A 72,089-nucleotide genomic window follows, 5' to 3' on the forward strand; every position below is an offset into this window, starting at 1 on the left:
GGTAGCCCAGCAGCTTGCCTTGGTGCTGGGCTGTCCCCAGCATGGTGATCGGTGTATCCGGCGGGGATCACCACGGTCACTGCGCTTGGAGATTTACTTTCACTCTGAGCTGTGACAGTTTTTAGCCAACAAACTCTCCACCCCACCCCCAGTCCCTATCTGCTCCTACCTCCAATTTCTGTCTTCACAGCCCCCTCTCTCCATATCCAGCAAGTTTGAAACAGAACAGTGTCCCTGCAAAAATTGCTTTCATTTTCTTTAAAGGAGTCATTTGGTCTGTACAGTGGCCTCTAGTGGTTACTGGCGGTACCTCACCTCATAGAGGTGAGGAGTAGTTAGCCTTTTATATAAACAGATCATTAGGACAACAGCCCAGATAGGATCGTGGTAGTGTAGATGGCAATCTAGTGATTATTGGAGAGGTTGAATTGGTTAAGGATTGCGTGTTGTGTGGGTGCACGGGTGCCGCTAGGGTTGTTCTGGTGGAGCACGAACTCAAGGCCCTGAATATTTCAGAGGGCAATGTATCTTTTTTTCTCTCCTACAGTGGTGAATTCACTAAAGCTTCTAAAAATGAAAAGAGTTGATGTTGCCCTTAGCAACCAATCAGATAGTGTCTATTATTTTATAGGATGCTATAGAGAATTTATAGACAGAGACCGATTAGTTTATTTCGGAAGCTAGATGGCTGATTTTTTTTTTTTTTTGTGTAGGCCAATATTTGTGTTTTTTTCTCCTGTGGGAGCCAATATGTGGGTTTTTTCCTGTGGGAGCCAATATGTGTTTTTTTTTTTTCCTGTGGGGGCCAATATGTGGGTTTTTTCCTGTGGGAGCCAATATGTGTTTTTTTCCCTGTGGGAGCCAATATGTGGGTTTTTTCCTGTGGGAGCCAATATGTGTTTTTTTTTTCCTGTGGGAGCCAATATGTGGGTTTTTTCCTGTGGGAGCCAATATGTGTTTTTTTTCCCCTGTGGGAGCCAATATGCGGGTTTTTCCCATACGGTGGCTATTGTGTGTTCTTTTTCTCATGGAAGGGGGGTGTTAATGTTTTTTCACCATGTCTTGGAAAAAGATGGGTCTATGTATTTATGATGGGGGCATGGCATTGGCTTGCTACAAGTGCTATGACTTTTACATTGGATTTGTAATATTTACAATAGACATAGTGAAATTTTAAAAAAAGCATATTGTTACAATTCAATTCAGGTGGAATATAAAAAAAATGGGGATATTGTAAACAAAATCGAGAAATATAAAATTTTTCAAGGCTTTGCAGTCGGGTTATTGCAACAGCACAAAACTGATGCGGGCGAGGGCTCTTATGCCACCAATGAAGATTGAAACCACCACCTTCGGGCTTATTAATATTCCAAAAAAAGCAGAATCCGTTAAGTGCGCTCGAAACAAAATAAATAAACTTGCACATGCAGAATATTGTCAGTATAAATGACTGTTACAGACCACGTTTCATCTTGAATACCTGAACCTACCCTGTTAAATTATTTCCATTCCTAATATGTTTTCCCATTATGTCAAAATAGGCGATACTGCTGCATTGACGAGATAAGGTGGGAAATTACACTTCTGCTGAAACGGAGGACCGAATCCGAATGTTCTCCCTTCTGTACATTGATTGAAAGTACCACTGATCATTGAGTACCTCATTTGCTGGACTTCAGGCACCCCAGCAGGGGTTACCATTCTTTGAGTCTTTGAAGTATTCTGGAGGGAAATCGTTTGTGTATTTGCATTGAAAAACTGTTTAGGATGAGCGGCAAAGGATAAAAAGAAGGAGAAAGCTGAGATTTAGATGGATGAAAAGACTGATCAGCTCCCCAGTAACGTCCTGGGTATCATACAGCTGGAATGTAATCATTTTTCAGCCATATTTACTGTTGTACGTGGTATTGATGGTTGGCGCTAATTCCACTATGAATGAGCTAACACTCGAGTCGCTGGTCCTCGGTAAAGGGGGGCTGCCCTTTAAAAATAGTAATGGAAGAGGGGGGTGTGAAGACCTGCGCTCAGGGTGTGCAATAAATGAATGACAGTCTGTGATGGATAAATGCAGTTTTATTTCACTAACAAAGTATCCAAAATGCTGCTGTGTGCAGCTGAGGTATGGTGGGTATGAAGGGGGGGGGGGTTTGGTGCTGCTGGGGCAAGGCACACAAAGGGTGGTGGGGTGGTGGCAGTCAATGGGAGAGAAGAACAAGTCACAAACAATTCACAGGTAAGTGGTGCGGGACTACGAATGGACCCCGGCGCGGACCCCTACAGACGGACCCCGGCACGTATTCCCGCGAGACGCGAACCCGGAAGTCCCATCTGTGTTGAGGCTGTGGAAGCCGGCTAATCGAGCGGTCAAGGCGCCGATTCAGCCGAGGTGAGACGGAGCCAGTGATCGGAAGCAGGACAGAGGACAAGCACCACCAGCCCGGTGAGAACAGGTAAAGTGCACTGCGGGCGGGACGGGACGCCAGCCCCCCGCACCACTTACCTGTGAATTGTTTGTGACTTGTTCTTCTCTCCCATTGACTGCCACCACCCCACCACCCTTTGTGTGCCTTGCCCCAGCAGCACCAAACCCCCCCCCCCCCTTTCATACCCACCATACCTCAGCTGCACACAGCAGCATTTTGGATACTTTGTTAGTGAAATAAAACTGCATTTATCCATCACAGACTGTCATTCATTTATTTATCTTCACACCCCCCTCTTCCATATTTACTGTTGTAAATTCAATTCCTAATTTAATTTCCAGCTATTTTTTCTTCCGGTGTTTAAAAGATCACAGTAGACGGTAGACATGACGGATTCCTAAGACCCGGAATCATTAGCTCTCCCTGGGGGAGAGGTACTGTGCAGCTTTCTGAACTCTGGGGATTTCAAATGAACCTGCGGGATACCGAGCAATCAGACCAGCGCATATTGCAAAGGCCATAAGGGTCAGGAACACAGCAAGACCCAAACTGTGTCAGATGTTCCAATCTCTACCATTGACATTGCAGAGAAGGAGCATCGTGACTCTTTCCTCCAGGCTGAGGGGACAGGTAGTAGCACAAATAATAATTATACTGCAGCATAAAAGAAGTGGGTAAACAGACTCCCAGGTGAATCACTTTGCTAGTGTTACCAAGCGACATAGTTGGACATTGTATTGTACAGTTTTATTTTTTTATTTTTACTTTAGAATTGTCTGTAATGTTTATTGATGCAATTAGCAGACACATTATTATAGGTTGAGTATCCCGTATCCGAGTATCCGTTATCCGAATTATTCCGAAAACCATACATTCCAGAAAGTGAAAAAAAAAATATTTTTTTGCTAAAAACTTACTGGGGACATTTGTAACAGCACTACTGGTGACATGATATGTAACTGGCACTATATATGTGCAAGAAAATGATTGCTTGGCATTGAAATTCAATATCTGAGATAGTACACAAATTTTTTTCATGTTTTGAAACCTTGTTTTTTGAACAAATAAAATATATTCGTGTGTATTTTATGTGGTAATAAAATATATTTGTGTGTATTTTATGTGTTTATACAGCATACATGCAAGATACTTCAAAATACATAATTGAAATATTAAAATATTCCGAAATACGGAATAATCCGTTATCCAAAATTCTCCTGGTCCCGAGCATTTTGGATACGGGATACTTAACCTGTAATCAAAGAAAAACTTTCCTTGTGAATGTTTCCCATTCTCTTCAACTGTAACTTTTTGGCCGATACAGGTCTGTTTTTTTGTACCGGACAAAAAGGGCTTTGATCTGTTTATTTGGGGTCTCCAACTCTCCGTTGTAGGAAAGGGTGCGGGACACAGCACCCTTTTCCATGCTCACAATTTTCCAGTGATTTGCGCATGCAATATACAGGTGTCCTTGGGAACAGGGCATGGGTGCCATGATCCCGGAGACCTGCACCTGTGCAATAGACTCTGGTACAATTCTCTAGGAACTATTGGGGGCATTTATGTATCTTGCATGGCATTAAACGGCATGTGTAACTGTGGTAACTAGGTAACTGTGGCTGCTTGATGTCATACACAGCTGCTGTGACCAAATATATGGTGGCCTTGGGTTTGCTTTCACAGCTAGGCTGCGTAGGGAAGGGGCTACTTTTAAAGATGCGAGTGCTTCGCTGTGCAGCAAAGCATCCGCACCTGTGAGATTTGACTGGACATATTTGCAATCATGAGGAGGGACCCGGCATGCGGAGCAGCCTTGTCCTGTGATGGGGTAAGGGATTGGAATTTTGCGATTACTTGCAAAACTACAACTAAGACTACGACTCATGATGAAGTCATAATACCCTATTTGTACACAATGGCCCTCATTCTGGTTCGCTCGGTCAGCTGCAAGAATCGCAGCTTACTGAACACCAGAGAAGCCGCCCGCCCGTCTAAGCACCCCCGCCGCAGACGACTCCCCTCATCAACATGCGAGGGGTTGTGTAATGAAGACACATCCCGGGCCATGTCTCTGCAGCAAGAGAAAAACTTTGATGTTTGCCGACCATCAAATGATTTATCCGGCCTTTCGCAATTAAAAGTCAGTGAAAATTGACTTTTATTTGCAGGCACCGGGACGAGGATGGGGTGATCAGCTGACATCCTGTGACATCAGCGGCGTTGCCATGGCCCATGATGTTCCCATGATGGGGCGATCAGCTGACATCCTGTGAGATCCTGTGACATCAGCTGTACGAACTTGTCAGGCTTTGGCCCACCTGCGTTTCGCACAACATTTTCATGGGGACACCCATAAAACGTTCCCATTGGTGATCTTAGTTACCGCTGCCGTCCGCATGGTGCGGGGTCTCTGTGCAAACGGCTTTGATGACTTGCATAGTCCATGAGCCGTTCACACAGCTGCGGGCCGGGGGCGTGTGGCCGAGGAGTCGGGTGTTGCCCATGGGAACGCCCGCCATTTCATGGGCGTCCCCATGAAAACACTGGTTGTTCCCATGCAAATGTGGGCTGGACGAAGTGTGCCAGGGGCAGGCAGCGCGCTGACTTTTATTTGCGAGCCCAGGAGAAATCATACGGTGGTTGCCGACCATGGAATGATCTCAGCAGTGGGGACATGCGAAGGGACATTACTGCTCCCTGTTGTCGAAAAAATTTAGATTTTTGGACATTTGCATTTGGATCTGAATCTGGGGGTTGCCCTGTGCTGGATGCACCTGCAACTGTGACCTGCAGCTGGAGAAGCTCAGGTCCAGCTCTGCCTCCAGGCAGCTCCAGCACCCACCATGGACGCCTCACACTCTAAGGACCTGAGAATGCGTGTGGGCGAATATACGCATGTGCAGGGCCGCTGTGGGGACACCTTCACTGACTATCACAGGGGAGTGGGCAGGGGGATGACAAGGGGCAGGCGTACAGGGAAGCCTAACATTTAAACGATGGGTGTCCCCGTGCGAATGCAGTGGGGGCAGAGCCTGCATGGGGCAAGTAGCTGATGTCACATGACTTCAGCACCTGCCCCATTCTCTGACATTTCCAAGCCAAAAAAAAGTCTGTTTAGACTGACTTTTATTTTCAAACGGGGGAAAAAATAACATAATAAGCTGCAACCAACTAATGTTCCCCTTCCCCCATGCGATCGCATGCAAATGGGTGGGTCAGCTTACATAGCCATTTGCATGCTTCCGATGGAATTCGCTGAGCGGTGGGCGTACGTTTAGCCACTTGCTATGCAGTAAATGGTCCTGAATCAGGCCCTAAGTCCTCCTTCTTCATGGGTGTAAATTTTCCACCCAGAATGGCTGACCTAATCCACAGCTCCCAAAACGTATCTATGATCTTACCCCAGATCTGTATTCCGCATCAGGACCTTCTTCCAATGCTTCACTCTTATACAGAAAGCTGCAGATGCTGCGCCGAAACAGTCAGACAGTTACAAGAATAGCGCTGTGTGACCGGCACCGGGAGGCTGCCTGTCTGCGCGGGAGCGCTGCCTGTTATTGCTGACCTAACCGTGATTCAGGAAGTGGGATGCATTAAGGCGACATCTGGGGCTGCCTTGCGGCATTTGGCCCTACATAGAGATCGAGCCGGCCACATCCTTGCAGTGGATTCTACCGCCATCCACCACTAGTTGCCGGCTACTGCCAGGGTCACATGCGCACGAGACTCATGCGCACTCCGTGGCAACAGAGCTTGGCGGGGGTCCCCGCAGGCTTCCCCCGCCGTCGCCACCGGTCCCCCTCACTGCCCTGACCCCCCCCACTGAACTGGGCAGCGTCTCCCTGAAGCGGAGATGGGCAGGGAGACGCTGCCCAGCCGCCGTGATACTGGGACGTGCGTGTGCGTAAGACGCACACGCGTCCCAGTCTCTATTGCCGGCGCTCGCAAGTGAAAGGCATCTGGCGAGCGCCGGCCAAAGATAAGGCCCGCTCCATCTGTATCAACAGCCTCAAGGGAACTTTCACTCCCATTCCTCCATTATGTGCGTTACCCTTATCCCGCTGCCAGCGCCGCTGCCTGTCATATATTTTGACAGGTGTATGCTGAGGCAGGGGGCAGCAACAGTGGCAGAAGGAAGGCGGGGAGAAGAGCGCCTCTCATGGCGAGTGCCTACCTGAGCGGGTAGCGCCGGCGCTGGCTCCAGGATGAAGACAAGTTGGGCCGTCTTGTGTCGTCAGCCGCCCACTCCCGACACTCTGCACCACGGCCACAGTTGCATAGCCATGTAACACTATGCATTCCCATGTCCTAGCACCACCACTACCTCTCCCCCCACAAGTGCAAGCACCACGCCAACTGTGCAGGTTGGCAAAGACGCCCGCACAGAAGCCCTGCACATGCGCATATGAGAATGTGTACTGTATGTCATCATACTTCAGTCAATCGTCGTCCATCTGTGTGCGTGGTAAGAGGACAAACAGGAAGGAACAGGTCCATGTGCATGCTCAGTGTGGCCTCACTGCTCCTCTGCAGCACAATAGCACATCGGCTTCTCCCCAGAGTCATGGCACACCTCATGATTCCAGGGACTAGACACTATTGTGCATGCACAGGTCTTCAGAAAGATGGCACCCTCCATGTTCCCGGTGACAAATCTCTACTGCGCACGCTCAAAGCAGCAGAAAAATCGCCACACCCCCATTTCTCAAGCGATCTCAGCTGCAGCAGCATCGCTGACATAGGACTAGGTGAGTAATTGAATATGGGTGTGCGTTGTGGATCCCCATAGACATGCATTGGACCCAATATAGACAAGCCTATGAGGACATGTCTGTCTTGCTAGATGGATTTTAAAGTTTAAAAAAACTCCTAATTCTGAATTTAAAACATTAGAAGGATTAAAGTTATAATGAATACGAGTGTGATGGAGAGAGATGGTTAGACACACATTCACATAAGTAGCTGAAATATAATCAGGCCAGTTTATTAAAATGAAATGATAATTGTATGTAATAACTGATTTTAGAAGTGATTTGATGTGAGAGTTTCCTGAATCCTCTAACGTGGTATATTCACTGCAGAAGCTGTAATGACATATAGAAGTATCAGCGCAATGTGTGGCAGGATGTACCACAAGAGGTTGGTACATCCTACCCTAAGTGTGTCACACTACTGATGCCTGTCACCCTAACTGCGTCACACTGGTTCTAAGAATTAATGCTTATAGGTAGTTTTTTTGTCCCTACCCGCAGTGTAGCTACAGCCCAGAGCTCCTTAAAGGGCAGTGCTAACCCTTGGACTGCAGCACATGTTTAACTCACAGCATGCAGCCAGATAGTTACATACAAATTCTATTTACATCTACACCATTGGCATTTCTATAATGGATGCAATATGTACAGGTGCACAGGGTGCCCTGGGTCCAGGGGGGCCAACACCGCAAACACTGCACCCATGTTTTATTACTTGAAATCCCATGTTGAGGCTACAGCCATGGTACAAAATCACTGGCAAAATGGCCGTCATGGGATTTTGTCTCCGGAACATGGTAGGCACCATGTTTCCGGAGACCTGACAATACCAGTGAAACAGTTTGACAGACAAGTTTTGTAAGGAAATGGGTAAATTATGGGAGGTAGTTAAAATGTATAATTAACCGATTCTAAGTAGGCTTAGGATGAAAGGGTAAAAGGGGAATGCCATTGTTAAGTCAAAAAAATAAAAACCTTTGGCTATTCTCTAGCAGCATGTCCAGGAAGGGGTGCCATCACCATGGCAGTGACCAGCCTAGACAATATCTACGTACCTTAGCCAAGAACAAGGAATCACCCATAGTCCGATAGTGAGCTGACCCTGCCCCAGGAGTGTGGTAACGTATGGAGGGATAAAAGCCCAGAAGATTTTTGGGTAAGTCAACGCTATCGATTGAGTTTTCCATCGGGCTCATTTATGTGAAAAGAATTCTGGATGGTTGTACCACTAGGGAGAGTGGGTCACCATGATGCCCTTTCAATCTGGTTGCGGTACTTAGACTGGGCCTGCCGAAGATCAGTACTGCAGTTGGTGGTTGTGTTGAGTGTTTAAGTTATTGAATAATGTCATTAGTTTATTATTTGTGCTTTTCCTTTAGCTGTTAGCATGCATCTTTACTATTTAAATGCGTTCCTCTGATACTTAGAGTAATTTCTAATACAGTCAGGTTCAGCCAACTTGTGACTCATGCACCCCTGACGGCCAAGTAGCTCAAATTCGAACTATATTATTCTTACATATTTTTTCTATGTTTCTTTTTGAATAGAACAACGAATAATGAAACTAGGAGAGCTCATGCATAATTGAAATCAGGCAATGAGTTCTAATTCAAATGCTACTTATCTCCATTTCTTGGATCAGCTTAGACACTTTGAAAAGTGGGCGATTTGTATAACTGAAAGCCAAAATCAGATGTTTATCATTCCAAACTACAAACATTTTCCGCATGTACCAAGCAGTAAAAATCAATGCACAAACGGAACACATAAATTAGTTTCAAAGGATTTTCAATTGTAAAATTAATTAGCCATTAAGAATTCCAACACAATTTAACAAATTGGTAAAATTAAATGCCGATATTTTAAAACCATTTAAGTGTTTCATTTATACATAAAATTTTATTGCTTCATTACGGTAACCGCCGAAGACGGTAGACTTCTACAAAAGTTTTAATGAAACAATAAACATATGATTTTTATTTTAAATTGTTTCCATTGCACGTTTCTCCGACTATCTAAAAATGTATCTCCCAAATGGAGAACAATAGAGTGGAGTATTTTTTATTTTTCTGATTGTTAAAGTTACAGCCTTTTATTAAGATAAAATCAGATTTTAATTCTTATTTATTTAGCACCATTTAGAGAATAATAAATCGAATTGGTTGCAATGGGCAACCTCCCTCCTTTAGTAGAACTCCCATCTTAGTAAAGAGATGAAGGTTAGAAATAATGGCCCTTATTCTAGGTCACTCGTTCAGATGTACTTCCATACTGTGTGCGATGACACGCCTGTAAGTGCACCGCATTCAGTCGGATGAACTACCACATGAGGGAGTGGCTTAGGTCTGCATCCACACTACCGTGTACGGACGGAATTCAACAAGTTTGCACGGTCTTTCACCATGGAATGGAATGAAGAGGACGTGATCTATGCCTGAGGACCCTGGTGAGTATGGTCCTGTAGAATCCATATGGACCCTGGTGAGTATAGTCCTGTAGAATTCATATGGATTCTACAGGACAAAGGGGCTGAAGCATTGGGTCAAGATTTAGGTGAGTATCTGTATGTATGGGCTCTGGATGAAATAAAGTTTTAATTTTCTGTGTATTTAAGTGTATTTGTGTTTTTATTTGCCTATTGGTTCTGCTGTGGAACTTGCAAGCCCATTAATGGGCCGCATGCTGGGATTTGTGGTTCTCCAGGTCCCAGTATGCGGCCCAGGCTTGCTAGGACTCCTAGTTCAACAGCATAACCCAATAGGTTTATCTTTATTTTACACAAACATCAGCCGGGTGCCCACAGCCCAAGGGCACTGTGGACAGCCCCGGGTTTAAGCCTGGGCAGGGGTAACTCTGGAGGGGAAGATCCCTTTATTGGGGGTCCCCACTTCCCTAGGGTCCCAGCCCAGGCTGACCAGCCAGGGGGTTAATGCTTTGGCTGGGGGGGACTTGAATAAAAAGTCTCCGCCCAGCTGTGGCATCACCCTGCTGGCTGGTTGGGCCCGCTACTAGTTGCCAAAATGTGGGGACCCCTAATCGTTTTGTCCCCCCGTATTTTGGGAACCAAGACTGGCCCTTGAGCCGAGGACTGGTAAAGGCCGTGAGGAGGGACCCCACGCCATTTTTTAACATTATTTTTTTTTATTTTTTTTATGATTTCTTTTACACTGCACCCTGCACAAATCTAACTGATCCATGCAGGTTGCCGACTCTGACTTGTATTTGCAGATAGCAGCCATTTACACAGCCACTAAATATGAATACAAATCCAGCGGCATGCTGCTGCCTACGCCATCAGCCCTATTTACGATTTGTATTTTGTTAAAAATTTGACCCATGGCGGTCGAATTCTTTCGTATTAACAATACCAATATGACGTTTATTCCTTCTTCGTGGACAATTAATAGGTCAACAACAAGGGCCGAATGTAATAGCTTTTTTAAAGGGGCAATCATTTCCCTTGCAAATGATTGCCCCTTTAAAAATCCTCTGAATTCGTCTGTCAACCCTCATGACCAGCGAACTCAGAGGTTTTAGGTGCAATCATAACCTCTGGCATCCCGCACTGCTGCCAAACTCGGAGGCTATCACATTTGACCTCATATGTTCAACATGGTCAAAATATTTACACAAGCAATAGGTCACCATGGCAACTGCTGACACAAAAAGGTTAACATGAGTTTCTAAAAATTAAAAAAATCCTTCATATTTGCACTCTTTCATACTTTTACCATTTTTGTGGACTTCACCTGGGCACAGTAAAGTGTGTAGAGCCCTGCAGTAGAGGGGCGGGGTACATTGGTGTCGACCTTTTGAATGTGTAAATCTTTTTCCAGTGTCGGCCTTGTGCATGTTGACATCTTTTTTGATTATTGGCCGTGAGCAAGGTGATTGGCAGGAAGCGGGCGTTTGGGGGATGGTAACCGTCCATTCTCTGGGAGTGTCATGGAAAACGCAGGCATCTAAGGAGAAGTCCTGTGATGTCAGCTCTGGTCTGAATTAGGCCCTTTGCTATTAAAACAATCATTTGACATTGTGACAACCGCGGCTGATCCATAAACTCCTTTAACAACAACTTACAGCAATTTGATACTTTTATATTCAAACTTTATTTAAGACTTTGATTCAATATCACGCCGATAGGAAATCTAGTTGAAACAAGTTAAACGACATTATTGCAAGACTTTTTTCTGTGAACGTCAGTTGTTACTAATGAGGGTTTTTTTTTTGTGCAAAAAACATAAGAACATTACACTGAACACAACAACAGCTGTCAACATTATCAATGCTTCAAGCACATGTTTTTTTTTTTGCCACGTTCAAAATTAGCAACATTTGCCAAACATGCCGGTAATTGATATCGTACTAAACAGTTACATTTTTAGATTTTTTTACCTTTCTGCATTCTTTAGTTACACCGCAAAACTTTTTTAGTTTTTTTTTGTATTGAGTCGTGTAATCTGAGGGTAAATGGTTCAGCGGTGAGTTAACTTTTATTGTTGTTTTATGTCTAAATAGCATTAACATAGTGTCGCTAGGTCGATCTACGAAGGTCGAAATTCATTAGGTTGGCCACTGAAGGTCGACATGGCGAAGGTCTTCAAGGTCGGAAGGTGGTCACAAGCATTAGTCGACAGCCCAAAGGTTTTTTTAGCTGACTTGTGCCGACAAGTGGTATTTCATACCCTACCACCCATTAGGGCGTGGAGGGCGAAGTATGGCAAGTCATGTGATGGGATGTGGTACACTGAGACGGTTCGCATGGGGCAGCAATGTTTAACATATGTGCATGCGCTTTTATGTGCTTGATGCGAGCGGGCACAGGGAACTGCATGTTTGGTGTCCCGTTCACACCTAGCAGTGCGGTAGGGGGGTGGCGCCAAGGGGTGGTGCTCATGGGAATGCCCAGCGTTTCATGGACGTTCCCGTGAAAACTCTGGGCGTCCCCATGTAAATTCGCCTGTGCCACGGATGAGGAGAGCGGGCAGCTGCGGATGTCAGCTTCCCGCTCGCTTCCTGCACAGGGAGCGCACAGAGAGGTGTCGTACAACTGCGAGCACTGTAGAAATAATTTGATGGTCGCCAACTCGGCGAGCGATGGGGGGATGGCTGTTTGTGCAAGCGGTGTTTAATACACACACACACACACACACACACTGTGAAATTCGCAGCTTTGTGTTTGCACCAGAGTAAGGTCCTAGCAAAGTCCTCTTGCTCATAATGTTACATCTGCCCCACCTGCAGTGCACATGGTTTTGCCCATTTGGAGAACAAATTTGTACTGCAATCAGATCTGAATAAGGGCCATTGTGTAATGGGCATTACCGTGCGCATATCCGTGGCATACTGTTTTGAGGGGTTCTACCTGGAGCAATGTATCTATGGGGCTCTAGCTGTCGCCGTGTGTATAAGTTACTCTACTGTGTGGTTTAATGTGAATTGGTACTATTATGTGGCCACACCCTACATTTTTTCCTGTGGCGTGCACTTTTCCTGTTATTGAGTATCAAATGATAATACACCCAGTGGCGCACACCCAGTGCCCCCCCCCCCCTCCCCTGATGGACCAAATCTTCAAGGAGATGGTCCACTTGGCGGCTACACTCGCATGGAGATCCCGCGTCTCCAGCTGCATTCGAGAGCCCACCTCCCCAGGCAGCCCACCGCTGAGCTCCTGGACTGTGTCTTTCAAATGACTGCAGTGTCTATGTATATATGTGTGTGTGTGTGTATATATATATATATATATATATATATATATATATATATATATATATTTTCTGGAAACCCCCCCCCCCCTGCCTTTATAAATCCTGCATTTGCCCCTGTACACCCACATTGTAGCTCCACCCACAATATCCACAGTCAGGGGCGATAGAATCTACTTTGCTTACGAAAATAAAAATTTGTTTTGGGCCAGCCCTATGCATAGGTGCATTCATTACTAACAGTCCACGTTTTCCAGACCACCTAGCTGGTGCTCAGGTGAAGTCGTTACCAACTGTCACATTTCTCTGACCACCTAGCTGGTGCACAGGTGCAGTCATTACTTACAGTCACATTTCCCAGATCACCTAACTAGTGCACAGGTGCTGTAGTTCTGTCCCATTTCCAAGACCACCCAGCTGGTTCACAGGTGCAGACATTACTAACTGCCACATTTCCCAGATCACCTAGCTGGTGCACAGGTGTAGTCATTACTTACTGCTATGTTTCCAAAGTCACTTAGCTGGAGCACAAGTGCAGTCATTAATAACTGTTACGTTTCCAAAATCACTTAGCTGGAGCACAGGTGCAGTCATTACTAACTGTTATGTTTCCCAGACACCCTAGCTGGTTCACAGGTGCGGTCATTACTAACCATTACATTTCCCAGATCACCTAGCAGTGCACAGATGCAGTCATTACTAACTGTCACAATTTAAAACACGTGCTGCACATCCTTCAGATCCACAGGTTGCTTGGAAAATATGGATTTTTGGAAGACATCGAAGACCGATTTGGACACGCCTGTTTTAAATGGATGGAAGCAAGCCAACCAACCACTAAATGTATGTGACTGAATATAACTGTCTGACAGTAGTGCAGCAAAGTGCACATCATACCTGACTGTCTATGTTGAACGTGCACCAAATAAATCGACCACGAGTGATATAGAAAATGGCAACGACTATTTTTTTTCTTTATTTTTCCACATGACATAGAAAATTGTTTATCTTTAATGGACAGCGAGACCGTACATCATGTGTGAAAGATGGAATGAATGAAATGCCTTATCACTAAAAAGCCAGTTCTCCCAAGAAAATACTGTCATGTTTTTGATGTACTGTAGTCTATAAAACGTACAGAATATTGAAGCATGAATCTTCTTTTTTGTCTGATGGGTTCAGTTTTGCTTCTTAAGTTCCCGTTAAGCACTTAAATAGATTTTTTTTTTCTTGGGGCTTCGTACGTAGGGACAGTTGGTATCCAAAATGGTATTTTTATAGCGTGGCTATAACTGTCGTTTTTTTATTTGCATGCTAATAAAAATATAGTTCCATATAAATACCTCAATTTCATGGATCTAACCACAGGTAACATTTTCAAAACAAAAAGTGACTTTGAATTGCATCTATTACCCTTTTGTGCTGCAGATAAAGAACTCCAATCGAAATGGTTTCATGCGATGCTTATTTATTTGGCGAACACAGATGAGGTACCGTTAACTTGAAGTGAATCATTACATTTTGAGAGTACATCAGTAACACTATTGAAATCCCGAAGAGGCCTCGTGTAGATGATCTGACAGATCCTGGGCGATAATAACACATACCTCCCAAGTTACAGGGAGACGGAGGAGGGACACAGGGATGCGCGCTGAAAATTTGGTGGCGTGGCCTAATTAAAGAGGGCATGACACTCTGGGGGTGAGGTCAGTGGTATGCAATCTTATACCTCTTTCAGATCACACCTAATTACCGGGGTCATGCAGGTTTGTTGCCGATTGGACCCGGTAATGGGTGCGATCTGAAAGGGCTTACCAGGTCCAGCAACCTGGCATTATGAACCGGTAAAAAAGCAAGGTTCTTACCGGTTCATTGCAGGGTTGTTTTGCAGTGTTAACGGGTTAACCGGGTCGAGCGACCCGGTTTCCGTTCACACTGATGGAGGAGGCAGTGCTTGGATAAGCGCCAGCTCCAATTGCTGCCTCCTCCCCCGATGCCGCTCCATCACTCCACCCCGCATGACGTCAGCAAACTGGCAATATTGCTTCAGGACTGAACCATGTCAAAGTCCCACTGCAACTCTGCATTTTGCAATGTGAAAGCAGCATTAGGGTGAACCCAGAGGTTGGGCCCAGGGCTGCCGAGAGGGGGGGAGCAGGTACAGTTTACCCGGGCCCAGGTCTGTTAGGGGGGCCCAGGTCCGGACACAAACACATACAGGTTTTTTTTTTATTTGGTGGCAAGTGCGCTGGGTCGGAGTGTGCCAGGGCTGTGTAGCGGCGGCAGAGGGAGCATTGACGTGGCTCTGGCTCGCGCCTCTGGTGGGAGCCGGCCGCATGTGGGGGCGGGCGATAGTATGGCCAGCCCCTGCAAGAAAGAGGCCGGCTCCATCTGTACATGTAAATGACAATGTGCCCATCACACGAAAGTCATCCATATACAGTGCTCAAATTTTGTAGCCTTGCGAGTCCCCCAGATGTCGCTCGCATGTTGCCTCCACAGGCATGTAAATGGTTGATTTGCATAATCATATATTCACAGCCTTGGGTGCGGGGGAGAAATCAACTGATGGTTGGCGACCACTGAATGATTTCTTCAGCACTCGCAGATCTGAGGTGACACCTCTGTGGTGTCTGTGATCTGCGGAACCCCCCCCCCCCCCCCCGCACCCACATCATTGGGGAATTACCATGGGAACGCCCAGTGTTCTCATGGCAACGTCCATGACACACTGGGCGTTCCAATAGGCAAATTCGCCGGCCTGCCTCCCCCCGCCCCTCGGCGCTCCCCGTCCAGACCTCTATGTGCGAGCATCGTTGGAGCTCGTGCACAGCAGCTGCACATGCGCACAAACCCTATGAGCATGCGACGTTGTGATCAATCTGTCCACCATGAGAACTTGCGGGGGACCGATTGAATTAGAATAAACCCCAAAATGTATTACTTGGTCCCAGTTTGAGACAATGGGGGAATTTACTAAGATGGGAGGTCTATTTCACATGGGATGTTGCTATGGGAAACCAATCAGATCCTTCTTCTTATTTATTTAGCACCGTCTAGAACAGCGGTTCCCAACCTGTGGTACGCGTACCCCTGGGGGTACGCGTCCACACGCTGGGGGGTACGCCGCGGCCCGGCCTGTAATGGCGGCCGTGGCAGTCAGACAGGTTGCTGGAGGGGAGGAGAGTGCATTGCGCATCTCTCCTACCCCTCAGTGTGCTTCCCTGTGACTGGCCGCCCGTCCGCCAATCAATCAGAGCTTGCGGGCCGGCAGCCAATCAGGAGCCGGCCCGCGAACTTTGATTGACGGGCAGCCCAGTCACACTGAAGGGAAGGAGAGATACGCAGTGTGCTGTACTCTCCTTCCCTGAGAGAAGCAGCAGCGGCAGCTACACGGCAGGGGGACAATGGACTGTCCTCTCCCCAGCAGCAGCGTCAATGGTGAGTGTGCTGCTGCTGGGAAATACTATGGGGGCATTGCTGGCACTGTGGGGCATTGCTGGCACTGTGGGGCATTGCTGGCACTGTGGGGCATTGTTGGCACTGTGGGGCATACTTGGTACTGGCACTGTGGGGCATTGCTGGCACTGTGGGGCATTGTTGGCACTGTGGGGCATACTTATTACTGGCACTGTGGGGCATTGCTGGCACTGTGGGGCATTGCTGGCACTGTGGGGCATACTTGTTGCTGGCACTGTGGGGCATTGCTGGCACTGTGGGGCATTGTTGGCACTGTGGGGCATACTTGTTGCTGGCACTGTGGGGCATTGCTGGCACTGTGGGGCATTGCTGGCACTGTGGGGCATACTTGTTGCTGGCACTGTGGGGCATTTCTGGCACTGTGGGGCATACTTGTTACTGGCACTGTGGGCAATGCTGGCACTGTGGGGCATTGTTGGCACTGTGGGGCATACTTGTTACTGGCACTGTGGGGCATTGTTGGCACTGTGAGGCATACTTGTTACTGGCACTGTGGGGCATTGATGGCACTGTGGGGCATTGCTGGCACTGTGGGGCATACTTGTTGCTGGCACTGTGGGGCATTGCTGGCACTGTGTGGGCATTGCTGGCACTGTGGGGCATACTTGTTGCTGGCACTGTGGGGCATTGCTGGCACTGTGGGGCATACTTGTTACTGGCACTGTGGGGCAATGCTGGCACTGTGGGGCATACTTGTTGCTGGCACTATGGGGGTATACTTGTTGCTGGCACTGTAGGGGCATTGTTGGCACTGTGGGCACATACCCAGTACCATGGGGTCATACCTGGCACCGTGGTGGCATTCCCATTTCTGGCACTGTGCGGGCATACCTGGCACCATTGGAGCATATGTGTATCTTGCCTTTTTGGGGGCATATGTGTATCTGGCACTATTGGAAGGCTAACGTGATCCGTTGGAATGTCTGTTGCTTCAGTAATAGAGATTTGACAAGGTTCTGTTATTTTATATGCTGTCCGCAGAATGGGCTGAGCTTATATTGTGGTCAAATGGTTGCACTTTTTTTTTTCTCGTCATTGCCAGTATGACTTGCCCCTGTTAAGCCACACCCCTTTTTAGGCCACGCCCCTGAAAATTTCACGAGGGGGTACTCATAAATGAAAAGCCTAATCAAGGGGTACGGGAGACAAAAAAGGTTGGGAACCACTGGTCTAGAAGATAATAGACAGGATCTGATTGGTTAACCATGGCAAAATTCCATGTGAAATAGAATACACATCTTAGTAAATTCCCCCCAACGCCTTTAATTAATTAGCAGGGACTAAATCCAACATCCGCATACTGTTTATGCCCATACCCCCAGATTCTATGGGCTGCAGCCCATAAAAACCAACTGGGGCTCAGGGTAAGGCAGGGAGTGGCGTTCTATAGGAAGCCAGCTACCTGCCTATTGCAGCCTGGACTGGCAGTCCTGGAGAGAGGGAACATCTCCCAATGGGAATGCCGTAGTGTCTGTGACTGACAGGCATCACTGCCAATAGAGAGAGAAGAGGCTGAAGACGGGAACCCTCCTCTGTTCATTTGCAAAGCTCTGGGAAAATGGTAACAATGAGCTTCTTATCTTCAAACCAATCAGGGCTCAGTGTCTTTTGGATTCCAGAGAGAAGTATAGAAGGTAAAGGCCCCCATACATTAGGCCGACTTCTCCTTAGGACAAGTCGGACCCAATTCACCTGTGAGCCGCCCGGCAGCTCCCCGGGAGGCTCACATACAATTTGGCACTTGATAAGCCAAATTTTACATGTGATAAATCACTTGCGATTTATCACATGTACGGAGAGCTGCAGCGGGCAGTGAGGAGCAGGGGGCAGGCGGTGAGGAGCAGGGGGAGCGGTGGTGATCCTCATCAGGAGGAGCAGTGGGGTGGGCAGCGGGTCCCTGAGCACTTACCTGGCCGGGTGGTGTGATCACAGATATCAACAGCAGCGCTGTGGGACGGGCACGTCGGGCAGTGCAGAGCCAATTAGAGAACGGCCTGTCATTTGACAGGTATTTTAAAAATCTAATACCCACTACGTCACTGCCCGTCCCGCAGCGCTGCTGATATCTCTGATCACACCGCCCGGCCAGGTCAGCACTCGCCAGCGCCGCCAGCTAAGCGCTCAGAGACCCGCTGCCCGCCCCACTGCTCCCCCGGTCAGTCTGCATGCCTATGCCTGTCAGGTGGGCAGGCATATGCATACATGAGGTCGGACGTGATCTTATGTGCTGACCGTCCGACTTCCCTGATCCGGTCCGATGCGCACGGGACAGTGCATCGGATCAGATGTCACACACTTGCGATTTTGGGCCGATTTCACCTGGATTGGTTGAAATCGTCCCAAAATCGCATAGTGTATGGGGGCCTTGTCTACATGTCGCCCTGGGTCCGGTACCGGTACAAATAATTAAGCAGCATGTAACATGTGTATTAACACCGGAGAACATCACTATTGCTGTACCTTTGGCTAATATAAATAAATAAATGAATAAATTAATAGAATAAAATAGCTCTGATAGCGAAGCGATGCCAGAGCGAATGTGAATGGTAGAAATAATATATTTTTTTATCATAACATTTTTATGACAGAATAAATTGCAGGGGTAATATTGATGTAAAATACAGTACAGTTAAAATTGTGTAAATAATAAAAACATCTCGTTGTAAACAATAGAGCGGCAATTGAAACATCCTCCTACACTGAGTTTGTGTTTTACTCTAGCAGACAATGATGTCAGGCAACAAAGCAGCTGTTAAACAATCTGTGGCTGGAAAACATTTCTGTCTCTGCAGCGTTGCAGGCAGCTTCCTGTCTTCTGCTTGTACACTGTTGCTTCGTCATAGTCCCTAGATCTACCTTTCTCCAGGTAACGGCAACTGTGGGTGGTCTGGGGGCTTGGCAGGGTTAATCTTGCATCTTACCCTGGTGCCTGATGCAGGCAGCAAGAAAGGGGCACCATCAATGGATAAACAGAATTGGGGGATATTTATATATATATTTACAAATGACCGGCAGTTAGGATGCCTCCTGACCCTAATCCACCCATGATAGTGTCTAATTCTAATCCCCATACTCTGCCGCCTAATCCTAACCCACCACCCCACAGCCTAAACCTCCCTTCTAAGCACCTAACCCTCCCTCCCTAACCTTAAGTACCCACACTAGTGCCACAGCGTTTTTATACTGAATGCTGAAATCTTGACCATCAAGATGCTGATTGCATCCCAGAATTGGAATACATTGATTTGTTGTTGTATAGACCATACTGTGCCTTAAGGTCAATTTACTTAGCCTTGGGTGGAGATAAAACTGCTAGCCATCCAGCTCCTTTATTCTATTTCTCAATCACAGCCTGAAACATGGCAGTGAGGAGCTGACTGGCTGCTACTTAATCTCAGACAATTTTATCTCCATCCGAGGCTCAGTAAATAGACACCTTAATCGGAACTTATGTAATATCTGGGCTCCCGTTTTTCTCGCGGGGCTCACTGCGCTCGCCACGCTTCGGGCACGGTGGCTCTCTGCGCTCACCACACTATATAAAATCAATTCCATGCGTAGTTGGATAGTAGGGGTATGAAAAAAATGGGGTGCATTTAACATGGGAGCCCAGGTAATACATAAGTACCCCTTAATCTTCTATACAGCATGCAAGAAATGTAACAAGTGGGATTACTTCTGAGGATATGGGATGAACACTACAAAATATTAATAAGATTATAATGTACAGAATTTTCTTACATCTGCCCCACCTGCAGTGCAGCATGGTTTTGCCCATTTTGAGAACAAGTTTGTCCTGCGATGAAGTCTGAATAAACTTTTATCTTGGTCGGAGATGGCCGAAAACATGGCGGATGCTGACTTCATGTGATGTCAGCCTCCTGCCCCCAGCAGGCTTCACCACGCCTGCGTTCACATGGGGACACCCAATGTTTTTCTGGGCGCACCCGCCATTTCTGTGGGAATGCCCAGGAAATGCTGGGCATTCCCATACGACAGCCCCCTGCCCGACCACTACCCATCCCGCTGTGTGGGACCGCCTCAGTGACGAAAGCATTCGCACATCGGGTCAGCGCATGCGGATATTTGTCGATAGGCATGCGCAGACCAGAAACATCGGTCCCCGGACTGAATACGCTATACCTATACATATTAACCTAAATCACCCCCTAAGTCTTGTATTACCCAGAAATCTGCAGTTGGGAGGACATATGAGGCACATGCAGAGGCTGCCTCTCCCTTGTCCTTACTTCTAAAGTGATTAAATATGGAGATAAACTGTATGTAAGATTAGCTAATTTTGTATATGTTTTGTTCTGATTTGTAATGGACGTTATAACTATATTTTTTACAGTAAAATCTACAAACTATGATAACTAGTAAGTTTTAAATACACTTATTTATGCAATGGGCTATTAAGAATTGAAGTAAATTACCGTCGATATTGATGCACGCAGTCTAGCAGATTTCCCCAGGTTCCTCAGATGCCCAAGGACCAGATCATTTGTTATATAATATTACGGCGATATTCTATAAAACATCTGTCATACAAATTTGCTGACTTCCCAAAATCCAAAGAAAATGCCCCGGAGAAGAGTGACAGATTTCTTCCCCATTGTCATTTTCATCTCATCTGTTCTCTCTTGGTCTTGGCCTTGGTATCATAGATAGATCTTACGTTTTAGGCACATTTCCTGGAGCGCGCAGTGCAGTGACGGACGGGGCAGTACGGAGGTGCCCTAACTGTCCTAGCCATTGTATAATGTCACTTTTCTCTTACAGTTTCCTTTACAGCACAAACAACATCACACAGTGTAAAATTAAATCCCAGGTCTGCTGATGCCACTGGAGTGCTTGCTGCCCACTGCCCAACCATGCCAGTCCCAAAAGAGAGAAACCACTAGGGCTGTCTTAACAGAATTGTAGGTCCTGGGCAAAGCAGTGCCCATTCATTGGGAAAAATGTAAAGGAAGAGGATGCTGCACTCTGATTGGTGGATAGCCCCTTCCAGCCACCAATCAGCATGCAGACAACCATTCACTGTCTGGCTGCAGGCTGGGAAGCAGGAAGAGGATGCTGTGCTCTAATTGGTGGATATCCCCAGCCAGCCACCAATCAGCATGCTGACAACCATTCACTGTCTGGTTGCAGGCTGGGAAGCAGGAAGAGGATGCTGCACTCTGATTGGTGGATAGCTCCAGCCAACAATCAGCATGCTGACAACCATTCACTGTCTGGCTGCAGGCAGGAAAGCAGAAAGAGGATGCTTTCTGGCCATTATGTTTGAGGATAATTCACAATCGAAGCAACCAGGCAGCATTCTCTACCTGCCCCCCAAAAAGCTCAGGAAGCAGGGGGTGTGGCCTCATGATCACAACCATATCCACAAAGCCACGCCCCCTTTCCCCAAGGCCACATACATTTTTTGTGAGCGTGCAGCAGGGCCTCGAGCGGGTATCCCGGGCCCTGCTGCACAAAAGCTGGCAGGAATGACTAAGCCACGAAGAGAGAAGAAAGTTGGCAAAGATAAACTACAAACCAATCAGCTTCTAAGTGCTATGTTACAGGCTGATTGTAAAATGACAGGGCTCACTGCAATACGCCTGCCCTGCATAGCTTTCTCAGTTAAGGGACTTTGCCAGTGTGATTAGTTATTGGAGTTTTTTACTTAAGAGAAAGGTAAGGTCTCAATCTCCCAAGTGCCCTGGCGCTAATGGGTAGAAAAAAAATATATATATACAAATATAAGGTGTTTTTGTATAAAAAGAACCCTGAATGGCTGCGGCAGTATTAAGAAGTCGGACAGATTTCTAATAGAAGAAAAAGGTTTTCTTCAACGTGTGATTAGTTATGTCTGTCCGATGGATGCCGTTGCCGTTGCAGTAAAGTTATGCTACAAAGTGGCAGCTTACTTTACAGCACAGCAGCAGGGAGCCCAGATGAGCAGCAGCCTCCCAGAAGCAACGGGTGTGGATCGTTTTATCGACCACACTTAGGTCGACAGTCATTAGGTCGACACCGTTGGGTCGACAGATGGGAAGGTCGACAAGTGTCTAGGCCGACATAGGTGAAGGTCGAGAGGTGTCTAGGTCGACATAGGACAAGGTCGAGATGGGTTTAGGTCAACATAGCGTTAGGTCGACATGGGTTAGGTTGACAGGTCGGAAAGTTGACATGTTTTTTTTACTGTTTTTTCACCCGAATGTTGACACAGTCGACATGGACACAGTTGAAAGTCAACCGCAGCCCCTCGCATCGCTCGCTTCACTCGCAATGCGTCGGGCACGGTGCCTCGCTGTGCTCGGCGCACTATTTTATTCTCCCACCACGCCCTAGTGGATGGTAGGGCATGAAATACTGCCTGTCGGCACATGTTGGCTCAAAATACAGTAAAAAAAAACATGGTGACCTTCCGACCTATCCCATGTCGACCTAACGATATGTCGACCTAAACCCATGTCGACCTTGTCCTATGTCGACCTAGACACCTGTCGACCTTCACCTATGACGACCTAGACACATGTCGACCCAACAGTGTCGACCTAATGACTGTCAACCTAAGTGGTGTCGACAATACGACCGTATCCCGAAGCAACGATTACTGATCCCTGGTTGTTAGAGGTTGGGGGTAATGGCGTGGGGGAGGGGGGGAGCCAGTGGCAATAAGAAATAGCCAGAGAACAGAGCCTTCCCACAAGCTCTGTCCCTGCAGGCGATAATGCATGCAATGTAATCAATTAACCCATTGCTGACTGGGCTGATATTATCCCAGCACGTCCCATCCTCAGGTGCAGATGGTGATAAATCAGCCCCTTTATCTCTCTGCAATATCAGAGGGGAGAATAGGCATCTTGTTATCTACGGGACTTGATTCAGTCATTATTTTTTTACTTTTCAATTAGATTTCCATCTCCAGTTCTGTGATTCAATGTTTCCATCTCATCTACCTTCTGTAACGCTGGTAATTTACATGATGCTCCCTGTTAACCTCACCACAGAGTACATTTAGCTTTTGTGACCGGTACAAAACTTCCACATCTTTAGGTCACGGAATTCAGCTGTCTGCACCAGCCTCGGCTACCCCGCTACTCTACCGGGGTCAGAGGGGGAACGTCTCTCTGCATGAGGAGAACGCTCACTCACCTCCTAACAATGCCTTAATGTATTATTTCGTTAAATGCACTGCAAAAAAAGTGAATTGGGTAATAATTGTTTTTAATTGGTCCGACGAGAACATTGTCTTATCTATGAAGGGAGAGCCCTCAGTCAGCTCAGCATATAGAACAGAACGGGCGGCACATGCCATCGCTTTTTTAAGGGGGTGATTCTGATTGGTTTGCAAAATCAAACACCTTCTTTAATGGACAAAACCATGCTGCGTTGCAGGTGGGGCAGATGTAACATGTGCAGAGAGTTAGTTCGATTTGGGGGAGTTATGTTTCTGTGCAGGGTAAATACTGGCTGTTTTATTCTTACACTGCAATTTAGATCTTAGTTTGAACACACCCACCCAAATCTAACTCTCTATGCACAGATTACATCTGCCCCACCTGCAGTGCACATGGTTTTGTCCATTAAAGAAGGAGTTTGCTTTTGTAAACCAACCAGAATCACCCCCTCCCTGCAGTCTAACCCAAACCCCACCCAGCCTAAGTATAATGCTCCCTGCTAGTGCCTACCCCTAACCCCCATACCCCACAGCCTAAATTTAACTCCCCTTAACAGTCCATTCTAAAATACTTACATACAGATAGTGGTAGATGCTCAAATTACTGTAGTTCAGTAATACCATTCAGGTGCATGCAAGGGAGGGGTTAATACTGGTTAAGTAAAACAAGACATTTTTTCCCCCAGCACACTGAGTGGTATTAGTAACCAATCTTGAACACTACATGGTAATAGAATTCAGAGATATTGGTTACATATACCTGCGCAGGTGTATGTTATGCCCCCAAGCCACGTCAAGGCTTCTCTGTATATTGGGGGTCCCTAGCGCTATATATAGGTGCAGGGTGCGGCACCCCAGAAACTGTCGTAAGCTAGAAAGCCCAGTGAATAGAGAAAATAAAAAATTAAATATAATTAAAATAGAAGAGAGAGAGTGTTAGTGAGTGAAAAGTGTTAATAGAATGTAAGGGCATGCCGCACTAAAGCCACCCAGCTCAACCAGTCCAGGCACCACACCTAACACCACCGTTTTGGGGTGCCGCACCCTTCACCTAGATATAGAGCTAGGGACCCCCAATATACAGAGAAGCCTTGAAGTGGCTTGGGGGCATAGCATACACCTGCGCAGGTATATGTAACCAATATCTCTGAATTCTATTATCATGTAGTGTTCAAGACTGGTTACTAATACCACTCAGTGTGCTGGGGGAAAAAATGTCTTGTTTTACTTAACCATTCTAAAAGACTAATCCTAACCTCCCCCCACCCCCGCAGCCTAACCCTAAATCCCCCTTTAGTGCCTAAACGTAACCTCTTCCATGGCCAAACCCACCCTACATTCTTTAGTAGGGCACCCCTTCAGGACTCGGCACAACATCCTCATGGGTTCTGGCACCAGTCGCCTGTCGGCAATCAGGATGTATTGCATACTTACCTACCCTCCTGGAATGACCGGGAGGGTCCCAATATTGGGTTTCCCTCACGCCCCTCTGGAAGTCTCCTGCATTTAGAGGGGCCCCCACACCCACCTCCCTCTGCCGGTCAAACACCGGCATTTGTGGCTCTTTGGGAGGGAGGGGCTAAAATGGCACATATCGTGTAATTTAGCACTACCCCCTCCCCGAAGAGCCACAGATTACAGCATTTATGGGAATCGGGGATTAATGGGGGTGGGGCCTAATGAGGACAAGCCCCGCCCACCAGAAAAGCTGCAGAGAGGCTCCTCTCCAGCATTCTACTGGAGAGGAGACAATGTACACCATATAATAATAAATGATACAATAATAATATAATAATCATTACCTGCAATTTGAGATAGGCTTGTCCCTGAGTCTCTGCCGCATGTATTAAATATTGTTTAAAGGCGAGAGAAACTTTCCTTTAATAGCAGGATACTTGAGGGAAATATAACATAATGTATCAGTACAGAATCATTTTCTGGTTCTATCCTGAAACTTGTGACATTCAACAAACTTTCTACCAGCTGGCGGTTAAAAAAAAAAAAAGGGTAGATGCGGAAAGCTGCTGATACGCAGTAACTTCATTAGCTAGGTAATTCTGGCTGCGTTCCAGGCTACTTTTACTGAATCCGCGCTTGTTCGATTTAAAATGTATTGCCTTAATATTTGCTGCGCTGATCAATGTGGCAGCCATCCCTGGCTTGTCTGTATTCCTCGGTGATAATTTTAGGTGATACTCCCAGACTTGGCATCCGCTTGTACATCGAGAGGCTTTTATTTATAATAAAAAACCCTCAGTTCCTGCCAAGCAGGTAGGATCCTGATGAAGAACGAATCTACATCTTGTGTGACCTTTACACATACATTGCAACCTGCAAAACTCTACCTGTATAACTGTCTCCTGGACATGAGCCTGATTCATTCCCGCTCACTAGACCGCGGATATTCGGAGCAGGGTTACCTACTCTTAAAGGCTGCTCTCCGGGAGAAGCACTTCGGGGGGGCAGGGCTTGATGTAGACGTCAGCAAGTCCCGCCCCAGTGCGGAAAATCCCGCAATTTGTGGGTCTTTGGGGAGGTGTGGGGCTAAGTGATGCAATTTGCATATTTAGCCCCTCCCAAAAAGCTACGGATCACGGGAAATTAGCGCTGCCACGGGGCAAATGCAGGGGGCACTGGTATCCGGTTGCCAACCTTTGCGAAGGGACGGGATGGGGACGAGAATTTTAGGAGCCTCCCGGACATTCCGGGAGGGTAGGCAACCTAGAGAGCAGGTTAACGCCACCCTGGCGAACGCACACTCACTCCGCCGCCCAAATCCCCGCACTCGCTACGGGTGGTAATGTACGCTTACACATCCACTCGCCTGGGCCCGCACAGAGAAAAAAATTATTTGATGGTTACTCAACATCAAACGATTTTTCCTGTGTTCGTTGTGAAAAGTAAGCCAGGACTCACTTCAGGTGGACGCTTTCTGATGAATTCGGGGGCGGGTGCTGATGTCATGTGATGTCATCCGCCCACCCCAAGCAGGGGCATGGCTGAGTTTGCTGGGGTCTGCCCAGGGTTTCTATGGGTGCACCCACTATTTTTCTTTGCACACCCATTTAACAGTGGGCACACCCCAGTGAGCGCCTGCTGCCTGTCGCTCGGGCAGTGAGTGCCACTGTGAATGCATACTGCCCATAGAACATGTGCTAGGCCAACCTGTGATAATATCATGCTACTTTTTGTTCATCCTTGTCCATTCGCAAGTTGACAGGAGGCCGGCGTTTGGGGGAGGTAACCAGCTGTTTTCTCTGAGTGTCAGGGATAATGCAGGCGTGGCCAGGTGTGTGAGGGGAAGTCATGTGATGTCAGCTCCTCCCCCGATCAGCCTGTTTCTATCGCAGCCGCCGAGTAAATCCTGGGATACTGTACACACAGATTGGGCACACTGGGAAATCATTTGACGATAAGCATCATGTGATTGGATTTGCAGATAATCGCTGATCCAGCTAATGCCGCGCTAACCATATTGCGGGCTTGCACGGGGACGGATTTAACTCGGGTGCGGCGGCGAATATCGGATTACAAGGCTCTGCCATTTAGCACATTTCAGTGAAGTATCAGTAACTAGGAAACCTCTTTCAAGAGGACCAATGAGGTTCTCGCACCCAAAACAAATTAGCTACAGCCCAGTTTTGTGGATCTATATTTAATATATATATTATATATTTGCAGATTTCTTGAACAAATTAAAGAGGGGGCATTAAGGGGTTGTCTTGAGTCTCCACTGGAAAAAAAAAATTAAAAACTGAATTCGTAAAAACATAATTCACTCGTTGCGAACGGCTCAGCCAATGACATCACAGTGAAAGGTGAATCTGCATCGGAATGTAGTCAAAAATGATATACTGTAACTTCAACCGGCTCATTGTTCATGGAAAATAAATGTGTCCATGTTCAATGAAATACCGTATGCCGTTATAACTTTCATATAATTACTGCGCGAGGAGGGATGGGGCCATGTGGGAAGCCATTGTGGGAATTAGCAGATAAAACAAATCAACGATGTCCGCCTTGACTTGTTACTGACTTCCCATTGCTCCTGACAGCCAAAGTATCAATATAGAATGCCTCGGCTTCTCTTCAGTTCGTTACCACATCTGCATTATTATGCCTCCTAACTCCAGCCATCTCTGAAGAGTTCCAGCATGTCATCTATGGACAATAATTGGTCATTAAGATTTAGCATTTGGCACAGTACATTAGTCAGGCAGATTCCTTTATTCTTTATTTCTTGATATATAGATTCCTTTCCAGCAGTTGCTACACATATAGATAGAATACGTTATAAGTTAGTAATCTGCATGTGACGTGTGATTAATAAATCTTCTCCCCTTACAGTGTAATTCTTAAATATAAGTTAAATGTAGACAGTGATAATAATAATGCCTTAACTATATTGACACCATTGTAGGCCCTGGGCAAAGCAATTCACCTACCCACCCCTTCACATGCCTTGTAATCCCATAACGTCTTTCCAGATGCTTCCATTCAGTGAATGGCTATAAGCACACTGATTGGTGAATAGAGTGTAAACTCCTGCAACCCACCAATCAGCATGCTGACAGCCAGCCCATTTACACTCTGAATGCAGTCTGGAAGGCAGGTAGAGAATGTTGCACACTGATTGGTGGAAAGCTTTAAGGCCCCCATACACTAGGGCGACTTGTCCTTAGGACAAGTCGCCCCCGACTTCCCCCTGAGCTTCCCCGGCTGCTCCCCGGGGGAGCTTGATTAGATTGGCACTTGATGTGCCATTTTTTACATGTGATAAATCGTCTCGATTTATCACATGTAAAAAACCCGGGGAGCAGGGGGGGGGGGGGGGGGGGGGCTACAGGGGTGGGAGCTGGTGGGAGCAGGGGGGCTGGGGACGGTGCGGGGGACACGTCTGTGTCCCCCGCTGCTGGGGACGCTGCGGGGGACAGCGTCTGTGCGGCGAGGCGGTAGAGGGAGCAGGGGGGCTGGGGACGCTGCGGGGGACACGTCTGTGTCCCCCGCTGCTGGGGACGCTGCGGGGGACAGCGTCTGTGCGGCGAGGCGGTAGAGGGGGCTGGGGACGCTGCGGGGACACAGGCGGCATAGAGCCGGGCAGGGGGAGCCGGCGGGAGCTGTCAGTGCTAGAAAAAAAAGCCTATACAATGAATGGGCAGCCTGTGATTGGCTGAGCGCTCAGGGCTATTCAATTAGAGACACTTTTTTGTCCCCTGCTGAATTAACTGTTGTGGGGCATTAACACATAGGGGGAAATTTACTAAGAATAAGAAAACGATTTTTCCTATTCTTAATACTAATGAATACGACTGCATATGGCTGTTTTGTAATCCCCGATGTCGTATTTATTCGTATGAATTCGTATTACCGCCGTATGTACGTCCGCTAATACGAATTTGTATAGGCAGTCTGCACAGAGCAGTCAGATCCCTTCAGGCTGCAGTGTGTAAAAAAATTAATAAATAAATAATCGGCTCCTGACTGGCCGCTAGGCAGCCAATAGAATCGGAGGCGAGGAGCTGAAGATGAAACTTTAGCTCCTCTCCATCAGTGTTATGGTGACGGGCTGCCGGTTTGTTATATTCTGGAGACCCGGGGACTACTGCGGACCGAAGAGGACGTGATCTTCGTCGGAGGACCTGGGTAAGTAGGATTTACTTCCACAGGTCCCCCAAAGGATTTCTACGGATTCTGGACCCAGGATCGCCGGACCCTGGACCCAGGATCACTGGACCCCAGACCCAGGATCAGCAGACCCAAGATCAGCAGACCCCCGGACCCAGGATCAGAAGACCCCTGGACCCAGGGCTACCTACAGGTTTAAGAAAGGTAAGTATCAGTATGTGTGGGCTTTAGATGTAATAAAGTTTTATATTTAATGTGTGTCAGTGTGTGTTTTTTTTTACTATTTCTATTACTGTGGAACTACAAGTGCCAGCGGGCCCCGCTTGTGGGACTCATAGTTCCACAGTATTAGACAATGGTTTTTATTTCTATTTTTTAGACTTTATCACCCCGGTGGCCACTGCTCCAAGGTCACCAGGGACAGCACCAGGCTTCAGCCTGGCTAGGTAAGTTCTGGAGGGGGGGGGAGGCCCTTCGTTGGGGGGGTCCCCACTCCCCCAGGACCACTGGCCAGGACGACCGGTCAGAGGGATGAATTCTTTGGCCAGGTGGACTTGTAGAAAAAGTCTCCCCCTGGCTGTGGCATTACCCTGCTGGCTGGTTGTACTGGGGCTGGTTCTTAAAATACCGGGGACCACTAGTTATTTTGTCCCCCGTATTTTGGGAACCAGGCCCGGCTCTGGAGCCTCGGGCTGGTTTTAAAAAGTCAGTGAAGCCCTATTTCAATGGTTTTCTGAATTTTTAAAACCAGCCCAGCTCTTTCAGCCTGGTGCTGGTAAAGGCTGTGGGGGGGCCTTTTTTTTACACTAAAGCCTGCACGGATCTGACTGATCTGACTGATCCGTGCAGGCTGAAGCCAAATACGCCTGGAAAATGAAGCGCATTTGGCTGGCAATTAGCGGGCGTATCCCGCTAATTGTCTATAATTACCGGCCGTATTGAAAATGTGGCCGGTAAGTAAATTAGGAATCACCATTCTTTTGAATGGTGATTCCTATTCCTATTCTGTCGATGGCGTATACATTCGTATTTAATGTGCCATAAATACGAATACGAATGGACGTATTTTCGGGAAAGTAAATCCCGAACATACGAATACATATAAAATAGGCATATTTTTGGATACGAATACGCCTATTTTATACAAATTAGGCTTAGTAAATTTCCCTAGCAACCAATCAGAATCGACTTATTTATTTAGCACCTTCTAGAGGATAATATCCTAGTAATTAAACAGGCATTTTTAAAATATACTTCTCAGTTTCCCTGCATCTATAGGTATGTGACAGATAAAGGGTGTCATGGAGGTTGGGCCTACATAGCTCCAAGGGGAAGATGTTACCAAGAAATTCAATTTAAATCTATTGTCAGTGACTATGTCCCACTAATGTCACATTAGTCTTACTAGTGTTGTTTTGCTCGTTAATTACAAGTCTATCTACCTATAGGCTTCCAGGAATTACTATTAACTTAATGATAAGCTTCGAGCAGTACAGCAATTTACATACAATGCCGGCAGTTTGAACGCACTGGGATGAGGATATGCTGGACACCGAGGATCAGATAGAATTAATAGAGAAGCAGCAAATGAGATGGGCCAATCAGATCTTATCTGCCAACCAATTGTTTGTTTCTGTGTTTAATAAGCAAGAGAACAATGCTGAGTCTATTTGTTGCTAAGATACAATTGTAGCATTTGTATTCTGCTGCTGCTGTTGTTGTTGTGTTATATCAGTCTGCTCTACGTATTCTATACATTCCCGGCTGATACAGTAAACACTAATTCTCACTCGCTGTTTCTCTGCTTTTGTTGACATCATGCAAAATAAACTGTACAATCTACTTACAGCTACTCCTACACAGACACTGCGGGACTGGCGCAGAGCGCTGAGAGACGGAAGCTTATTCATCCTATATGGGACAATATTCTTAAAGAAGTTCTGAAAAATAAATAAATACAGATGGAGACGCTCTCATCGGAGCGGATCCAGGCGCGGTCATCTCCACCCTGCGCACGTGCGTCCACAATTGCTAACGCGCCAGCCGCCAGATCTGGGTGGGCGGGCTGGTGATGCACCAGCAACGATGGTTATGTTATTTCCTTAGACTCCAGAATTCAGTTTGTTTATCACAAGAGCTGTTCCTCAACCAACATTGTTCTGCTCAATGCCTTGTTGTGAGTGACCCTCATCAGGACCCATTGTGGTCCCCAAATCAACACCCACCCTTTGGATACCATCCACCTCCAGTCACCTTGAAAGAGGACGATTCCATTCCAAATATTGAAGTGCCCACCAACTCCTTCATCCAGCAGCGAATGGGGGTACTGCAACACCAGAGAGGACTCTCCATCTCTTTCTACAGATTCCTCCAGCGGCATCACATTGGGACACTGCATACATAGAGAGGATCTGGAATACCAGCGTAAGACGGGTGCCGGACGGGGTCCCGACAGTCGGGCTCCCGACAGGCATTTACCCAACGTCGGGATCCCGACTGTCAAACCACCGACAGCCGGGTTCCCGTCCCCCATAGAGGGAGAATAGAATAGGTGGCTCGCAGCAGGCGAGCGCAGCGATCCCGCAAGGGGCTTAGTTGCGCTCACCATGCTGTCTGGGTCCGGCCAGTCAGGATCCCGACGTCGGGCTAATGTCTGTCGGGATGCCGACTGTCGGGCCCATGTATCACGCCCCCTAAGACTCATTTCCACCATCTTTAGCAGTAAAGCAAGAACCAGCAGCCTCCGTAAAGTGCCTGTTATACAGAAATTGATACTTACAGCTCAGACCTGCTGAATTTGGCCTCTTCCGCGATGTTTGGGGTTTGTGCATGCGCATGTGCAAACGCTGGGACTGAACGGCTTCTGCGAGGGGCCGGGTGGGGGCAGAATGGGGGCTGGAGCAGGGGAACGTCCAGAGTTTTATGGGCATCCCCCAAAAAATGCTGGGGGTTCCCCTGGGCACGGTGTCGTCTGCTCATAGCGGTCGGCTGACGTCACATGATGTTAGCGCGCCGCGGCTCTGTATTGGGCGATCAGCGGCGGAAGTAAAGGTCAGTTTAGACTGACTTTTATTATGGAAGGGGAGAAAAATCTTTCGATGGTCAGCAACCATCGAATGATGTCTCTCCCCTTCGGCTGCATGCGAGGGGGTGTGTTCTCCTGCAGACCCCCTGGCATGCTAGTGGATTTGATTTGTCAGTAGGAGGTGGGCGGGCGTTAAGCAGGGCAACACTTACCAGTTCACTGGGCTGTAATACGCAGCCTAGCAAACAAATCTGAATCAGGCCCTTAATACTATTACATTGTACATAAAAATGGGCCTAATCCAGCATAGATCGATTGAGCGATGATCCAACACATAAATGTCGCAGAGCAGTCGCAGTTTGATTGACAGGAAGCCCATGTTTAGGGACATGGCGTGGGTCTATGATGTGAGTACAGGTGTGAATGATGTGGGACAGGCGGGTAGAGGTGGAAATGATGTGGGACAGGTATGTGGAGGTATAAATGATATGGGACAGGTGTGTAGAGGTATAAATGATGTGGGACAGGTATGTGGAGGTATAAATGATGTGGGACAGGTGTGTAGAGGTATAAATGATGTGGGACAGGTATGTGGAGGTATAAATGATGTGGGACAGGTATGTGGAGGTATAAATGATGTGGGACAGGTGTGTAGAGGTATAAATTATGTGGGACAGGTATGTGGAGGTATAAATGATGTGGGACAGGTATGTAGAGGTGTAAATGATGTGGGACAGGTGTGTAGAGGTATAAATGATGTGGGACAGGTATGTGGAGGTATAAATGATGTAGGACAGGTGTGTAGAGGTGCATGTGATGTGGGACAAGTATGTAGAGGTGTGAATGATGTGGGACAGGCGAGTAGAGGTGGAAATGATATGGGACAGGTATGTGGAGGTGTGAGTGATGTGGGAAAGGTATGTAGAGGTGGGAATGATGTGAGACAGGTATGTAGAGGTGCAAATGCTATAGAACAGGTATGGAGAGGTGTTAATTATGTAGTACAGGTAAAGAGAGGTGTAAATAATGTGGGACAGGTATATAGAGGTGTAAATGATGTAGGACAGGTACAGTATATAGAGGTGTAAAGGATGTGAGACAGATACTGTATGGAGAGATGTAGATGATGTGGGACAGGTATGTGGAGGTGTAAATGATGTAGGGCAGGTATGTAGAGGTGTAAATGATGTGGGCACAGGTATGTAGAGGTGTAAATGATGTAGGACAGGTATGTGAAGGTGTGAATGATGTGGGACAGGTGAGTAGAGGTGTGAATGATGTGGGACAGGTGAGTAGAGGTGTGAATGATGTCGGACAGGTGTATAAAGGTGTAAATAATGTGGGACAGGTGAGTAGAGGTGTGAATGATGTGGGACATGTGTGTAGAGGTATAAATGATGTGGGACAGGTATGTGGAGGTATAAATTATTTGGGACAGGTATGTGAAGGTATAAATGATGTAGGACAGGTGTGTAGAGGTGTATATGATGTGGGACAGGTGAGTACAGGTGTGAATGATGTGGGACAGGTGTGTAGAGGTGTATATGATGTGGGATAGGTGAGTACAGGTGTGAATGATGTGGGACAGGTGAGTGCAGGTGTGAATGATGTGGGACAGGTGTGTAGAGGTGTATAAGATGTGGGACAGGTGAGTACAGGTGTGAATGATGTGGGACAGGTGTGTAGAGGTATAAATAATGTGGGACAGGTATGTGGAGGTATAAATAATGTGGGACAGGTGTGTAGAGGTGTATAAGATGTGGGACAGGTGAGTACAGGTGCGAATGATGTGGGACAGGTGTGTAGAGGTGTAAATGATGTGGGACAGGTGAGTATAGGTGTGAATAATGTGGGACAGGTGTGTAGAGGTGTGAATGATGTGGGACAGGTGAGTAGAGGTGGAAATGATGTGGACACGTGAGTGCAGGTGTGAATGATGTGGGACAGGTGAGTAGAGGTGGAAATGATGTGGGACAGGTATGTGTAGGTGTGAATGATGTGGGACAGGTATGTGGAGGTATAAATGATGTAGGACAGGTGTGTAGAGGTGTATATGATGTGGGACAGGTGAGTACAGGTGTGAATGATGTGGGACAGGTGTGTAGAGGTGTATATGATGTGGGATAGGTGAGTTCAGGTGTGAATGATGTGGGACAGGTGTGTAGAGGTGTGAATGATGTGGGACAGGTATGTAGAGGTGTGAATGATGTGGGACATGTGAGTAGAGGTGTGAATGATGTGAGCAGGTATGTAGAGGTGTAAATTATGTGGACAGGTATGTAGAGGTGCAAATGCTATGGATCAGGTATGGAGAGGTGTAAATTATGTAGTACAGGTAAAGAGAGGTGTAATTGATGTGGGGCAGGTATGTATAGGTGTAAATAATGTGGGACAGGTATATAGAGGTGTAAATGATGTAGAACAGGTACAGTATATAGAGGTGTAAAGATGTGAGACAGATACTGTATGGAGAGATGTAGATGATGTTGGGCAGGTATGTAGAGGTGTAAATGATGTGGGCACAGGTATGTAGAGGTGTAAATGATGTAAGACAGGTATGTGGAGGTGTGAATGATGTGGGACAGGTGAGTAGAGGTGTGAATGACGTGGGACAGGTGAGTAGAGGTGTGAATGATGTCGGACAGGTGTATAGAGGTGTAAATGATGTGGGACAGGTGAGTAGAGGTGTGAATGATGTGGGACAGGTATGTGGATGTATAAATGATGTGGGGCAGGTATGTGGAGGTACAAATTATGTAGGACAGGTGTGTAGAGGTGTATATGATGTGGGACAGGTGAGTACAGGTGTGAATGATGTGGGACAGGTGTGTAGAGGTTTATATGATGTGGGATAGGTGAGTACAGGTGTGAATTATGTGGGATAGGTGTGTAGAGGTGTGAATGATGTGGGACAGGTGAGTGCAGGTGTGAATGATGTGGGACAGGTGAGTAGAGGTGGAAATTATGTGGGACAGGTATGTGGAGGTGTGAATGATGTGCGACAGGTGTGAATGATGTGGGACAGGTGAGTACAGGTGTGAATTATGTCGGACAGGTGTATAGAGGTGTAAATGATGTGGGACAGGTGAGTAGAGGTGTGAATGATGTGGGACAGGTGTGTAGAGGTATAAATGATGTGGGACAGGTATGTGGAGGTATAAATGATGTGGGTCAGGTATGTGGAGGTATAAATGATGTAGGAGAGGTGTGTAGAGGTGTATATGATGTGGGACAGGTGAGTACAGGTGTGAATGATGTGGGACAGGTGTGTAGAGGTGTATATGATGTTGGATAGGTGAGTACAGGTGTGAATTATGTCGGACAGGTGTATAGAGGTGTAAATGATGTGGGACAGGTGAGTAGAGGTGTGAATGATGTGGGACAGGTGTGTAGAGGTATAAATGATGGGACAGGTATGTGGAGGTATAAATGATGTGGGGCAGGTATGTGGAGGTATAAATGATGTAGGACAGGTGTGTAGAGGTGTATATGATGTGGGACAGGTGAGTACAGGTGTGAATGATGTGGGACAGGTGTGTAGAGGTGTATATGATGTGGGATAGGTGAGTATAGGTTTGAATTATGTGGGATAGGTGTGTAGAGGTGTGAATGATGTGGGACAGGTGAGTGCAGGTGTGAATGATGTGGGACAGGTGAGTGCAGGTGTGAATGATGTGGGACAGGTGAGTAGAGGTGGAAATGATGTGGGACAGGTATGTGGAGGTGTGAATGATGTGGGACAGGTGTGAATGATGTGGGACAGGTGAGTACAGGTGTGAATGATGTGGGACAGGTATGTGGAGGTGTGAATGATGTAGCACAGGTATTTGGAGGTATAAATGATGTGGGACAGGTACATGGAGGTATAAATGATGTGGGACAGGTGTGTAGAGGTATAAATGATGTGGGACAGGTATGTAGAGGTGTGAATGATGTGGGACATGTGAGTAGAGGTGTGAATGATGTGAGCAGGTATGTAGAGGTGTAAATTATGTGGCTAGGTATGTAGAGGTGCAAATTATATGAAACAGGTATGGAGAGGTGTAAATTATGTAGTACAGGTAAAGAGAGGTGTAATTGATGTGGGGCAGGTATGTATAGGTGTAAATAATGTGGGACAGGTATATAGAGGTGTAAATGATGTAGAACAGGTACAGTATATAGAGGTGTAAAGGATGAGAGACAGATTCTGTATGGAGAGATGTAGATGATGTGGGACAGGTATGTAGAGGTTTGAATGATATAGGACAGGTGTGTGGAAGTGTAATTGATGTAGAACAGGTAGATGGAGGTGTGAATGATGTGAGACAGGTATATAGAGGTGTAAATTATTTGGACAGGTATGTAGAGGTTTGAATGATGTAGGACAAGTAGGTGAAGGTGTGACTGATGTGGGACAGGTATATGAAGGTGTAAATGATGTAGGACCGGTAGATGGAGGTATGAATGATGAAGTGCAGGTAGGTGGAGGTGTAGATAATGTAGGGCAGGTCGGTGGAGGTGTGGATAATGTCAGACAGGTATGTAGAGGTGTAAATGATGTCAAACAGGCAGGTGGAGGTGTGAACAATGTATGACAGTTAGGTGGAAGCAGGACAGCTAGTTGGATGTGTAAAAGATGTGTGAAAGGTGTTTAGAGGTGTAAATGATGTAGGACAGGTAGATGGAGGTATGAATGATGAATTGCAGGTAGGTGGAGGTGTGGCTGATGTAAGGTAGGTCGGTGGAGGTGTGAACGATGTTGTACAGGTGTGTAGAGTTGTAAATGATGTTGGACAGGTAGGTGGAGGTGTGATGATGTTGGAAAGGTTGCAAATATCACCCATTTGACACCATTTAGGAACCCCATCGCTTTCCTTATGGCCAGTAACAGCGTCCTTATGGTCCTGCTATCTCATTTGTCACTTTTTATTTGTCTAAAATGGTTTCCCCATTTATGAAGCACTTTCCCCAGGTCACATTTTGTAGAAAAGTCATGCAACTGTGCAGTAACACCCACAAACCAAAATATTTTATTCAATCCAACATTTCATGGGTGCACGCATTCGGGTTAATGGATGTTTCGTGAAACAAAATCACTAATTGTATTGACCCCCCATAGAGTGAGAAAAAAATGCTTCCTAGCGTAAAAAATATTATTACTGGTGTTTATTTGTAAATATCATTTTCTAACGAGACCAGCCTACTTTCACTCATCTGACAAAGACAAGACAAGATAATTATGCCAAATTTTGCAGAAGTTTTTTTCAAAGTTGTTTTGAACTCTTGTAGGCGTACAGAAGGGCACCTGCATGATCTCATAAATGTGATTTATTAAAAAGCTTACATTCCTTCAGGACGGGAAACAGAATGAGCCATGATGAATTTATGTTTGCCTAAAGGTAAGGATGAGATATTTTTTACTTATTGGCCAAGTGATTGCAATCCATTAAAAATGAGTTTCACAGCTTTTTTTTTTTTATAATGATATTGCTGTAGGATTGTCAGCTGCGTACACCAGATGGAATTTTATGAAAGCCTTTAGGGGGTATAAATCGCAGAGGCACATGGTAAATTTCTACTTAAACATTAATTTTAATTTTGAAAGAATACAAACTTGTTGTTTTCTTTTATTTCATTTTTCTTGTGTTGTATCCATGATATCTCTCTCCCGGCTGCAGATTACGAAGGCTGAGGTTTACGGAACGGACATTCATTTGGGATCAAGAGTAGGACACTTGTGTGCCAAAATGTTACAGTATGTTACATGACCTTTAACCCTTTGAGTGCAAGTGAATTTGTCAAAAATTGGTGTGAAAATTGCCAAGCAAACATTGTTATTAATCATAATGACTTGTAATGTTACCTTAAATAGGAAATATCTTTTTTAACACAACATTTTTTATTCTAATTTATATAACAAATGTGAGCAACACTGGCATTTTTAGGCACAAAGGGAATTTGAAATAAGAAAAATAACAAATATTTATATATATATATACAGTTTCCTGCATTTCTTCAAAAATCCCTGGAGTGCCGTGGTGTGCTTTCTGATTTGCTTCAGATCCCACTTTACTATTCTATCTCAATTCTACAAAGGCACCCGGGTGGCTGATTATCAGTGGGGCAGTGCCGGCTCGCAGCACCCATATATATATATATATATATATATATATATATATATATATATATATATATATATATATATATATATATATATATATATATATATATAGCAACGGTTTTCAAATAAATGAAGACTGGAGGCGGCACTCTCAGTGAAAAAGACAAACTTGTATTCAAATCATGGTGATGGTAAAAATCACAGTGAGAACAGTGTCAGCATTTGTGGGTCGACAGTTTCGAGGCTTGCGCCTCTTCCTCTGGACTGCTGACTGTGCAACATAGCTTAACAGCAAACAGTGAAGTGCACCTCCTCGATGTCATTGGATGTACCAAGTGCCGGTCGTTACCCCCCTATATATATATATATATATATATATATATATATATATATATATATATATATATATATATATATATATATATATACACATTATTTATTTATTGATTATTTGAATGTTAAGGTGAGTCAGTTTGTTGTAGTGAGTGCTGGGCCCCCTGTGTTTGTATTTACTAGTGTGTGGTCACAGGCCACCGCACCCCACCCTGGGATGTGGGTGCTGTTTGCACCCCATTCCTGGGGGTGGCGAGTGTGTTGGTACTTCTGTATCTATATATTTGGGTTGATTTTTAATTAACCTCTGTTACTGTGATCATAGCTTTCTCATGCACCCTTGATAAGCTCATTTACCTGAAACCTGTGACAGCTGCCCCTTTAATACTAATTCAGGTGCTGTGTTTGGGATTGTCTCACCTTATAAAAGCCATGTTACTTAGCAGTGGAGCATTAACCCAGAGAAAAAACACATGTTCATTTTAGCTATGATGTGTAAGCAGGTGCCAGGTTCCCAAGAAAACCAGTTAGTGTAGGACTTGCAGTGAAATGGGGTCCCTTGGCGATGGGCTGCAAGCTTAAATGCATTGATCAATTCATGAATTAAAACCCCATTATTTATTTATTGATTATTTGAATGTTAAGGTGAGTCAGTTTGTTGTAGTGTGAGTGTGTTGGTACTTCTGTATCTATCTATCTATCTATCTATCTATATATATATATATATATATATATACATATATATATATATATATATACATATATATATATATATTTATATATATATATAGAAAATGGAGAAGGCCTGGCACTCCCGCAGCTGGGTCCGAATACCCCGGTGCCTTCCAGGACAGGTAGGTAGAGGAATGGAAGAGGCGGCACTCAAATGGGATTTTTCAAAAGTGTATTGTGGCAAAAGATAGGACCAACGTTTCGGGTCTTAATCACCCCTGTGTCAAGGTGCCAGTGGAAATTGGATTTCCACTGGCACCTTGACAGAGGGTTGATTAAGACCCCGAAACGTTGGTCCTATCTTTTGCCACAATACACTTTTGAAAAATCCCATTTGAGTGCCGCCTCTTCCATTCCTCTATATATATATATATATATATATATATATATATATATATATATATATATATATATATATATATATATATATATATATATATATATATGTATACCAAGAAAACAGGCACAGGAATTAAAAACATCTGGCATATGGGGGAAGTGTTAAGCCCCTTACACACTACATGGCCCGCACTGTGGCCGATATCGTGGATGAATGATATTGTGCATACACACTGGACGATATCGTTGGCAGTAGCAACCAGTGACATCACCCACGGCGCTAAACAGGTCATTGACTAAATAGCAACATTGACCTGCATGTTACGACAATGAGGGGGAGCACACATTGTTAACGATATTGAGTGTACACACTACATTTTTTTTAAGATACTGTATCGCTCACAAGGCGCCTTCTGGGTGATATCTTTTTAAAAATCGTATAGTGTTTATGGGACTTTTTTCTTTTTTACCTAAAATGTTGGTAATGTCCCCAGTGAAGTTTCGTTAAAGCCCATAAAATTTCTAACAGGTCAACTTGAAATTGTTTTATTTTGTCTTTTACATATGGGGAGATATTGGGGGTAGGGGGAGTAATTGCCTGAAGAAAGGAGTTAGGATGAGAATTTTTATGCGTTCTCCCATTGGCGGTGCTCTGGGCGAATTATCTAGTGCACGCTATCAAACACTTGATATATCCCACCCAAAGAAAGAAGTGGGCATCCGGAAAAGGAGACTGAGTGGAGAAGTTGGAAGATAATTGTACTGCTAAACAATATTAAAATCCATCTAATAAAAGGCTAACACTGCTCCTCATATCTATGGGGGGAATTCAAGCGTGTTGCATGCCGGAAGTCCCTAGATGGCGCCTAATTCATGTGCTCCATTCTGACTGACACAGCTATTATGTTGCTCCGTCATTTTCATGGAGCTGGTAACTAGTACACAAATAAACGGAATAAAACGCTATATTTTACAAATAAGTAAATTAATTTACAAGTAAATTCTGTAACCACTTAGTGGCGGAATATTTATGTACGTCACTTCAAAAACGCCTTCAAACTATGTGGGCAGAAGGACCAATCAGAAGCCACACTTTCTACAAAGGCAGCTTATGATTGGTCCTCCTGGTCTCACACCGATCCCGTGCAGAATTTTTTGTTGCCAAATGTTGAATATTTTGATGTAATTTTGGCCATTTTTCTACTTTCCTGTAAAAAAATGCACTGGCAAAGGACGCAACCAAAGCTGCCATATATGGTCTGTTCCTGACGCAGCTTAGATGATTACTTTATTCCCTGCTTACAAAGATTGCACCCTTCAAGGTGTTTTACTGTATATAGAAAAGGGATTTAATATCTTTTTCTGAGGTCGAGATGTCAACTTGGCTTCTCGCATGTTCTACTTCAGCACCAGGAAATGGCTCAACGGATCATTATATCTGAAAGGAAACATTGTGTCGTTAGGGAAGAGAACATTACTATAAGTCAGGAGTCATCTCTGCCCACCACAAACTCAGAGTCCTTGTAGAATGAGCGCACAAATATATGTGATTCTTATCTAATTTGGTTCTTTATTACCGTACATCCCACAAACCAGATATATGTACTGTATCTATGCTGTGTGGCGGCACAGGATGCAGGGGATTACAAGCACTGCAGGAATGCTATTGTAAGACATTACATTCCCGGAGAGTTATGTAATAACCAGCGACAAGGTGAAGCGATGTGGTAATAGATCATGTATCAGGTGATATCATGGATCTAGCACAGCTGTGAAAACAAATGTGAATGTCGGGATGCAGTCGGCAGGTCGACAATAACTATTGGAATGGAAAGGATCAACGTGAGTTTTTCCCGTTTTTTATTCTACAACAGGTGTTTTTTTTTCATTCTTAACTATCCACATAGACATGGAGGGGGAATATAAGTGAGGCATGGTGCCAGAAGCATGGCGGCAATCTATCCATGCGAGGGGATGCTGTACACTCATGCGGTGTCCATACTGACGTACAGTGCGACAACAATGACACCAAAGAAAGTGAAAACCCCATGTCGACCTTTTGACCATATTAACCTTTGTAATGTGTCTACCTATGGTCTGTCGACCAATAGTGGTAGACCTATTGACTTTAGACCTAAATTGGGTCAACTCTGTGACCCATACCCATGAAGATCTTGGTGGCATGGGTTATATCCCAATTTGTGCACACCACCCCAGTACATTCACTGTAGAAATATTTTTACATAATAGTACAATATTTACCAGGCCAATAATAAATGTGTGCAGTGAATGAATAGTGTGTCTGGCTGCAGTGCCACATGTGTTGAGTTCAAGTCCCAGTGTTAGCAGAGTAGGGGGAGTAGGGGTGGTAGGGGTGCTGCTGGCAGCACTTGTCAATTACCTGCTTTAATCACTGTAGCTTCCTTCTAGTCTTTGAAGCCCAGGATCTCCTGACCCCCACTGTCTCCTTCTTTCCCCACCACTTCTATTGCTAATTCCCATATAACATTCATAAACCCACCTTGAGAGCTCTCTGCTACCCAACTGCCCTGGCCCTTAATACATTTGAAGCTGCTAATCCTCCCTTGGACTTGAACCCACCACCTGTGGCACTGCAGCCAGACACTCTATTCATTAGCTGCACACTACATAGCTCGGCTCAGTGGCAATGCTGATAATTTGTTTTTCAAAGTACAAGTCATTTCATATAGTTAGAAATCTTAAAGTTTCTATGTAGAATAAACAGCTCTAGGAGTAAGGTATTTGACTTCAATGCTACACGCCATAGGTTAGAATTCTGGGAATTGCAGCATATTGAAATGTGTTATTTAATATGGGATATTGTACTGTAACTTAAAAACAAAGAGCTGTGGTTGTGGTTAGGGTGGGTGCAATTCTCTGTCTCATACAGGGCACCATGAAGTCTAGTTATGGCTCTGAATATTACATATGGAATTAAAATTAGATAATGACATCAAAGGATAAAAATGACAAAATTACACAATCTGTTATGATTCAGTTTAGATTGATGATGTTTTGCATTGTGAATTTGTCGCTACACACATCTAAGCTGTGTTGTGTATTGTATTGTGGTGCTCTCTGTTACCTGTATTTATTTTTGGTTCTTTATTTATTGTAATGTTACGTTCTGTCTCCCTGTACTGTTCTATTGTATGCCCTCTGTATTGTGCTGTGAAACACTTGTGGCGTCCATGGGCTCAGTAAGCCTTCACTATTGTCATACTTACATTGTCATGCAAACATCTGATATACTTCTTGGTACGAGTGTGTGGTACTGTAGGTTTAATATATTCCACAAACTCACAAATTTACCAATAAATCAATATAATCCATCAATTTGCCACAGAAGTAATTGGAGAATTCCCAATACACTATTACTCCGATTACACATGTATAATTACAAACCACTGGATCCACCAGGGAGTTGTACCATGTAAATTCAGTCACACTATCTATCTGTCCATGCCATCATTTATAAAGTTCAATTTGTTAGCAAAAAGGATCTGAAATGCAGTCCTCAGGACCCCAAACAGTTCATGTTTTCCAGGTCTCCTAAAAAAAAAAAATCACAAGTGAAATCATTAGCGCCACACGTGGATTTTTTTTTTAAAAATTAGTCAACTGCTTGGTGACCTGGAAAACTTGAACTTTTTGGGGTCATATTTGGGTTGAACGAGTTTGAGAACCACTGCACAGGAAGAATCATAGAATAGAGGTATTAATTAGTATAGTCTGTATACTATACTATGGAGGTCATTCTGGTTGACACTCACCTTTGCAAATTTCCGATGGTTAAGGACTGCTCATGTGCAGGCCATCTGTACGAACAGACGCGGCGACTTGTGTAGTTGCCGGCCCATTCACACGGAGCAGTGCAGGTGGGGGCATGGGGCGGCGGGGATGGGTAGTGCCCATATGAATGCCCAGCGAGCATTCCCAAGGTAATTTGCCAGTGATGCGGGTGCCAGGGGTGGGCAGTCACCGGATCTCAGCTGCCCACTCTCTTCCCATATCAGGGAGTGACATAAATTTGCAAGTGCTTAGGAAATCATTCGATGGTCACCGACCATCGAATGATTTCTGCCCTGTATACTGTGCGGCGGGCGGAACTTCATGTGGGCGGCGTTTGGTTGGCTTGCAAAGCTGCGAAATCCGAATCAGCGCCTATAAGTGATGACAGCGCTGTTCTCTCTATAAACTGATTATTTTAAAGGATAGATTGACTTAAATAAAACATGATGACGTAATTACGGTATATACAAGATGTCAAATTATATTTAAATATATTGTTCTTCAAATCTTAAATTAAAATTTACTTTAACTTGATGGAGACCCATCACCTGCATTTAATCGGATATATTGTACAGCTTTAAATCGAAATAAAAAAGTATATTAAATACCATTGTAATTAATGTATTTCATATATATTCATATATGTTCTAACATCCGCAGCCCGGCTCCGCCCCCCTTCGCATAATTATCGCATATTCTCTAACATATGCAATAATTATGGCAAAGGACAGCTCTTGCGTTAAGAGCTGTCCTTTGCGGTGAGTCAGGTGGTCCCATTGGGTCCCGGCAGCTCCCCCCTCCCTCCCTTACCCGGCGCTGCTGCTGCTGCTGCGCCGGGCTCTCTTCCTCCCTGCACCCGGGAGAGGATCATAGTGCAGGGAGGAGGAGGTCACAGGTCCGGGGGGGGGGGGGGAGGGTCAGTGCGGGGCGGCTGTGGGTCACGGTAGAAGCCCATAGGCTTCACCATATTTTTCTGACAATACCCCTTGTGACAGTAACCAGCGGGAGATGTTTAGAGCATCCCAAAATGCAGTAAAAACCCAGATAACGGGGTTTTTACCGCATTTTTAGTTTAGAGAATCTCCCCCATAGTCCGATGTAATATTTTCTGTTTAAAATTAGATTAAAAAAATTGTTTCTATATCAAAAGCGTCAACACAATTAAATGGCTCTATTGGGCACCACCTAGTGAAAACTAAGTTCCACCACCTGTCATGGTAGGGGAAACAAGTTCCACCTCCACCACAGCCCTGTACAGTAATGCCAACAGAAAAGTCCTTCCCAGCGGCTTCCGTTTCTAGCACAGCGTATGTGATGTCACCTTCAGTGAAGTGAAGGAGGGCCAATAAGAGGAGCAGGCTCTGTGCATGCTTAATATAAGGCGAGAGGGGGCTGTAGGGGCACAAAGAGGTTGGAAAGCTGCCGGATGGACACAGACATAGAAACATAGAATTTGTCGGCAGATAAGAACCACTTGGCCCATCTAGTCTGCTCCTTTTTTAAACATGTTACCTCAAACCCTATTTGATCCTTATGTTTTTATAAGGATATCAATATGCCTATCCCAAGCATGTTTAAATAGTGTATTTGCCTCTACCACCTCTGATGGGAGGCTATTCCACTTATCTACTACTCTTTAAGTTTAGTAATTATTCTTCAAATTTCCGCTGAATCTTCCTCCCTCTAGTTTCAGTGCATGTCGTCGTGTTCTGTTGCTCCTCTTCCTGCGAAGAATGTCTCCCACCTCTACCTTGTTAAAACCATTATACAGTATATTTGAAAGTTTCTGGAGATATGGCCTCCAGAACTGAACACAGTACTCTAGATGAGGTCGTACCAATGACATATACAGTGGCATTATTACTTCTTTATTTCTACTGCTGATACCTCTCCCTATGCAACCAAGCATCTGACTTGCCTTCTTCATTGCTTTGTTACATTGCCTACCTGCCTTTAAGTCTCCTGAAATAGTGAGGATAAGCTGATGGAGCTAGAGAGGCAGAGTTTGTATAAGGGGCACTACTGTGGGCATTATGTGTATAAGGGGCAATAGTACTGTGGGAATTGTGTATAAGGAACACCAGAACTGTGGGATTTGTGTATAAGGGACACTACTACTGTGGTAATTGTGTATAAGGGACATTTCTATGTGGCATAACATGTATAAGCAGGGCCGGATTAACAATGGGCCTGATGGAGCTACAGCTCCAGGCCCACTTTCCAAAGAGTTTGTAGTTTGTAGTTTTGTAGCTAAGGGCCAGGGCTTTCCAACGAGCCCAGCCCCACATTGGTAACCCCCCTTAAACAGGAGACACCGCCAAGCAATCCTGGAACGTTTTCCCCATAGAATAACATGGGACCCGCTAATTCCGACCTCCACCCGGTTCCAACAGCTGCCAGTTCCTTCTCGGGCATCACAGAAGCTTGAGGTTGATCTCAGTCCAACCCAAATCGCTGGGCCTTCAATCTGATACCAGTCCATATGGGTTCATTGGTTCTAGAAATATTGCCGGTAAACCAAATATTTTTCATTTCTAAATTGTCATTTCATGGCTGTTCATGTCTCTGGAACCAAACGGCCCAGTTTGACAGGACCAAAATCATTCGAAGCCTACATGTAAATGGGTCAGTTGGTTCCGAAGATATAGCTGGTTGTTTAAAGGGTGGCGGGGGTGGTTCGGGAATGTCCCTGCATGATCCTGAGACCATATTCCCTGGTAAATCCCTGCATTTTATGATGTGAAAGGGGTATTATTTCAAATAGCCGGGACATGCAGTGCTCTGAATACAGCCGGGCAGCCCCCTGCTCTCTGCCCGGCTGTCAATGGGTGTCATTTCTGCCTGGTGGCGGCTGTCCCCCAGTTACCGCGAGCATGTATTCCCCCTTGGCAATGAGCATGTAATCCCACATGGCAACGAACATGGAACCCCTGGCAATGAGCATGGGACCCCTGGCAATGAGCATGTAGGTAAGCAACACTTAGCACAATTTTTAATAGGCATTATGGTGTTTGGCATAATACGTAATGAAGATTATGGAGACATTTGTAATGCGTGCCTCCGGCGCACAATGCCCCCATTAATGAATCATATTGTGCATTATTGCTCAATCTGTTTGGTATAATAGTGTGTATTTTGTATTTTGGCTCAATCCATGTGGCAAAATAAGAATTTAGCCTTAATCTGTGTGGCATAACATGAATTTTGACTCAATCTGTGTGCCATAGTGTGAATTTTGGATCATTACATGTGGCACAATGTGTAAGAGGCAAGTACAGTATAAGGGGGTTACTATTGTGTTGCATGATTTGTATAAGGGGTATATGGTGTGGTAAATTTAGGTGACCACATAAAAGGTGCTGAAATGTTGTCTACCAACACCCCGCAAGTATCTTAGGACATCGGCGTCCTGCAGGTGCACCTTTGGAGGGCACCCGCCAATATATCTCCCTGCATTTTTCTTATGCCAGCCCCCTGCCTTTTCCAGGTATATATAATTAGTTGAAAGTACAGTATTTACACAAATACAGACACACCCATGAGCAGACCACCCAAACAGAACACTGGTCACACCCTCACATTATTAGGTGCTGGCCACAACCCCTATTATTGCGCATAATAGGCCCTTGATAATTTTCAGCTCCAGGCCCATTTAGACCTTAATCTGGCTCTGTGTATAAGGGGTACTACTGCACAAGATTGTGCTATTGTGTGGTGTAATTTAAATTGGGAGAACTATTGTGTGACCCTGCCCCTTCTTTGAGAGAGCACTGTCCCTTTATAAAGTATGGAAAATAGGGTACAAATGTATAGTTGGATGAAGGGGATGGAGGGTGTCAAAAACCCTAGTGCTGCTTGTACTCAAATGGGAGGGGAAGTGGGGAGGTGGCAAGGGACATGCGTTCCACCACCTCTTCTGATCCACTTTAGCCACCGAATATATTTATTCGAGGTGCAGGTAGATTTTTTTTTGTGTGTGTGTTTGGCGTTAATTAACTTAGGGTCCTGGTTAAATAAATATACAGTAACTAATAAATCAAACAAAGCCTAAGAAAATATCGAAATGATAATCTTCTGAAAATAAAGTGGAATTCCGTCATTAGCAAATATCACGGGAACCCTTTCCATGCACAACTATGGAATATTAGCAAAATAAAAATGAAGGTGACCTTATACAGAATGTGCTCAATGTTGTTTTAGCTTCTAGTTAAATTCATGACAGCTATTCAATAAGTCAAGATATATGCTGACCTTTATAATTATGACAGAAGCAAGATAGAAAGCAAGCAGGACAAAACAAGTCATGTATTCGGTATTGTACATCAGAGACATCTACTAACTGTTTTAACTGATATGAGAAATGTCAAATATTAAGCTGTTTGATGCTGGAGGGGACTAGTTTTTGTGCGTTTTCTGTGCACTTAGTGAAAAGTAATGTAACATTTGGATACAGTTATATGTTGAGTACAAGGGCTAGTCTTTATTATTAACATTCTTTCTTAAGAGTTACACAGAACTTATACAAAATGTGTTATATGCTAAGTAGCAATAAATAAAAAAATAAAAAATAAAATACAAAAACACAGCACACCATGGGGTCATTTTTCTAAACCGGGAGTTCTATCGAAGATGGGATATGTCCCATAGAAACCAATCAGATTCTACTTGTTATTTATTTAGCAACTTCTAGAAGATAAAAAATAGAATTTGAATCTGAATGGTTGCTAAGAGCAACACCCCATCTTTACTAGGACGTCCATCTTTCTCCTAGTGATAGATGCAGCCAGGCACTGGAAGGTGATGTAATGTCCACATCCATAATGTTGTTACCACAATGTCGATAGTTATGCTGTTGCCAATATTTAAATACCAACATTAAACACACCAGGAGAATGTCGATGTGTTGAAAAGGTTGACATGAAAAATGTTGACATTCTACATGGATTGGCACTGGGAGGATACAGTTATGCTGTGGGAAGAGAGGGTTACATAACTCAGGAGGGGTTAGGTTGCGGGAGGCAAGGGCTAGGTTTGGGCAGTAGTGGGAGAGTTAGGCTGCAGGAGGGCAGGGTTAAAGTAAGGCAATAGGATGGGACATTAGGGTTAGGCACTAGTAGGAGGGTTAGGCTACAGGAGGGGAGTCGTGCAGTAAGGCAATAGGATGGGACATTAGGGTTAGGCACTAGTAGGAGGGTTAGGCTACAGGAGGGGAGTCGTGCAGTAAGGCAATAGGATGGGACATTAGGGTTAGGCACTAGTAGGAGGGTTAGGCTACAGGAGGGAAGTCGTACAGTAAGGCAATAGGATGGGACATTAGGGTTAGGCACTAGTAGGAGGGTTAGGCACTAGTAGGAGGGTTAGGCTACAGGAGGGGAGTCGTACAGTAAGGCAATAGGATGGGATATTAGTGTTAGGCACTAGTAGGAGGGTTAGGCACTAGTAGGAGGGTTAGGCTACAGGAGGGGAGTTGTACAATAAGGCAATAGGATGGGACATTAGGGTTAGGTACTAGTAGGAGGGTTAGGCTACAGGAGGGAAGTCGTACAGTAAGGCAATAGGATGGGACAGGAGGGTTAGGCTCTAGTAGGGGAGTCTTAGAGTAAGGCAATAGGATGGGACAGGATGGTTAGGTACTAGTAGGAGGGTTAGGCTGCAGGAGGGGAGTCATAGAGTAAGGCAATAGGATGGGGCAGGAGGGTTAGGCTCTAGTAGGAGGGTTAGGCTACAGGAGGGGAGTCTTAGAGTAAGGCAATAGGATGGGACAGGATGGTTAGGTACTAGTAGGAGGGTTAGGCTGCAGGAGGGGAGTCATAGTGCAGTATTCAATGCCGGTGCGAGCGGCCGGCGAGGGGATTAAACTGCGAGGATCACAGAAAACCAGTGATCCTCGCAGTTTAACCCCCGCGCCGGCCGCTCGCACTATGCAACGTTCCGGGGGAATCCTCGCAGTCACAGAACTGCGAGGATTCCCCTAAACTGCGAGAGCCGCGGCTAGTGCAGCAAACTCGCTGTAATTAGCCTCGGCTCTCGCAGCTTTTGGAGGCACATTCGCAAATTCCCCCTCACTCAAAAAACGGAGCGAGGGGAATTTGCGAATGAGGGGGGGTCAGTTGAATACTGACAGGGTGAGCGTTGACTGCGAGCAATAAGTCCTGCTCGCAGTCACCGCTCGCCCACGGCATTGAATATATGCCATAGAGTAAGGCAATAGGATGGGACAGGAGGGTTAGGCTCTAGTAGGAGGGTTAGGCTACAGGAGGGGAGTCTTAGAGTAAGGCAATAGGATGAGACAGGATGGTTAGGTACTAGTAGGAGGGTTAGGCTGCAGGAGGGGAGTCATAGAGTAATGCAATAGGATGGGACAGGAGGGTTAGGCTCTAGTAGGAGGGTTAGGCTACAGGAGGGGAGTCTTAGAGTAAGGCAATAGGATGGGACAGGATGGTTAGGTACTAGTAGGAGGGTTAGGCTACAGGAGGGGAGTCATAGAGTAAGGCAATAGGATGGGACAGGAGGGTTAGGCTCTAGTAGGAGGGTTAGGCTACAGGAGGGGAGTCATAGAGTAAGGCAATAGGATGGGACAGGAGGGTTAGGCTCTTGTAGGAGGGTTAGGCTAGAGGTAAGAAGGGTTAGAGATAGACAGCAAGGGAGAGTTACAGTAGGTTGCAGGAGGGCAGGGTTAGGTTTACTCTATATTAGGGAAGGGTTGCCACTAGGGAGATTTTAAGGATTATGCTTCGGGAGGAGAGGGTTAGGCTACAATTTGGAAGAATTGAGGGTAGGAAATTGGGGGGGGGGGGTGGGAGGAGTAGGCTGCAGATGCAGAGGGTTAGGCTTATACTACAGAATGGAAGTGTTAAGGGACCTAAACAGGAAGAGATTTGTGCCTGAGATTCATAATGGGAGATTCAGAATGAGAGATTTCAAATTTCTCACAGGGGAATATTTTCGTGGATCGCTGTTGGTTCCCAAAATATGGGGGACAAAAGGAGTAGGGGTCCCCTGTATTTTGGAAACCAGCACCGGGCTCTTGGACCAGTCCTGGTTCCAAAAATACGGGAGACAAAAGGAGTAGGGGTCCCCTGTATTTTGGAAATCAGCACCGGGCTCATACAGCCATCAGGGTAATGCCACAGCCGGGGGACACTTATTATATGTCCCGCAGCCAAAGAATTGCCTTTGTTGCTGGTCAGCCAGGGCCAGGCCCCTGGGGGACTAGGGACCTCCTCCATAAAGGGGTCCCCCCTCCAGGGTGCCACTGGCCTGGGCTGAAGCCCAAGGCTGTACCTGGCACCCAAGGGCAGTGGGCACCAGGCTGATAATGAATAAAATCATTGGTGGCCAGTGGCCCTATAAATAAACATTGGCGGCATAGTGTTGGTGGTTAATGTTAGGCAACAGAAGGATAAGTAGAGATGCCGGCATCCTTAAAAACTTTCCTTCCTGCTGCCCACACTAATCCTCCCTTCAAGCAGTCAAAGCCTACCCCCCCCCCCCCAGGCTCACCCTAACCCTCTCTGCCAGTGCCCAACCCTTACCCCCATAGCCTACTGCCTAAACCTATCCCCCCTGGTCTCCCATCCTAACCCTAATGGCCCATACACATTAGACAATGTGTTCGGTGAAAGATACTGTTGAACAATTTCTCTTGAACTTTCCAGTGTCCTGGACAAATGATATAGTACATCTACACTGAACGATATGCCGAATGCCCAATGATAAATTATCAAGCTAATGTCTAGTCATAGCCACCTTTTTGTGAATGACATAGCCAAAATTGAGCTCCATGAACAGACTACAGAAACCCTTGTTAACGACCCTTTGGAGTATGCAACACACTAATAAACTATATCACTCACAAGGGCAAAAATTTGCGATATTGTTCAAAATATGTGTACGCACCTTCACCACCTTCTACGAACCTAACCCTAACCTCCCCCTTCCCATCATGCACCCTAGTCCCTACTGGTTACTTACTGATTGGAATGCTGTGAAAGCCATCACCCTGACAGACGGGATGTTGAGTTCATCTCCTTTGGCCAAGCTAACCAGCGATGCACTTTTCCGCCCCTAGCATACGCCGTACCATAAATGTGTGCAGTGCTAAATTGGCCACATAGAGCCATCCACATCTAGCCCTATAATAGGTTTAAGTGACCCAGAGCTGTCGAACGTAATCCTATGATAATCCCCTACTGTATTGTTCAATGTATTGTATTGCAGCTGAGAACAATAGACCTTGGATCACCATGGCTCACCCTCCAGAGAAGGTTAGCTGAAGAAGGCTCCATCTATGAATGCCCCACAAATCTTCCATGCAAACAACATCAGCACGCCGATACGAATCTACGGAACATCCTCTCGGTAATTTTTTTTTCCCCACGCATCCTGGAATGACTGCAATTTAAATCACAAATGTAATAGTGATTAAAATAATTCTGAGTTAGGAGAAAACTTAAGGGCAATCATTTCTAGAAATTGAATGGCCTCAGGCTGCTGGGTAACTCTCCCCTTCAACCCCTGTGCAATTCCTTTTTAATGAAAAACATTTATTAATTTAGGAAGAGGATTAATTTGTATAATTGCTCAATACTTCTACACCTAGTTCATAAATGAGATAATGCTGAAATATCTAATTATGTAACCTAATACTTAAATCCTCGCAGAGACATGAGGGGAATTATATTAATAAGTCTATCAAAACGTGTAGACAAGGTTCTCATGAGAGATGTAACACTATCTAATGAAATATATGAGCCCTGATAATAACAGCCTGTAGCTCTGATGCGGACAGAGGAGGAGCGTCACGTGACGTCAGGGAAATTGTGCGCAAATTGGGTTTCATGATGGAGAAAGCGGTTGTGCGGTGGCGGTAAAGTCTGTGAATTTAACTCCTCCATCCGGCAGAATTCTATTGCCCGTTGCATTTATAATTTAAGGCAGTTTGTAGTGAATTAATTAAATGACTGGAGGAAGAGGATGATCGAGTTAGTGATTTTGGTATTATTGGGAAAGTTTATTGTAAAACTCAGCTGGCGAAACCCGTTCTTCAATATAATGATGTTGTAATGGGTTATTAAGCCACTGTGGGAATGCTGTGGGGTGGGGTTAGCCTCTAAAAGGGGAGTGGCTAGTCAACAAAGCAGCTTGGCTCACCATTAGAAAGTGTACTCTATTAATATATTTTATATATTCTGTGCATAATAATTTACTAGATTATTGCACTGTAGAAATTGCACCATAGTCCTGTGCAATATAATGTATAATTAAAGTGCACAATTTAGATTCTTATCCCTAAAGTAGAGGGTGGTCCATCAGACAACAGGGACTACCGTGGGGATTCACCTGTACCCGTGTGGACAAGTCCCCCACTTAATAAATGTATTATTATTACTATTATTATTATTATTATTATTATTATTATTATTATTATTATGATTGCTATATGTGCTGAGCTTCTATGACAGACAATATGGGACCAGTAGGATATCTAGTGTATGTCTGCCCCTAGTCCGCGGCCATTTTTGGAGGGCCATTTTCATCAGTTCCCATGCAGATTGCTAGAATGCATTGAATCTGCATTAAACAGACACTTATACCGTAGAGCCACTGCTTGGTCTGAGGTGTTATTGCTATATCACTGACCGTCATCACAAAACCATTGCAGCACTCCAACCCCCCTCCCCTGGATCCACCACTTATGCACCTGCCTGCATGAAGACAGGCGGGTGGATGAAACTTATTTACCTGACAACATCTTTCAGATTGTTCTGTCCTGTCTCTTCCTTTCATATATTTACGTCCCATATTGAAGACAGAACTGTGTCAGTCATTTGTGACTAATATAAAATCTTAACTGCAAGAGAAGTTAATTTTAATTCTTACATAACCAGGTTACATAATCCGTCCCTGCTGTGAGGCCATCTGAAGTCACACACAAATACGAGTCTGATTTCAATCACTATTTTATATAACAGCTGATTGCAATACAAAAAAGATTATTCACCTTCACAGCTACCAAAGATTTCAACTAGGATTTTCTCATTAGGTGCCGTAAGAAATGGGAATGTATTTTAATGCTGTTGGGATTTTATTTTAAATCAATCTGCACCCCTACCCATGGTAATCATGTGTACTCCCTAGAACCGCTGGGTCCAGATCAACAGCTATTTCTGTATTATGGTATTATTTTTATAGTGGCCAGAGAATTGCTGTGTGATGAGATATTGGTGATTTAGCTGAAGGTTTAAAGTGGTAAAAATCAGACATAGACTCCGTGGCATTAGTCCAGATTCAAATGATACAGACTGTTGCAGACTGTCACTAATTGAAACCAGGGCCGGCAACAGAAATCTTGGGGCCCCACACACTGATATTTTTTTTTTGGGGGGGGGGGGGGGGCTCCAGCACTAGTAGTTGTGTGGAGCAGGGAGGGATGGTGGGCGTATTGGTGGCAAGAAGTTCCATATAATGGCTGCCCCCTGCGCAGACAGTCTCACTTCTGAACTGACAGCTACTACTCATTACGCCACACACCGTAATGACTACTACACATTATGCCACACCAAAATGCCTACTACATATTATACCACATACCGTAATGCCCATTTGACAAACCGCCTCAAGCTCACCTTGATAAAAGGACATGTGGTCCCGAAACATGTTGGTCTGAAGAGCTGACTGCTGTTTTTATACACTTCAGGGAAGGATTAAAGGTAAGACTTGAGGCGAGTTTGTTTTTTGTCCAGCTTTGTTCTTGTCCGGATCGAGTCCATTTGCGGGCCATCTCAACCGCCTCAGAACCCTGCCTCTTCTCCTGTACCTCATTTTTATTATAGCATTGTCAAAATATATATTTTTTTATACAAGAAAATTCAAAGATACCTTTATACGAGTGAGAGAAACCTTTGCGCCGTGAGTACAGGTACGCTACCCATTATCAACATTCATAAAGATACCTTTACATGTGGATTTTCATCTTATTTTTGTGTAAGTTAGGTACGCACCCATCAGCAGTGTACCATGCTGCAAAGAGAAGAATTTGTGGCTGATACACACATTGTTGTTTTCCAATTTTTCTTTATCCACATATCTTGGGCGTCAAAATCTTGAGGAATTACTATCAAAAGCTAGAAGTATTGCAGAATCTAATCGCCATAAAAGGAAGTATTATTTTTTAATTTTTTATTTTAAATACTTTCTGTTATTTCTACTCATGGGGTGTCCACACAGGGGAGGCGCTAGGCTAGGCTCACCACTCTCCTCTTTTCACTATAGCAAGTCTTGAAGGTTAGACTTTCTAATCAGGTTTGCCAAACAAGCAGCCCCATAGGATCGCTCGAGTAACATCCTACCCCCCCAAATGGGGTTTTAAATGTTCATTGCCTAGGGGGGGTTAAATGCACATTGCCAGGGGGAATTTACATGCTTGTTGCCCAGGGGTAGCCTGTGCAACTGCCTGACTTCGGTGGTGGAAGCTGCCTGGGGACGGCCTGTCGGGACTCCTCCTCCAGCCTTCTGCAGCAGCACCAGCTCATGTCAGTGTCTGACAGGCCATCCCCAGGCAGCTCCCATTGGAGGCCTCCTCTCCTCTATGAGTCCCAGCTACGCTACGGCTGCAGAAATTCTTGTTAGGGGGGGTATTAACCCCTTCCCGACATTTGACGTATATATACGTCATGGCCGGGATATACTTCCCGACACATGACATATATATACGTCATGACTTTAAACTGTCCCCGCGTCTATAGACGCAGTGACAGTTTAAACATGTCTGCTGTCCCTGACAGCAGACATGTCCCTGCATGCCCAGGGGGGGTGGCGATGCCTCCCCCCCATCGGCGATCGCTGTGATTGGCTGTTCAATGTGAACAGCCAGTCGCAGCGTTTTCCTGTGTTACCGGCGAATCAGTCGCTCGGTAACACAGGTGTCAATCACCGCCGGGTGTGAGGGGGCATGAGGGGGTCACCGGTGATGACCACACCTCACCCCACCTCACCCCACCTGCCCCCAAGGCTGTGATTGGTCCGTCGGACCGACGGACCAATCACAGCCAAGGCGCGTCATTTAAACTAACGGTGACTGCGCTGCAGACGCCATTCCGGTCTGGAATTGCGTGCAGAGCGGTCACCGGCCACTCTGTCGTGCTATACATACCTGAACCTTGCCTGATACTTACCTGATCACCGCTGATCACCGCTGGTAGCATGCTGCCAGCAGCTGAATGCTTCCTGAATCTTGTGACTTCCTGTGTCCTGCTGCTGCAGTGTCATAGAGTCACAGATCGTGAGAGATAGTGACAGATAGTGACAGAGAGTGACAGAGAGTGATAGAGAGTGATAGAGAGTGATAGAGAGTGCTATATTTTGTGTCTGCTGCACCCCTTTTGTGCTGATCAGTATAACTGTGCTGATCAGCAACTTTTTTTTTTTTTTTTTTTATATATATATACCTGTCAGTTGCACCAAAGGTTGTGCTGCCTGTGCAACTGACTGCTGCCCCCCCTTTTGTGCTGATCAGTTTAAATTAATTAACTGATCAGCAACTTTTTGGGGGTCCAGGTTTTTTTTATATATATACCCTGTCAGGTTGCACCCACAGTTGTCTGCCTGCTGCCCCTCACTGCTAATCAGTGTCGCATCACTGCATCACTGATCTGCAGTTTTTTTTTTTGGGGGGGGGGGATTGCAGTGGGGTTTTGTTTTTACACCCACGTTGCTTTTGTGGGTGCTTTTGTGGGTGTCCTGTGGCCGCTGATCAGTGACGTACATCACTGAACAGCATTTTTGGCACAGGGTTGATATCATTTTTTTTTCTGCAGTTTTTTTAAATTGTTTTTTTTTTTGGAGAGTGCTGTGGTTTATTACACCCACGTTGCTTTTGTGGGTGTCCTGTGGCCGCTGATCAGTGACGTACATCACTGAACAGCATTTTTGGCACAGGGTTGATATAATTTTTTTTCTGCAGTTTTTTTAAATTGTCTTTTTTTTTTGGAGAGTGCTGTGATTTTTTACACCCACGTTGCTTTTGTGGGTGTCCTGTGGCCGCTGATCAGTGACATACATCACTGAACAGCATTTTTGGCACAGGGTTGATATAATTTTTTTTCTGCAGTTTTTTTAAATTGTTTTTTTTTTTGGAGAGTGCTGTGGTATTTTTTTTTTTTTATTGTTTTTACACCCACGTTGCTTTTGTGGGTGTCCTGTTGCCTTTGAGCGCTGTTCAGTGACGGACGTTACTGACCAACATCTGTGCTCAATTTTTGGCGCAGGACCTTTTTTTTTTTTTTTTAACCCCTTCATTTTTTTTTTTTTTTTATTGGGATCAAATTCCTGTATAAAGTATTTTTTTTTCTGCACTACATACACACTACACACTACATACCCCCCGTGTTGAAATAAAGTTTGTACCCCCCCTACACTATACACGTGTTGAAACATTACACTTACAGAAACACAAAAATAAAAATGGCATCCCAAATGTCATCCCAAATGTCATCCCAGTCATCCAGAAGAATGTATTCAGCGGAGGAGGCATATGCCATGCTTGCCTCTGACTCTGACACAGCCAGTGATGCAAGCGGGGAATTTGAAGGATTCGTCTTAAGCTCCTCTTCCTCCTCTAGTGATGAGGGACCCCCTCAAAGACGCCCCCGTAGAGCAGCTGAGACCCCCCCCCCCAAATGATTGATCCCGTATGGACCCCACCACCAGAAGTAATTTATATGCCCAGCAGTTTATTGCTCAAAACCCCACGTCATCATTTGCTAGGTGGACCCCTGTAGATGCAGTAGAGATGATGACGTTTTGGGGTCTGGTGTTACATATGGGCATAGTAAAAAAGCCAGAAATTAGGCAATATTGGAGTACAGATGTTCTGTACAGCAACCCTATTTTACCGTATGGCCATGACTCGGACTCGTTTTGAGACAATCCTTAAATTTTTACATTACACCGATAATGCACAGTGCCCACCCAGAGATGATCCCACCTTTGACCGGCTATTCAAAGTCAGGCCGGTCATTGATCATTTCAGTGCCAAATTTGCAGAGATGTACATCCCTGTAAAATGTATTTGTATCGACGAGTCCCTTATACATTTTAAAGGAAGGGTTAAATTCCGCCAGTACCTTCCCAGTAAGAGGGCAAGGTATGGCATAAAAATGTATAAACTGTGTGAAAGCACCTCAGGGTACACCCACAGGTTTAAGGTATATGAAGGGAAGGATTCAAGAATTGAACCGCCAGAATGCCCCCCCTCCCTCGTAGGTGTTAGTGGAAAAATTGTCTGGGATTTAGTGCACCCCTTCCTGGATAAAGGTTATCACCTCTATGTGGATAACTTTTACACTAGCATCCCCCTGTTTAAGGCCCTTGGTTCAAGAGGTACAGCAGCTTGCGGTACTGTGCGCAAGAACCAAAGAGGCCTCCCAAAAATGCACGTTGCCCAATTACTGACAAGGGGTGAAAGCAGGGGAATATGCACCGAAAATATGTTGTTGGTCAAATATAAGGACAAGAGGGATGTCCTTATACTGATAACAATTCATGGAGACAGTACCACCTCCATCCCTGTACGAGGTACCAGTACCTACACCTCAAAACCTAATTGTATCCTAGATTACAATAAGTACATGGGCGGAGTGGATCTTTCAGATCAGGTACTGAAGCCGTACAGTCCCCTGCGGAAAACAAAAATCTGGTACAAGAAGCTGGCCGTGTATATCATCCAGATGGCACTGTATAACGCTTACGTGCTATTCCGTTCTACCAGCCAGAGGGGGACATTTATGCACTTTCAAGAGGAAGTCATAAAGGGCCTAATATTTGGGAACCAGCAGGCAGAGGGCCCCAGTACTTCTAGTACTGGCCCCCGTATTGTAACAGGGCAGCATTTTCCTAACGAAATCCCCTCCACTGCAAGAAAGGGCAGGACACAAAAAAGGTGCAAAGTTTGCTATAAAAAGGGAATAAGAAAGGATACTATTTTCCACTGTGAAACTTGCCCCGACAAACCCGGCCTATGTATAAAGGAGTGTTTTAAAATATACCACACATCTATGGATTATTAGGTTCATCATTTCACCGTGCTTCGGGGGTCTTGCTAATGCCACATAGCACCCACCATTCATTCCACCAGAATCTGAGCTGCAAAATCCAAAAATCACTCCTTCCCTTCTGAGTCCTGCCATGCACCCAACTGGTATTTTTTGGTCACATATGAGGCATTGCCATACTCGGGAGAAATTGGGGCACAGATTTTGGGGTGCTTTGTCTCCTTCATTCCTTGTGAAAATAAAAAATTTTGAGCCAGAACTGCATTTTTGTGTAAAAAATGTAATTCTTCATTTGCACAGCCCAGTTGTATCAAAATTGGTGAAACCCCTGGGGGTTTGAAATGTACACTATACCCCTAGATGAATTCCCTGAGGGGTGTAGTTTGCAAAATGGGGTCACTTGTGGGGGGGTTCCACTGTATTGGTGCTTCGGGGGTCTTGCTAATGCGACATAGCACCCACCAACATTCCACCAGAATCTGTGCTGCAAAATCCAAATATCACTCCTTCCCTTCTGAGTCCTGCCATTTTTTGGTCACACATGAGGCATTGTCGTACTCGGGAGAAATTGGGGCACAGATTTTGGGGTGCATTGTCTCCTTCATTCCTTGTGAAAATGAAAAATTTGGAGCCAGAACTGCATTTTTGTGTAAAAAATGTAATTTTTCATTTGCACAGCCCAGTTGTATCAAAATTGGTGAAACCCCTGGGGGTTTGAAATGTACACTATACCCCTAGATTAATTCCCTGAGGGGTGTAGTTTGCAAAATGGGGTCACTTGTGGGGGGGTTCCACTGTATTGGTGCTTCGGGGGTCTTGCTAATGCGACATAGCACCCACCAACATTCCACCAGAATCTGAGCTGCAAAATCCAAAAATCACTCCTTCCCTTCTGAGTCCTGCCATGCACCCAAATGGTATTTTTTGGTCACATGTGAGGCATTGCCGTACTCGGGAGAAATTGGGGCACAGATTTTGGGGTGCTTTGTCTCCTTCATTCCTTGTGAAAATGAAAAATTTGGAGCTAGAACTGCATTTTTGTGTAAAAAATGTAATTTTTCATTTGCACAGCCCAGTTGTATCAAAATTGGTGAAACCCCTGGGGGTTTGAAATGTACAATATACCCCTAGATGAATTCCCTGAGGGGTGTAGTTTGCAAAATGGGGTCACTTGAGGGGGGGTTCCACTGTATTGGTGCTTCGGGGGTCTTGCTAATGCGACATAGCACCCACCAACATTCCACCAGAATCTGAGCTGCAAAATCCAAAAATCACTCCTTCCCTTCTGAATCCTGCCATGCACCCAAATAGTATTTTTTGGTCACATGTGAGGCATTGCCGTACTCGGGAGAAATTGGGGCACAGATTTTGGGGTGCTTTGTCTCCTTCATTCCTGTGAAAATGACAAATTTGGAGCCATAACTGCATTTTTGTGTAAAATTTGTAATTTTTCATTTGCACAGCCCAGTTGTATCAAAATTGGTGAAACCCCTGGGGGTTTCAAATGTACACTATACCCCTAGATGAATTCCCTGAGGGGTGTAGTTTGCAAAATGGGGTCACTTGTGGAGGGGGTTCCACTGTATTGGTGCTTCGGGGGTCTTGCTAATGCGACATAGCACCCACCAACATTCCACCAGAATCTGAGCTGCAAAATCCAAAAATCACTCCTTCCCTTCTGAGTCCTGCCATGCACCCAAATGGTATTTTTTGGTCACATGTGAGGCATTGCCGTACTCGGGAGAAATTGGGGCACAGATTTTGGGGTGCTTTGTCTCCTTCATTCCTTGTGAAAATGAAAAATTTGGAGCCAGAACTGCATTTTTGTGTAAAAAATGTAATTTTTCATTTGCACAGCCCAGTTGTATCAAAATTGGTGAAACTCCTGGGGGTTTTAAATGTACACTATACCCCTAGATGAATTCCCTGAGGGGTGTAGTTTGCAAAATGGGGTCACTTGTGGGGGGGTTCCACTGTATTGGTGCTTCGGGGGTCTTGCTAATGCGACATAGCACCCACCAACATTCCACCAGAATCTGAGCTGCAAAATCCAAAAATCACTCCTTCCCTTCTGAGTCCTGCCATGCACCCAAATGGTATTTTTTGGTCACATGTGAGGCATTGCCGTACTCGGGAGAAATTGGGGCACAGATTTTGGGGTGCTTTGTCTCCTTCATTCCTTGTGAAAATGAAAAATTTGGAGCCAGAACTGCATTTTTGTGTAAAAAAATTAATTTTTCATTTTCACTGCCCAGTTGTACCACAATTGGTGAAACCCCTGGGGGTTTGAAATGTACACTATACCCCTAGATGAATTCCCTGAGGGGTGTAGTTTGCTAAATGGGGTCACTTGTGGGGGGTTCCTAACTTTTAGCATCTTATGGTGCCTAGAAACCTACATGGTGCCTAAAAAATAATCTCATAAAAAGGAGGCTCCAAAATCAAGTAGGTGCTCCTTCTATTATGAAGCCTGTGGTTTGGTCAACGTGCACACTAGGGCCACATATAGGATATTTATGAAAACAAAAGAATTGGGGGAATCAATTTTTAGTCACATTTCTCTAGTAAAATCTACTGTGTTCCTTAGAAAAATGTATTAAAATTGCAAATCTGCAAAAAAAATGAAATTTTGAAATTTCACCTACACTTTGTTTTAATTCCTGTGAAACACCTAAAGGGTTAACAAACTTCCAAAATGCTGTTTTGAATACTGTGAGGGGTGCAGTTTTTGAAATGGCATCATTTATGGGGGTGTCTCACATACAAGTCCCTCAAAGTCACATCAGAACTGAACTGGTCCCAAAAAAAAATCAGTGTTTGAAATTTTCTTGAAAATTTGAGAATTTGCTATTCATATTTTAAGCCTCCTAGTGTCCAAAAAAATTGAAAGGATGTTGAAATAATGATGGAAACATAAAGTAGACATATGGTCTATGTTAGTTATTAACTATTTTGAGTGGTATGATTATTTGTCTCACAAGCAGAAAATTTAACATTTTGAAAATTGCTAAATTTTCCATTTTTTTACGACATTTTGGTATTTTTCACAAAAAAACACAGACTGTATCGACCCAAATTTACCACTAACTTGAAGTACAATGTGTCACGGGAAAAGAATCTCAAAATCACTGGGATAAGTAAAAGCAAAAAAAAGTTATCCCCACTTAAGTGATACATGTCAGATTTGAAAAAAGGGCTCTGTCAGGAAGGCAAAAACATGCTGCGTCAGGAAGGGGTTAAGTGGCCTGGCAGCTAAGCAGGGCTGAATTTGGGCACCTTTGATCATTGGGGCCTGGGTCAGCTGTCCCCTTTGACCCCCCTGTTGCCGGGCCTGATTGTAAGACCCCCAATGACATTACTCTATGGTCCAGCATGGACTGAAAGGAGCCAAATTTTGGAGCAACTGGATCCTGTCACTGAGAAGGAGTCAGCATTTTAAAGTCACCCACCCAAAAGGGTGGCACCCCAGAGTGTCCTAATTTCCGTGGAACCGTCCCTTTTTTTGGGACAATCCCATGTCCTGTCCTGGGCTGGGGGCATGGCCAACAGCTAACAGACCCACTGTCCATGCCCCCACAGCAACAAAAATGGGTGTGTGGCCTCACGGGAGTGACAGAATTTTTAGGCCATGATCCCTGGTCGCTAGGTCATGCCCCCCAATTTGGGCATGTGCTTCAGACGGGCATGCAAGTACCTACCTTCACATCTCAATAGTTCGGAGGAACGGCTTGCACTCCCTTGTGATGCCACTGCCCGCCTTTGCCATATAGGGGGCTATTCAGATCTAACAGTATAACTGCAAATTCACAGGTCGAGGAAGAACATTAGACCTTTGTGCGATAAAATCTGTGATAAAATCCAGCTAATTTTTTTATTCGCTGGATGTACACAAGTTGATTAACAGCAAGCGGGCATTTGAAGGTGGTAACCTGCTATTTTCTGGGAGAAGGCATGCCCGGGCGTTTGAAGGGAAGTCATGTGACATCAGCTCTGGGGCGCTCAGCCTGATTCTATCGCAGCCGCTGAGTACGTCCTGGGCTACACGCAGACTGCACACACTGTGGAATCATTACATGGTGAGCGGCTGTTATCTGGGAGTGTCAGGTAATACGCAGGCGTGGCCAGGTGTGTGAGGGGAAGTCATGTGACATCAGCTCCGCCCCTGATCAGCCTGATTCTATCGCAGCCGCTGAGTAAGTCCTGGGCTACCACACAGACTGCGCACACTGGGGAATCATTACATGGTGAGCGGCTGTTATCTGGGAGTGTCAGGTCATACGCAGGCGTGGCCAGGTGTATGAGGGGAAGTCATGTGACATCAGCTCCGCCCCCGATCAGCCTGATTCTGTCGCAGCCGCTGAGTACGTCCTGGGCTACACGCAGACTGCACACACTGGGGAATTATTACATGGTGAGCGCTGTTATCTGGGAGTGTCAGGGAATATGCAGGCGTGGCCAGGTGTGTGAGGGGAAGTCATGTGACATCAGCTCCTCCCCCGATCAGCCTGATTCTATCACAGCCGCTGAGCAAGTCCTGGGCTACACACAGACTGCACACACTGGGGAATCATTACATGGTGAGCGGCTGTTATCTGGGAGTGTCAGGGAATACGTAGGTGTGGCCAGGTGTGTGAGGGGAAGTCATGTGACATCAGCTCCGCCCCCGATCAGCCGGATTCTATCACAGCTGCTGAGTAAGTCCTGGGCTATGCAGTGCGCACACACTGGGGAATCATTACATGGTGAGCGGCTGTTACCTGGGAGTGTCAGGTAATACGCAGGCGTGGCCAGGTGTGTGAGGGGAAGTCATGTGATGTCAGCTCCGCCCCCGATCAGCCTGATTCTATCACAGCCGCTGAGTACGTCCTGGGCTACACACAGACTGCACACACTGAAAGTCACAAGAAAGAAAATGCATCCAACGCCCATAATAACAAGACCCTCACCTCCTGAAATAATCTGTGGTGCTGTGAATGTTCCACTGATCCGACCGTCTGTGGGTTTCTTCTTGCTTTGCAATGCTGACACGCAGACAAGTAGCAGAGAGAATGGAAATAAAGAAAGCATTAAGCAGAAAGGAACTATGGATTAAACACTATACTGCATTTAGACACCTTTAAAATCCTGCAGGATTTAGATCAGAAGACGTTCGGCTGTTTTAAAAGCTTACAAATCCATCTGTCACTTTTTGTTTCCTCTACATAACAATTTATCAGCTACTTATAGATCTTCTTTTATGGCGTTGAATGGTTTTTACTTAGATGGATTTTGTCTTACAAACTTGTTTAAAGAAATTGGAAGATGTGCTTTATCCATGCAAACCTGTATTTAGATACAGTATGTATTTATTTCCCCTGCCAGACATTTAAATTGAAGTGTGCTCACTTGGGGAATTGGCGGACCAACATTTAAATACTGTAGAAATCAGACTTCTCCAGTCATTCTTGAGAACATTTTTATTCCATCAAAAGCTTTTAAATAACCAACGTCATAAATATTTTTTTTTATTTTTTTATGACCTCATAGTGAATGGCTTTCTTGCTTCATGCGCTATTTTTTTTTAACCATACGCACAGCCTAGTGAACAGATCAGCAACTCTCCGCCGAATGATCGCCCCCTGCCCCCCGATGCCTGCATCCCCTCCCCAGCATGCAAGGGGATGTGTATGATAAACGCCCACACCCATAAAACACTGGGTGTTCCTCTGCAGCCGCCCACTGTACGCAACCATTACAATTCGGTCCACCGCCTCCCAACTGCAAATCAAGGCAAATTGCTGGGGGGCTTTGAAATATCATTCCTCCTCTCTCCTCTGTCAGGGTGGGGCATTACTTGGTACTCAGAACCCCACCCTGTGTGCGCTACTGAGGTCTGTCTATCACAAAAGTAAGGATGTCTACGAGGAATACATTCTTATACTTAATGCAGGTGGCAGCTGTGAACCTTTTAAAACACCCCCTCCACACTTTTACTTGAGGAGCTACAAAGTGGGTATTGGTGGCAGTGTGGGGTTGGGGGGCTTAGACCGGCCCAGGTAGGGAAACATCTATAGTCTATGAGAAAAAAATAAGCCCTTATATCCTGCATAAAGAGAAATTAAATGGATATAAAGTACCATCCAATCAGCTCCTAACTTCAATATTATAGGCTGTGCTTGAAAAATGACAGTTGGCAGGTACTTTAGAACCACCCGCTTTACCAGTCCACGGCGTAGTACATAAAACCCAAAGAACTGTACCAGCCAATCAGTTCCTGCCTTTATATGAACACTGAAACAATGCCAAGGGAGGAGGAGAAGAAAATAAAAACTCTGGGTGGGGGCACCCTTATATCACAGATCCGGGTTTGTGAGATTAATTAAGATTTAGCCTTTATTAGGTATGCTCTAAAATAAATAGTAGGTTCCTGTATCAGGATAGATTTCTAAAAAGCGCAGCAAAAATATATGTGATGGTGATGTAGAGACTGTCACTGGTCTTAGTTTGGGTTATGGTTATTGGAAAATCCTCATTAATCCCCCCAGTTGACAACAGGTTATGGTCTGTTGTGTTGGGGTTAATTTTTAAATCATAGGATTTTTCTCTCCAGGACCAGTTATGTCTCACAGCGCGGCAGGGATTTCTGCAGTGTGAGGTGCAGCAATGTTATATTATGTGCAGCAGTGCGGGAGCAAGTAAATTATCGTTATGCTAAATTGCAATAAGGTACAGTGAGGTAAGAAAGCATCCACTGGTCGAAACCAGTGGTTACCTGGGAGACCCAGCCGGTATCGTAATGGGAGGCCGGGATGAGGTCTGCTGCTGTGCCGAGAAAAAAGTGTGTAAGCGCTCGCCGCTTCCTGCTGGCGTCCCTGCCTGGAGTGAGCCGGTCACGTGTGTGCACCACGTGTCCCGGCGGATTTCTCTGATGTACGTTTCGCTACGCTTGGTCACAGAGGTGTCACACACCTCTGTGACCAAGCATAGCGAAACGTATGTCAGAGGAATCCGCCGGGACACGTGGTGCACACACGTGACCGGCTCACTTCAGGCAGGGACACCAGCAGGAAGCGGCGAGCGCTTACACACTTACACCCCAGTCTCCTCTCCATCACTGCCACCAGCGACATCAGCTCCGCAGTGGAGAAGGGTTGTGCTCGCTGGTAGGCAGCCATTTTAGCAATGGCACAAATCAAACAATCATGTGCTGTCATTGGTTGGTCAGAGTGATATTTGGTATTAACTTTATTGTTCATTTTTACACTAACAGCGTGTATGCGCCCGAACAGACGGCTAACCCATTGCATCGCACACCCATCCTTAACAGACAGTGTAAACTAAGATGGAAACACATTATATATAATCTATAACATTCACCAAACATGGGTATAAGCAACAGGTGAAATAGTCTGCATCACTAGACACTTACACCTAACTCAACAAGGTACTAAACAGCTATTTTATAATGAAAGCTATGCAGCAGAAACATTGCAAATAGTGGCAGACCTTTTCCCAAAATTAGGCCATGCTGCCATGTGTACACTTACCTTCTACTGGCCCATACTACAGAGGTGGAATGAAAAGTAGCTAGCATCCAGCCTGAATTTGGAGTGCTTTCACATGTGATTTGGATGCTAGCACTGATTACTTGTGGCTAAGTGGTGAACTGGATTTACATATGGAATGGGTAGTGTCAGTTCTACTACATACCAAACAAGTGCACAGTACAGATGTACATTCAAATATACATTTCATGTGTGACCTCAGTTTTATTTGGTCTTTGGTGTTGAAATCTGCATTTAGCTACTAAATCAGACTTACTCAGTTTGCCAGGTTTTTGTGAAATATTTATCCACACCAAGGGGCGTGCCGTATGCGCCGCACGGTTGACGCTGCCGTACGGAACGCGGCCGTACGGAACGCAGGTTGCAGCTGATTAACGCCAATTACAGAAATAGTATTTAAAGTTGTCCTAGAAAGGCAAACAGTTGTTGCAAACATGGCTGGCTCAGAGTCAGAGGAAGAACAGGTGGTGCAGAACCTCTTGTCCCGCATGGAGGCCAACACCACCTATGTCCCCCTCAACCCAGAGCAGTCAGATGGGCCATCAACATCAGGCCAATCAGCAGCTGGCCCATCCTCAGCATCAGCAGAATCATTGGGAACACAGCAGGTGGCTTCCCAACAGAGTAGCCAGGCCAGCACTTCAAGTACAGCAACCGGAGGCCGTGGCAGTGCCAGTGGCAGTGGCGGTGCCAGTGGTCGTGCCCGTGGCCGCAGTCGGGCAACAGAGGAACCAACCACAAGAAACATGGCATATGAACCGCAGGAGCTTGACATCCTGGTGACCCGGGCACGTGATTTGATAGAGTGCCCACCGGTAAAGTTGACACACACAAGGAGATGGAAGATCTGGGAGGAGATAACGGCGGAGATTAATGCAGTGGCTCCACAAGTTCGTGAGGCGGAGCACGTTAAGAAGAGGCAAGTACATGTGTGTTACATTTGAGCAGTACAAGTCCACTAATGTTTACATTCAATATTAGATGGAGTTGGTCAATGGGTGGTCACGTTGCTTGGAGGCACAGACATGTTTGCCATGACATTGAATTGATAATTATTGTAGGGTGACTGTGGTTGTATCTTCTAAGGGTTGTTTTTCAAAATGAATATAATCTAAGTTTGGTGTCAGTAGGCACATGTTGTATTATGTTTCAGATTGCAATGGGTGCTACAGCAAACATGAGGAGTGACATGTATTAATATGTACACTTTGATTGCAGGTGGCACGACTTCAAAGGGAACCTCAAGAAGAAATTGACCCAGCGGTGGGAACACAGCCACACCTCTGGGGCTGGCCCCATGCCTGCAAAGCTGAAGCTCACCCCCCTGGAAGAGATGGCACAGTGCTGCATTGCAGTGGAGGAGGTCCGGGGGGTTAGCACCATAGACAGCGAGTCCCCAGCGGAAGTGATGGCTTCTACGCTTGAAGGTAATTATTTGCCAGGCCATAAGTAGATGTTTTGAATTTTGCATGGAATGTGTGGTAATTGGTATTTTCTCGTTCAACAGCATCCCCACCGCTTGGTCAAGAATCTCTTGAGGAGGTTGTGGAGTCTGTGCCACCTGGCCCCAGTAGCAGGCCCGTGCAGCAGCAGCCGGCAATGTCCGCGGCTGAATTGTCCACGTGGGGGCATGTGCTAGAAAGTATTGTGCAGCAGGGAGACTCGGCATCAGAGCGGGTGCGTAGGGTCGAGGAGGTGCTGCAGGGTTTGACCACCAGCCAGCAGAGTATTGCTGCGAGCATGCAGGCTATTGCTGCTAGCCTGCAGGTGCTGGCTGATCAAGCCCTGCGGCAAAATGAACTCCTCCTCCGCCATAATGAACTTATGGTGGAGCTAGTTACCACCAATAGGGTCCTAATGTGACCCGCTTCTGGTGCATTACCACCATCATCACTCCCTGCTGCCAGAGGGGGAAGAAGATCCACCCCCTCCCCAGCATGTGCTCCACGTGACCCACCATCTGACTGTGGCCGTGGGCGAGGCCGAAGAGCTGCTGCACGTGGCAAGGAGCCTGCCAGGGGCAAACGTGCCCGCAAATGAACTTGTGTCCCCATTAATCTCCACCGTTATGTCTTCCCAAATCTTCCATTGAGCTGTGTGTGTCAGCATCCATGTGTCAAATTCCGTCCCGAGTGTCACCACATTTGCGCGCGGTTCAAATGTCATGTTTGGTTCCCCTGTTGCCCTGTTTCGGCTACCATTACTGTGTGCTGTACTTGAAGTGTTGGTGCTGTACTTTTGTTGTGAAGCCACCTGATGTGTTCCTAATGATTCTGCTGTGGCTATTTATTATATATTATTTACTTTTAGTCCTGTTATGGTACCATTTATTTTGTGATGGTTCGAAATTATTTTCTAAGTTTCTTTAATAAATGTTATTTTGGCCCCCCAAATGTCTGTATTAATTGATACATGCAGAAGTGACATGTGTATTAGTATTATTAATATTAAGCTGTGTTCATTATTTGCAGTGTAAAAGTGTGTGACAAGTGCAGCATGTAATGTTCCCTTTAAGCTGCAATGGTTCCAATTGTAGCAGTGACAAGCGTGTAATTTACAAGTAATGAGTAAATTAGGTGATTGTATTGTGTTCAGCTGACATTGGTTGAGGTGCGTCCGTCCTGATTAGGCGTTCCGATTGCCTAGCGCATGACCGAGTGGTGTCCGCTAATACTAGCCTTTTGGACCCCGCACATTTCTTCCCTTTTTGTTCGCGTGCATTCGGCGTGCTGTCCGAATGCACGCCTACCAACATATGTGTACTCCCCCGTGTCCGCCCATGTTTCCGCCCAGTTTAGCCCACTTTGAAACTACGCCCCTGTGTCATTCCGCATGACGCCCATAACACACCCATATTGGCCGAGTGATTGCGGTGCACATTTCTGTACGGTATTAGTGAGAAGAAGTACGGAGACCATGTGTGGCACATGCGCATGGCGTTCCCCACGCATGCGCAGACGGCTAAAAAACGCGATCCGAAAGAATTCGGGAAAGTACGCACCGATCAGAATAAGGGCCCTGGTGTCAACTGGGGGGATAAATGAGGATTTTCCAATAACCATAACCCATACTAAGACCAGTGACAGTCTCTACATCACCATCACATATATTTTTGCTGCGCTTTTTTAGAAATCTATCCTGGTACAGGAACCTACAGTACTATTTATTTTAGAGCATACCTAATAAAGGCTAAATCTTAATTAATCTCACAAACCCGGATCTGTGATATAAGGGTGCCCCCACCCAGAGTTTTTCTTTTCTTCTCCTCCTCCCTTGGCATTGTTTCATTACAATTGTTACTCTGGGGTGCACCACTGACTGTCCCATACAGAGGCACCACAAGACATACATTGTCTGAGTGCTCTGGGACCCACTGTTCCTGCAAATAGGATAATAGTCAGTATTTACAGATCAAATCATTACCCTTTTTGCATAAATACCAGTGCGGTTATACTCCTCATCCTTCCCCTCTCCCATTACCCCTTCTCCCCCTCCTGTTTCCACTTACGAATAAGTTTATATAAACACTGCCTGCAAAATGACAGATGGAAGCTGATTGGTTGGTGTTTGATTGCTCTGCACCAGGGCTGGGCAACACCGGCCCTCCAGATGTTGATGAACTACACATCCCAGTATGCCTTGCATCAGTTTCAGCATGGCCACATAGCAAAACTAATGCAAAGTATCCTGGGATGTGTAGTTCATTAACATCTGGAGGGCCGGTGTTGCCCAGCCCTGCTCTACACTCAAAGCTTTGCTACATCTCCTGCACAGTAACATTACAGTATGTTGTTGTTTTTGTGTGTGTCAGACAGCACTTGGGGGCAGATGTATTAAGCCTTAACAAGAGATAAATGCAAGTGTGATAAGGAGAGATAAACGTCCAGCCAATCAGCTCCTTACTGACTTTTTTCAAACACAGCCTGTAACATGGCAGTTAGCAGGTGATTGGCTCGACGTTTGTCTCTCTTTATTACCCTTGGATTTATCTCTTGTTAAGGCTTAATACATCTGCCCCTTGATTTGGGTAGAATTTTTTAAATATTTTAATTATTTAGTGCTATATGTACCACTAAGTGTAGTTCTAAATGTTGGACTAAAGCTATCAATAAAAGTTCTAAATGTATTGTAACACTTTATGTAGGTAAATAATAATAAAAATACACATTTCCTTGAATATACAGGGTTGTGAATATAATAATTTGCCTAGTAATTACATCATGTGACATTTACAGTATCATTGCCTCATCGTAGCATCTAGTGGTTGAAACATGTATTGCAGGGGATTTTGGTGAGAAATGCTTTGCCTACCTCCAGTCACATCTACTTAATTGAGGATTAAAGTACACATTTTTAGATTTTATGAAGTTAAAATACTGTCATTTCCAGCAGACATTTGGGAATATATTCTTTTTTAAAATGAGATATAAAGAAAAAACGAACTGCTTTATATTCACCTTGCAGCCTCAGTCTATGACTCATCCATTTCCATCTGTGCAGTACAGTTGTCACCCCATTAATGGCGTTCCTAAATATGTTGATAAGGACAGGGAACACTAGCAAGCTCTGTGCCATGTAACCGCTCAGAATATGCCGCTGTCAATGCGCATTACCATCAAATGTTCTAATATATTGTTACCACCTCACAATCTATAAATTACCGGACACTAAAAACCCACATCAGCATTCAGTTGTTGAAAAGGCATTGTTTCCACATCTTTATCTTACAGGCTGTTCTGGGAGAAGACCGGCCACTTGTCCTCTTACAGAAGGAAAATTCAATGTGCAGCGTTTGTATTTCAGTCTCTCTGGTGGAGAACAAAATATAATTGGTTAAGGGATAGAAAGCAAAATAATATTAAATTCCGGCACTGCACAGTCTGTGGGGATGTACGATGCTGGCAAACTGTTTGAATTTTGTTATTCCTCATTCATGTTCGGTTTTTCTTTACACAATCTATTATACAATATATATATATATATATATATATATATATATATATATATATATATATATATATATATATCTTTATTCGCTAAATGATGCAGTGCATGGGCAAAGCGAATGGGTGATCGGGCGTATTGCCAATTCTCTGATTAACAATCCTTGCTGAATTGGGCCCCTTGATCCATTATAAGACTGAATTATAGAAGAATCTGTACTAAATTGTTTCCTCGTTGGATATTAATCCTTTAATTGTTCTGGCAATCCTGAATCCTGACTCCAACCACATTGTGGGCTCGGTGGCTCATCATGGGTTGTGGACAGAAAGAGTCCTTCAAAAAGTCTATTAATTAAATAGAAGTTTATTAATTAGTTTTATTTGCTACAGATGCATACATCATCATCATCAGTCAAACATAATACTGTCTGTTATACATAAGGTGGTTCTCCGCCTCCCATTGTCACAAGCAAGTCTTCACTTGCAGATGTCAATGTGTATGATAGGGGGATAATGGTCAGAGTGGAGTGCGCTACTGCATGTTGCTTCTTCTTCTCCAGGAAGGTTCATTCCTTGTACCAAGATGGCCACTGAGGCTACTGAGCATGTGCAGAGACATCATGAGACTATGTAAGAATACCACATTAGAAAACGGTAGTCTCCCACTTTGCTTCGGTGACACTCATGCTTACCTGCAATATAATTACTGTTCCAACATCCTGCACTGCTATCCAATACTTACACACACTTACCGGCTGGTGTATAACCCCCAGCTTCATTCAAGCTCCACCTACAAGTGTATATAACAGTGAGTACAGTAACTATTTTATTCTCAAGAAAATCATTCTATTGGATAAGAAAATGGGGCTGTTTGTAGTTAAAATGAATCCGCCGGTGTGTTACGGAAACTGCTGTACACCCTCAAGCCTGGACACACATTTTTCCAACAGATACTTCCAGGATTTCACCTATGACAAAAGCAATGGAAGATGGGGCAGCAACAACAGTACCGTTTCAAATATGCGTCGCCTTTAAATCAGTATCATCTT

Source organism: Crinia signifera, chromosome 9, assembly GCF_055691185.1.
Source record: "Crinia signifera chromosome 9, ASM5569118v1, whole genome shotgun sequence".
In the NCBI taxonomy this organism is placed as follows: domain Eukaryota; kingdom Metazoa; phylum Chordata; class Amphibia; order Anura; family Myobatrachidae; genus Crinia; species Crinia signifera.